Raw genomic sequence first — 72089 nt, forward strand, 5'->3', positions numbered from 1 at the left:
CTACTTATATTTATTTCTGGGACTGGTATTCAGTCCCAAGATTTAAACTGTGCTTTATCTTCCTCCTGCCAAAAGTAAATATAAGGTATTAAGGGTCAAAAACCCCTTGCTTTTGCCTGGGATTTTTCCCCTGCTGTGAGAGGCAGTGCAGTAAGCTCCCTGCCCTTCAGTTGGGTACAGCTACTATGGAAGGATCAGACCAACTAAGCATGTGGATGATGTGGGGCATAAGGCAAACGCATACGGGAGCACAAAAACATAAAGTAAGTAGAGGTCCCAACAAAAATAGTCAGAATGGCTTTATTTCAGATTTCATGGTAATAAATGGTATTTATTATTATTATTACCTTTCTAGTTATTTTATTGTAGGGCTGATGCTATACTGTCTCTAAAAGATGTGCAAATCGCAGAAAAGCATAATTCCTACCTGTTCCGCTGCAGCCTGCTTTCAGCCCAGTGGGGATAAGCAACAAGTCATTCTGCTCACGCTCTTTTTGGAAATAAAGCATTTGGACTTCAGCTGAGGGAAAATCTGGTGTTTTATTTTATACTTGTACAGCACCTGCAAAGTAAAGCTTAACTGACACACCTATAAGAAATAAATAGTAATGGTTTAATACATGGCAAGATAAGAAATTATGCCCAGTGTTGATCCATATATCTGGTACTAAGACTAATAGTCCTTTAGAAGATTTTCAAGATAGATAAAAGAAATATAACATTGGTTAAAACTTTCTGCTGTCAGACCTGTAAGAAATGTTTTTGATACCACTGATACTGGTATAACCCTTGGACTGAAATGTTTTTTTCATGTAGGAAAGCTATAACAAAGAAAGACTTGTAATAAGTATTGCTGCTCCTTCATGGTGAGATGTGTCAGGACCCTGAGAGCACCAGCTGACCTTAATGGCTCTGACCACCCTCAGGTGGGACCCCCACCCTTTGCCCCAGGGCTTCTTGTCCTTCATTTCTCTGCTGAAGCCTGAGCTGTGGTGTTGGTGTGCCTGTGTCTTGGATGGACCTTGGACCTCTGCTGCAGGTGGCTGGTCTTCTGGATGGATCCCTCAGATGTGTGTCTGAGCCTGTCTCCTTCACTCCCAACTGAGTACTCTGGATAGACCCTGAACCTGGTACATCTCTTGCTGTGTCTGTGTCTGTTGGGGAACCCTGCTACCAGCTCCCATGGGGCTGTCTCCTACTGATGGGATGCTACCTACATTGGGATCACCCTTGGCTCCCAGTTCACCTTTCTGTGTTGGCTGCCTCTCAATAAACCTGAGCATAGGTTTTGTCTCTGTTTGTAGTTAGAACTGGTAATTTCAAGGGCAAATATTTACCAGAATTGCAAAATAAAACTGCAGCCTTGAAGACGTGATAGTTTTCTGGTAGTTAAAAAAAGAAGCATATTTTATTCACAGAAAGCTTAAGTGCCACTTTTTATTGACTAATTGCTTACTTTGCATAACCTAATACTGTCATGTTGAAACATTAGATGAAAAAAGGAGATATTTCTATCTGAAAGGAAATAGTAATCAAATGTGTCAAGTAGTGTTTCCTGCAGAGTTCAGTATGGGCTGTCCAGGGATGTGGCTATGGCAGAAGCGTTTATGAACAATTCAATATTCAGGTCTGGACAACGAGAAAAGCTGCTCTAAAGTAGTTTCTTTGACCACCAGAACGAGTGGTGTTTCTTTAGCACATTGTTTTGCTTTTTGCAATCTGTTTCTGCATCAGTAATGCTGGCTGCTTTGTTCTGCCATAAATCCTGGAATGCACTGTGCCTAATGTTGTCATCTATGTGTGTGAGGGTGACTTAGAAAATGATACCCCAACTTTGCACCATTTAATTCCTGGAAAGGAAGCTCATTGTATCATGTACTGTCATATGAATATGACCACGTGTGCTCCTATTTGCTTTAATAAAACAAGAAAAAATATTTAGAAAGCTTACAGGAAAGGGAGATGATTGTTTAGCAAAAAACCTGGTTTTTTTTACTGGCCTCAGAAAGGTACTCAAAACACATTCCAATACAAATCTTTTGTCTGCAGAAGACAGACTCTTTGGATGAGGAACATAAACTACATGAAAGGAATCAATCAGGCTATGGGAAGACATCCCTTCTGAATCTACCTGTCTCAGCTGAAGCCATTAATGGCCTTAAACGTGACTTGGCTGCCAGAATGCTTGTGCTCTCAATTTCTAACTTATTTTCAGGCAAGATTGACAAGACAGTCAGTTACAGAGGTGAACCGGCCCAAACACCTTTGCCTGAAATCAATTGGGGATTGCTCACAAGTTTCACCAGTGGCCTCCTACAGACAGATGACCAACCTGGGGCTGCCAATATTTTCACTCATCTAACAAAAGTTTACCACTGCCTAATTTTTTTAGATTTGTAATGTTACCTTTTCATTTTTGTGTACTTTGTGACCTAAGCTACAAGATGTTTGTTTCAGTTACAGTACAAATATAGCGGAAATCAAATGTACTTTCCCTGTTTTAGCTTTTCAGTGTTAGTGGGCACTAACAAATTAGGTGGTGATGAGTAATCTCTGCTTTCAGATTCTCAGAACTGAGAACAGTTCTGAATTTATAGCTTAACAGATGTGTCAAGCAGAAAATAAGCTACATCAAAGTGGAATATTAAACAATAATTATCTTGCAATTTGATTTAAATAAATTTCAACTGCCAATTGCTCATCCTTCAGATTTCTCAATGTCACATCTGCGTTTAAATATACGAGGCTGTCTCTTAATTTAGGATGGCTAGATTGAGAGAACAGGCATTTTTTTATCTCTTTTTTCCTTATGTTTATATGAATATTTGATATGTATAAATACATATCAGATGCTTTTATGTACAAAAGTGGACTATTTGCTTGTCTCTGTTGTGTGTCACTCATGTTAATAAACAATAAAATATCAGGACAGATATCAAATCTTCTATACATTTCACTGAAATACCAGTGAAAATTTAATCTGATTTATCACCTGCTGGAGGGTAGGAAGGCTCTACAGAGGGATCTGCATAGGCTGCATCGATGAACTGAGGCCAACAATATGAGGTTCATTAAGGCCAAGTGCTGGGTCCTGCACTTTTGGTCTCAACAACCCCAGACAGTGCTACAGGCTGGGGGCAGAGTGGCCAAAAAACTGCCCAGCAGAAAAGGACCTGGGTGTGCTGGTCAGCAGCAGCTGAACACAAGCCAGCAGTGTGTGTGGGTGGCCAAGGCCAATGGCATCCTGGGCTGTATCAGAAATAGTGTGACCAGCAGGAGCAGGGAAGTGACCATCCCTCTGTACTCAGCACTGGTGAGGCTACACCTCAAATCCTCTGTCTGGTTTTCGGCCCCTCACTTCAAGGAAGACATTGAGGTGCTGGGGTGTGTCCAGAGAAAGGCAGTGCAGCTGGTGAAGGACTTGGAGCACAAATCTTCTGAGGAGCCTCTGAGGAAGCTGGAGTTGTTTAGCCTGGAGAAAAGAAAGCTCAGGGGAGACCTCATCACTCCCTACAACTACCTGAAAGGAGGTTGTAGCCGTTTGGGGGTCATGCTCTTCTCCCAGGCAACTAGTGACAGGACAAGAGGAAATGGCTTCAAGGTATGCCAGGAGAAGTTCAAGTAGGACATCAGGAAGAATGTCTTTGCTGAGGGTGTTTAGTCATTGGAATGAGAGGTGGGCACCATCCCTGGGTGTGTTCAAGAAATGACTGGACATGGCAATTAGGACTATGGCTTAGCTGATGTTGTGGTGTTTGATCAAAGGTTGTATTAATGATCTTGGAGGTCTTTGATTCTATGATTTTAAGATTCTATGATCTCTTAAAAATTCTTCAGTTAAGTTAGATTAACACTTTATGTTGACAGAAACTATCATACAACAATTTAGTGTGCAGTCTTACAGATATCAAAGATGGCATGTGCTACTATGAGTAGATAACATTTGTGATGATGCAGTAGTATTATTTTTAGTGACTATAGAAGTTCAAAATTAATTACACAGAGAAAAAGAATTTCAGAAAGTTAGCTAAATGCAGTGAATTTGCATAAGGGTCTATTTGGACTTATTTATTGGGTTTGTTTGGTATTTCACATAGAAAGAAAAGTTCTTTTTAGAGCTAAGTAAGTCAGGTGGCACATCCTACAAGATGCCATTCACATTCCTGCCAGTCAGTAACCTACACAAATTAAGCCTCAAAAAATTAGCTACTAAACTCCAATCAATCAACAAAGAACACCAATTTTTTTCCCTATTATCTGATTTAGAATTGATTGGTGTTCTAGAATATTTTGCAATGGTCAGAAAAGACCACTCTTGATTCGTTGCCACATCTTACTATTTCTAAATATCTTAGGTGGGAGGTTTTTACTTTGCCGCTGTAGCAGGCCTGTCACTGAGGAGCCAAGTTCTGGCAATTTTCCATTGTGTTTTTTATGTGAGCCAGAGATGCTTTTGACCTCTGAAGGAAAGGCAGAGGTTTCCTAAGATTCAAAAAAGTATTTTCAGGAAGATGGACACTGGTTGTTCATGGCTGAAACTCTGACATAGAGGGACTCAATGTAGGCGGGTACATCTCCTGGCAGTTTCCCAGCCCTGAGTTCCCTTTCAAGGAATACCTGCCTTTGTTCAACAGCCTGGGAATTAATGTACTTGCCCAAGAAATGCAAGACCTTGGCCATCACCCTTGGGAGATGCTGAAACCGCATCTTCCTTGTCTCAGAGTCTGGGGAAGCATCAGGCTGCTCCATAATCGACAGTGTGGATGAAGCTGGGCCACTGTGCCAAAAAGACTGCAAAGTCTTGGAACCAGGAAGAGAAAAACTCATGTGAAATGAGGAAATATGTATTCCCAATACTGTTTGTACTTTTAATCCCATGTCTCTTAAGTGGGTATTGCAGAGCTCAGATCAGGAACCAGGATAACACTGTCTCAAAAAGGTTGTAGACAGATGTGCTCTCTTGTTTGCCCTCTCTGGCTAGTGCACACTGTAAGGCATCAAATGTGGGCAAACTTGGTATAGATAAGGCCTAAAGGTCCTGTTCAAGTCCAGCAGCAACAAAATTGCTTCCAGGTGAGGGAATCTCAGCAGCATGAGAGGTCGCTTCTAGTCTAGTCACATTCAGCCTCCAAATCCAGACCGTAGGTAGGTGGGATCAATTTGGCCACTATGACTCTAGTCTGCTTGAATTTGTCCATGAAATGTTGCATTTCACAAGCTATGTGTAATAGTGTTGGACTTCATTGAAGCCCATGGGGAAAATGTTGTGAAAACAGATGTTAATAAAGTAGTTTATTACAGATAGGGGCCTATTAAATTGAAGGATATTAAGTGGTGAAATAAATTATTAAGAAAAACAGACAATTGCAGGCATTGTCTTGGGGAGAAATCTGTTTTATGCTCAGCCACAAGCTCAGCAACGGTGAAATGCGATCCATTTAATGCAGTTCGAAATGTAAAAGCACTCATACTTGATCACATTGTATGAACAGTACGCTCCAACATTGTGTTCAAAAATAAATATTGCAGAGCTGTGCAAGAAACACATACACAACCTTTTATCCTCTGGGAAAATTCACCACCCCTTTGTTTAAAGAACTGATATTATCACCTCAGAAAATTCTTCTAAAGCTAGTCACAGTTGTATTAATGTTGTGTTTGTCCTCATTAGCAAGCTAAGAGGTGCCCCTCCTTAGCATTCAGAACCAACTCCAACACTTCAGTGAATAGATAATAATGAAGAGAAAATGGGAGATAGTTTATATATGAAGAGATTAATAGCAGTCACTGGGGAATCTGAACCAAGAATCAGTCTTTAAAAACTTTCCAGGTGATAATGACATAAAGAAGTCAAAGCCAGATTTAAATAAAAATTTTGTAGATTCCTATGAGCATCTCCAGGTCCTAAGGTGCAGGAACCCTCACATTTTAAATCCAGTTTGCATCTTTTACAGTGCATACAGTCTAATTGAGCAACCTTCAGGTTAATGCAGTCAAACCCCTCTTGGAATCAATATTTTAAATTATTTCTTTTTGGTTTGGGCCTTTTTGTTTGTTTGTTTGTTTGTCAAACAGAAATGAGGTTTGTACAACTGCATGTGCTGAGGTAATTCTGCACGTATGGTGATTTTCTGAATCCTCCCTTATAACTGGAAAGTTCTGTCTGATTTCTACTACGTTTAGCAAAATGGTAGAGATTTCAAAAATAATTAAACTCCAAGATTTCTGCAAATAAATGAACAGTTAGATGAGAGGAAATCTGTTAATCAAAGCCTACACTAGAAATGTATAGTCTATTAGAATGTGCATGAAAAAGAAACCTGGAGCCTGGAGTGAAAACCTTCAGTTGGGCAACACAGTTTGTGAAAAGCAGTTGCATGTGTCCATGTCTGGCCAAAGTCAATCAAGTACAAGGACAGATTTATAAGGAAACTAAGCTTTATCAGCTTTAATGTTCAGAATATAATTGTTTTACTTAATAAATAATTTATTCCTTCATTTTTTTAGTCTGAGGTACTTCTGCCTTTGGCTGGGTTTGTGAGCAGAAATGTAGCAATACTGTGAGAAAGGCCAAGGCATTTCTGAGCCAGTCTAAAGCAGAAAGTCTGGGCAGTCATGTGTAAATAAATTTGTGATGAGATTTACAGGCTAGCTACTAAATCAAATGGGTTTTGATAATATGCATCCATTATAGTGTGTCTTGTTCCAGTCTTTCTTCAAGTTGTTTTCAGATGGCTGTCACTTTAGCATAAGATCTATTGATTCTAATTATCTAGTCTAAGACTTTTCTCTTTCTATGATTCATCATTTACAATGAAAGCCCCCATGGCTGGGGCTTCAACCACTTTGTTCCTTCTTTACATCTCTGATTGAGGAAAAACCTTTTCCTGATTGCTAAACAGAATCTCTGCTAACTGTGCAACTATGTGTGAAGGTGCAAGGACACTGTATAGATGTGCATATACATTTAGGCTTCATGAAACAAAATCTATTAAATTATTGAGTTACTTCCAAATTCTTTAGTCCAAGGAAGTCAACATCACTGAAGCCCAGCCATAAGATTGATCAAAGTGTAGTTTATGATTGTGCCAGTATTGCAAATGTATGACTGAGTGAAACAATTTTTTTCTCCGTTCTCGGTTTTTCTGAAATGTACAGTAAATAAAATTTAATGTTTCTAGCAAGCAAATGGTATCCTCAATAGCTACCTTTTAAGCTTAAGAATATTTGCAGTGAGATTTCCTAAAGGGCTTCATGGAAAAAAAGGCTCCTTGTTTGAAGGCAAATTCAGCTTTTGGTTAAGACTGATCAAAATAGTTTATACAGATTTTCATAAGCTTTTTGCTCACACTGTGTATTATTTGGCTTAGCGATCACAGCTGAAAAGCATGATTTTAATAAAGAATTTGAATAAGCAGATTAAAGTAAGTCACAGGGCCTGCCTCATTCCAATGGTAAACAAAGTAAACTACTTTAATTAAGGCAAGATAGGTAATATATACAGCTTGTGTATTATCATTACTTCATTTACTTATTTCTTTATATTCATATTTAAAGTAGCCAGCATATCACAGATGATAAGAAAGATTACTTTTTAATTACCAGCTGAGCTCCTTGATATGTTTCTACAGTTTCTTCTGATGAAGTAAGTAGAGCTGTTGCTGTAAACTCTAATTCTAATCAACATCCCTCAAACACCCGAGAATCAATTTGTTTACAAGACCCTACAGGGAATGACTGACCTAATCACTTTGATAATACCATTTGTGCGAGGGCAAATCCATGGTCCTGTGAATGTCTATACTAACTACAAATTGATTTTATTGACTCAACTATTTAGTATTAGGTGAAAAAAGTGGTAGGAAAGAGACTGATAATACCAGTATCTCAGGTGATGTGTGCAGTGAGACATGTAAGTGTAGGGTGTAATGGGTTCCCAGGCTTGGAATTAGGAGGAAATTTTGTTCAGGGCATAGTGGCCATGGACTGCCAACGATTTTGGAGGTTTTCTGGCTTTGTTAAAATCATGCATGTATATCTACACAGTCACATTCCTGCAAGAGCTGAATGAAAGGTGCTGGTTACCTTGGTTTCTCTTTGACCCTCCTGCTGTAGCCTCCGGGATGCTGTTTTCTCTGAGCTGCCTTTGCTAATTGGAAATCTCCAGCACATGAAAGATGACATGTGGGAGAGCATTAGTTGTGGGCATATGATTACTGGCAACTTTGGTATTAATCAGCAAGCAATTATACATACCAACTGAACACCAATGTCACCTTTCTGGGGAAGGGACAGTCAATCTCACTGGGCACTTTATATATAAAGGAACTCTACTGCTTTTTTTTGCAGCATTTAAAACTCCGTGGTATTTCCCTAATGAAGGACTTTAAAACATGTGACCCTTGGCCAAAGGTCTGGTTGTGTCACTAATGCTGCAGCTTGAAATATTTGAAAATGAGCAACCACACCCCATCTCTGGAAGTGCTCAAGGCCGGGTTGGATGGGTCTTTGAGTAACCTGGTCCAGTGGAAGGTTCCCATGGCAGGAGTCATGGAATTAGATGATCCTTAAGCTCTCTTCTAATACAAAATTATCTGTGATTCTATGATTCTATCACCTAGAGTTCTCCAAGTCTTGAGGTGGAGCAAACAGGTCCCAGTAAAGTAAGGTCTATTAAATTGCATCTCGTCATTACAACAACATTTATGCAGAGACAGTGTTGTATTGTAACACATTAATTTTTATTTATTTTTTAAAGTGTTTTTCCAGATGAATGACTAATCTCAGAAACCCAAGGGCTGCCGAGGATGCAGGTATCCATGGTTACCTTCGTTGCCTAGCGACACCTCCTTACGCCGCTGAGTGCTCCTGCTCCTGCCTGCCGATCTAGGCAGTGCAGCCCCATACAGATGCCACCCCAGGCCAGCTACCTTGACATAGGAGAAGTTGTCTTGCGGTTATCCCGCAGATCAGATTAGAATTAGAGTTGATGTTTTTATAAGAAAAAAAGAAAGAGGGAGGGGGGCCAAACTCTGGTCTCTCGTACAGCAACATAAACCCAGATGTGGTTTCAGGCAGGATCTGAGTCAGTGTGTTGATGTAAATCCTCAGTTGTGCTGTAAGACACAACTTTGCACAAAAGTTCATTTGGGGCAAGATTTAAGGGTGTCAATTTGTTTCTCTCTCAGACACAGACCAAGTACTAACAAACTAGGGTTTGGTTCCTTTACTGGATGAAATGAAGCATTGCTTCATTTAAGAAAAAAGTAATACTCATTTATGTCATTTCAGAAACAGAAGAGGCATTTATTTGATAAATAAGATTTAAAAATACAATTATAAATGGGCTAAGAGTCAGACTCTCCCTATTATGTCAATTTAGGCTGAGTTAATTGCAAATTAAGAACAATAAATTTTACTGGATTGGTTATGAAGGGCTTCTCAAATGCTGCTGCTTTATGCATGCCATGACTCACCAGCATCCAGTCCTGGTATACTGAGATCTGTGGTTGATGTCACAGCCTTGGGCTCTGCTTTTCAGAGCATATTCTCAGAATGATGACTTGCAAGTACTTTTCTCATGAGCACTCAGGATGGTATTTGTGGTCTAGCTAGATTGCTTACAGGAACAAGAGAACAAATTTTTTATATAAGTCAGACACTTCTGGTGCATTCTTGTCTGTAAATAGGGATGCCCTTGTCTTCCTCCTCAGCCTTCCCCCTTGCAGCACTCAACTACCTTGCTGTAGAAACAGACAAAAGAAGATAATTTCTGTGCTTACAGTCCTGAGTCGGCCCGTCCAAGCAGTGTTCTGCTGAACAAGAGTTCCTTCAGGAGGTTGCTTTCTGACATATTGATCTGTTTCCTGCCTTGGGTACCTACAAGGATGCAGTCCAATTAATGTGCTCTTGCAGTAAATCCTTGAAAGCACTATTGTTCTCTAGTTAATTCTTGCTCATGACTTCCCTGTGGTTAGTGCCACAGAAGGTGTCTCTTACACTAGATCTTCCAAAGCAATAAACTCGGTCATCTACAGTGCTAGATCATTAACTTTGTCCCAGGTTTAGGCTGGATAAGCTCAGACTCCTCCCAGCAGTTCTTGGACACTACTTGGGAGTTAGTACAGACGCTGTTCCCTCTAGGTGGTTTGAAAGCAGTCTACCATGCTTTGGAGAGAGAGAGTGATCACTAGTGCTGACATTCTGGACATTCTGGTCAATTCTAGGACATTCTGGTCTAGCCAGTTTCAGTATCAGAGAAGTTCTGGGAATGTTTAATCTTCTGTAAAGTAGTGTAGTACTTTAACTGGTTTATTCTAGCAAGTTGTTTACTTGGCACCTCTAGAGCAGGTTCAGCCTGATCACTTTTTGCAGAGGTACAAAGTACAGGACTCTCATTCTGCTACATTTACTGAGATCCACTCAGAAAAACAGGAACTGGCAAAAACTGCATTTAGGGTGCAGATGGTGGTGGTTAGGATGCAGGTGTTTTTCAAACAGTGTCTATCATGGCAAACAAGAAAATTTCAGTGTGTTTTCTTGTTTTTATGGAGATGCTAGCCTAGAAAGGACCACCTAGATTCACTGAATGATGTTCATCTGTGTTTATCTGTTAATTCTTGTGTTGTAACTGGATTGTTAGCAGTAGGGGCTCGTAAAGCAAATAGAAAATAGGGTTATGATTCAAGACTTCAAATGAGCTCTACAGTTCAGTGAGTAAGGCTATAGCAATGGCCTTAGCAAAGCAAGGGACCCTTGTTACCAAGTATGATGCTGGTGTCCTTGTAGAGTTAGAAAAGAAGGGACTTCTTGCTCACTTAGAATGTTGTCCAGAACCTTCGTAATAAGTACATTTCTCCTTTCTTTCTATGCCTTTTCTCAGAGTGTATTGCAATTTTCATTGGTTTTCTTCTTCTCCTTATTTTCCATTGTAATTGTGTGTCAGGACTACTCTCAAATGACACCCTTCCTCTCTTTTTGTCTGTATATCCTATCTCCTATGCTTAGAATTAAAGTTGTATTTTTTTCCTTACTACATGCTCTTCCTTGTAAAAGACTTCCTGGTTGAATATAATTTGTTTTTCAGTGTTAATTTAGGCTAATAGTTCCTCTTGCCTCATTTGCAGACCACATAGTGATGCAACTTCCCCTTGTTTTGTTCCAGAAAGTATTGCCACAGTACTTAAATAAAATGATGTAGGACTCTGTTTACAAAAGAGTGCTTCTGTGGTATCTTACTGCTTTCACAGGAAGCTTAACAGCTTGCAGAACAGTAAGTGGCAAATGTTTAATGCAACATTGTGCCAACTTGAGGACAAACTGTTCCTCTCAGGAATGTTTTAAGGCTTAAATGAGAGGAAAATCCCCATTGCAGAATGTGAATTCTTGGAGGCAACAGGGAGCGACTGCCACTTCTTTGCCTTGCCAGCAGCTCCAATTCTAAAGAACCTTCCAACACTTTTTTAGATCTGTTGAGTGTATACTCAGCAGCAAGGAGTGATAAAGCTGTGACTGGCTTTTCCAGAGGAGCAAGAATTCCTCTTTCATGGAAGAGGCAGTAAGTCTTCCAACCTGCTTCAGACAGAAAACATTGGCTTCTGCCCACAGTTGCTGGGAAGGTACTGAGGAGGGAGACATGAGGCCATGGCAAAGCTATTAATGTGAGTAAGCAAAGACTAGTAACGTTGCTGCAAAAACTGTGAGACAGAACAATTCAGAACTTAAACAGTGATGAGTCAGACTGAAATACTTGGCACTTCAGCCATGGATACGAATCACCCATTAAGAAGGTAAGTGGATATTACTGAACTAATGATTAGTTTGACTAAAGAGTAAAAAGAATTGCATTTCACAGAATCAATAAGGTTGAAAAGACCTCCAAGATCATCAAGTCCAACCTTTGACCAAACATCACCACATCAACTACAATATGGTACTAAGTGCCACGTCCAGTCATTCCTTGAACACCTACAAGGATGGTGACTCCACCACCTCCATGGGCAGCCCATTCCATTGTTTTGACAACCCTTTCTGGTTTTTTCTGAATTTCTGAAGAAATTCCTCCTGATGTCCAACCTGAGCCTCTCCTGGTGGAGCTTGAGACTAGGTTATTTTGTCCTGCTGCTAGTTTCCTGGAAGAAGAGACCAATCCTCACCTGGCTACAGCCTCCTTTCAGGTAGCTGTAGAGAGTGACAAGGTCTCCCCCGAGCCTCCTTTTCTCCAGGCTAAACAATCCCAGCTCCCTCAGACATGCCCCATCAGACTTGTGCTACAGACCCTTCTCCAGCTTCATTGCCCTTCTCTGAACACACTCCAGAACATCATTTTCCTTCCTGAATTGAGGGGCCCAAAACTGAACAGATGTTCACTGTTCAAGTGTGGCCTCATCAGAGCCAAGTACAGGGGAAGAATCACTTCCCTAGTCCTGCTGGCCACATTATTGCTGATACAGGCCAGGATGGCTTTGGCCTTCTTGGCCACTTGGGCACCCTGCTGGCTCATATTCAACCAGCTCTTGGCCAGAATCACAGAATATTCTGAGCTTGTCCAGGTCCCTCTGCAGGGCCCTCCTGCCTTCCAGCAGAGCAACACTCCCCCACAACTTGGGGTCATCTGCAAGTTGACCTCATCCCCTCAATCCCCTCATCCAGATCATCAATAAAGATATTAAATAGAACTGGTCCCAACACTGTTCCCTGGGGGACACCACTAGTGACCAGCTGCCAACTGGATGCAGCACCGTTCACCACCACTCTCTGGGCCCGGCCCTCCAGCCAGTTCCTGACCCAGCAGAGAGTGCCCCTGTCCAAGCCGTGGGCTGCCAGCTTTTTCAGGAGTATGCTGTGGGAGACGGTGTCAAAGTCTTTGCTGAAGTCCAGATAGACCACATCCACAGCCTTCCCCTCATCCAACAGGCAGGTCACCTGGTCATAAAAGGAGATCGGGTTGGTCAGACAGGACCTGCCCTTCCTAAAGCCGTGCTGACTAGGTCTGATCCCTTGTCCATCCTGTAGCTGTTGTGTGATTGCACTTAGGATGATCTGCTCCATAACTTTGCCAGGCACTGAGGTCGGGCTGACTGGTCTGTAGTTTCCTGGGTCCTCCTTGCAGCCTTTTTGTGTATGGGTGTGACATTCACCAACTTTCAATCATCTGGGACCTCCCCAGTGAGGCAGGACTGTTGGTAGATGATGGAGAGCGGCTTGGCGAACTCTTCTGCTGACTCCCTCATCCCGCTAGGATGGATCCCATCTGGTCCCATAGACTTGTAAGGATCCCAGTGGCTCAGTAGGTCGTTAACTGTTCGTCCTGGATTACAGGGGGGCTATTCAGCTTCCTGTCTCTCTCTACTCCAGAGGCCAGTTGTCCTGAGGACAACCTGTTTTACTGTTGAAAACTGAGGCAAAGAAGGTGTTAAGTACCTCGGCCTTTTCCTCGTCTTTCATGACTATGTCCCCCCCCCATGTCCAACAAAGAATGGTGGTTTTCCTTGCCCTTCCTTTTGCTATTGATGTATTTGTAGAAGCACTTCTTGTTATCCCTTACAGAAGTGGCTAGATTGAGTTCAAAGTGTGCCTTTGTCTCTCTAATTTTCTTTCTACATGACCTAACTATATTCCTAAACTCTTTATGAGTAGCCAGTCCTTTTTTCCATAGTCAGTAAGCTCTCTTTTTTCCCCCTAATTTCCTTCAAAATCTCCCTGTTTAGCCAGGCTGGATGTCTTCCCCACTGGCTCGCCTTTCCACTCACTGGGACAGCCTGCTCCTGTGCATTCAAGACGTGCTTCTTGAAGCATGTCCGTCCTCCTGGACCCCTTTGTTTTCAAGGGCTGTTTCCCAAGGTACCCTCTGAACCAGTCTTCTGAGTAGGCTGAAATCTGCCCTGCAGAAGTCCAGGTTAGAAGTTTTATTGATGGCCCTCTTTGCATTCTTGAGTATGGAAAACTCTATTATTTCATGGTTGCTCTGCCCCACGTGTCCTCCAACCACCTCCAACCTGTAAGCAGATCCAAGACTTCCCAATGGATGGTGTGCTGAAAGCTGAAGGCACAGAAAATGTGTTGTATGCTTTCTAATTTATATCCAGGCTTTAGGGTTAAGGCAGGACTTGAGTCTTTAAAGCTGACTGGGTGCTCAATTGGTGCTGTAAATTCACTGTAGGAAAGGTACACAGATCTGCAACTCATGGCTCTCAAGTCCCAACAATGCCTGAAGACTTCACAAAGTTTGCATGAATTTCAGCCCTGGATGTCTCAGTCCTCTACGTCAGAAATATGGTCTAATAAGGAGAGAAAAGAGGAATAGAATTAAAAACTCATCGGATGAAGTCTATGTTCTGATAAAGAACTGCCATTCTTCATTCTAGTAAAGGATGTCTCCAGTAGTCATGGGAAATGGAGTCTATCCAGGAAGCTTCGTAGGAGACAAGGGGGAATAACAGCTTCTAGATCACAAGGCTCCTGAAGACATTGTTAGGGTTCATTATGAAGCAAAGAACAACTTTATGTTCACTATAAAGGAAATATCATGTTTCTGTGTTTTTCATTAAAAGATAATTTTTTCATGGAACACGAAGATTTTGCAGACATTGTGTTTGCCATGAAAAGCTATTTTAACAAAATTCATTCTTCTTATGTATGCATAGGATTCAGCTATGTCTGATAAAGGGGGTAGAAACACTTCCTGGGAGGACCCACAGCACAAGTTGGGGTGCTGCAGGTGTCCAGAGGGACCATGTTCTGGACCAGGTGCCCAGGTTACCTTCAGGTGGAGGCTGATGGGAGCTGAGGTATTCCCAGGTTTCAATTGGATAAAGATTTAGATAGGGTGCTTTCAGACCTGCCCACTGGAAACTATCCCACAGCTTAAACAGCCAGAAAACACAATTTGGTGACTTGCCTATGACCTTCAAACTTGGTAGGCAAATTACCTTTACAAAACACCAGCAGCAGGAGACTTTCTAGAGAAGGTGCATTGATCAGAGATAGGCCAAGAAGATTTAATTTACATGACAATAAAAACATTCAGAAGCAGACACTTCAGTGCTCCAAAATTTTTACATTCCCATAGGACTAAATATGGGTTTGGTTTTGGTTTTTTGGTTGGTTTTGGTTTTGGGGTTTTTTTCTATGAAAAAGAACTGTTTTTCTGCAGTAATTTTATCCTCTATCTTCAGAACTGACAGGCAGAATTGTTAGGCAGGTGAATTTCAGAAGGCCAGTACAAAAAGAAGTTGTAGCTTTTTAGAAAAAGGATTTTAGTTTTTCAAACCCATAGAAGCATTTTGGGTAAGGAAGAACTAACTGGAAGATCCTTTTGATGTCTCTGAAACTAGACTTGTGGATGTGGAGTTTGGTAAGCTTTGGAGGAATTGTTTGAAAAGTCTGAAAGATATTTTAAATCATGTGGAAATTCTTCAAATGGAAATCCTGCCTTAGTAAAGAAAAAGGAAAGACCATGAATGATGAAATATTTGCTTTATATGTAAGGGGATGTACTGATAAATGTAAAGAAAATATTATTTTGTAACATATGATCCATTTTTCCTGTGGATTTCAAGCATCTATAATTGGGTTTTTTTTTAAGGTGATTAAGTTATGCCTGTGCTGAGAGAGAGTAAACGTCATACTGAGGACGTATGATATGGCCCTACTTCCTCTTATATCCTTAACAGCAGTTAGTCTGTATTAATAAAAAGAAAAGACTGTACTTGAAAATTAAATACTGGGTTCAAGACCTTGATTATGAGAAAATGAAGATTAAAGGGGTGGTAGCTTTGATTACAATATTATGCCTCTGTAAATTAATATTAAGTGTCTGAAGCTTCATTAAGCACAAAAATGTCAAAGATAGAGGCATTTTCATTATGTTATTTTGCTTACTAAAAACCAACAATATGATTTATTCTCATAGAAAATTAATTTCTAAAAATACTTTCTTTATGGCAGTTTTGCAATGGCTGCACTGACTTGTGCAACAAAATGAAAACAAGTTAGTAAAATATTTTTTTTCCTTTGGTTTCCTCTACGAGCAGTATCCCTATTTCTGCACCCTAAATTCACTTACACAGGACATTAAACTCCAAAGCAGGACTGTAGGAAACTACAATAGTCCAAAAGCAGCAAAGGTCAGTAAGTTTTTGTGATGTGCTGGTTTTTCCTCAGTTTTATTAGAAACAGTTGTGTGAAGTTCAACTGCTAACACTCATTTATCTCCCATATAAAATTATCATAAACATGAGTGTGACAACAGTATTTTTCATGACAATCTACTGTAGCATCACATATATCTCTATGATGTTCATGGAGAAACAAGTCATTTGTTCTGAAGTATTACGGTGGATAGTAACTAGTTAGTAGTAAATAACAGATTGCCCTTCAAATATAAAAATCATTAAATTAATGCAAAAACCTGGAGACATTATGAATAATTCTCAAAGAATAAAAATCCCATTTTCGTGCATATGTTTATTTTCATAAAAATAAAAATGAGAGCCATAATAAAAACAAAATAATCCTGTAACTACACCATAAAAAAAAAAATGTTTTTCTCAAGAAATTTTTCCACAAAGCAACAGAGATTGTCTGAAAGAGTTATTTCAGTGCACAGTAGCAAATTTGATTCAGATGAGCAAAACAACTATTAATTGCCATTTCTTGAACAGCTTAGTTAGAGGTGCCTCTTGTGTGCTGTGGGTTCCCTATCCCATAAACTACTACAGCACTGAGATGGTATAGATAACAAGCCACTTCTGGTAAAACTTCTGATTTTAGTGGAGCAAAAGGCATTTCAGTAGCATGAAGGGGTTTTGGAAAGGAAGTCTCCCATAGGAATCTACAGTATTGCTTTTTAAATTTTGCTGTTGCAGCTATTTATTAGCTCCAGGCACAGGATGTCTAGTGCAAGCCATAACAAAGTCTCAGAGCTGTACAGGGAAAAATCTGTTCTCCTAAATATTCATAAAAGAATTTCATAAAAAAGGCCATCAGCCAAAAGTTTATATCATAATAAAACTTTATAAGTCTAAAATATTTCCCATGTTCCATGGTAGCATCGACTCTTCTTGACTGATTAAAGAGGTTCACAGGTTAATGACCTCTAAGAAAGCTTTGTTTTTCATCACGATCCTCAAGTATTTTGTTTCTTTTATGTTTTTGCTTTAGGCTTAGTTATGAGACTGAAAGGAGAAGCCAAAATGAAGAACATCCTCCTGAATGCAGCCAACCACACTCTGTAGACAAACTCGGAAACACAGGCTGAAGGTATGGACAGACCAGAATAGAAGTAGCCATGGCAGCTGAGCTACACCGTTCAATAAAGTGCAAAACTGAGATCTGGATTGTATTAGTTATCTGTAGATTAAACCAGAATGAATTAACTTCCTCAGGACAATGGAAAAAAGCTTTCAGGTATGATCAGTGACATGTTGGAAAAGATGCTTTTGAATAGGTATTAAACATAAACAGCAAATAACAAAGTTTCTTGCATTGTCAAGAGAAAAAAGAAAGATGTGTTTTCAGTAGTTGGAGCCATTGACTGGTAGGGACAGAAACACAGTGTTCTTCAGGGAGGTTATCTTGCCTCTAAAAGTTCATTATAACTATAAAGAAAGGAGCTGATACAGGCTAAGTAAGCAAAATTAGAAACAGTTTCTTCTCTTAAAATTCATATGCAAGTTAAAGTACACTGAAAAGAGATTTTTGTTTCATTTGTTCTCTGCTGTTCTGCCATTGCCTAATACCATTTGCAAATAAAGCAGGCTACCACTTGGAAGCAGAATTAGTAGGAGGATTGATTTTCTTCCCTTGAAGAAAGTATTGGCTTTTCAGTGAAAAACTGAATGCTGCAGGTGTGACCTTGACCTCATCAATTTTCAACCTCAAACTTTTGTGTTTAAAACTCTGGGGGTTTTATGTGGAATGCTACTCTCGTGCCTTGTGGGAGCTGAAGCTGAGCTGCTCGTATCTCATTTTTTTCATGATTTTCAGTAAAAATGCAACATCCCACATAAAAAATTATCGCATGTTAGCGTTTAGTAGAAAAAAATTTCTTCTGGAAACAAATCAAGCACTGAAACTTTTCACATGGCATTGCATATTGTTGTTCCAGCCTGTGATGCACAAAAAGCAGAGTGCCTCTGCCAGCCACCTGCAACGCTGTGGTAAAAGACACTCAAAATAGGAACTCAAAAAAGACACTAAAAACAGATAACTTTGATGTTATCTCCTTATATAAAATCACATATTTAAAAAAATCTATGCCAAAAATATGGTTTAAAATGAAAGATCAGGCTGCACAGAAGTTGGGGATCACCACAAACAGTAGTTGCCTCAGACTTTAATTTAACTACCATGGGACTTAATTTTCTACATAAATGTTAGAGGCAAAAAAAAAGGGAAGAATAGGATATGATTACATAATTAAAGACTGTACTGAAATGCAGTTGTGCAAGGAACAGAGTAAAGGTCACCAGGAAATAATTTATCTGATATTTCCTAACTTCCAGTTCTTCAGCCTGCATTTCCTAATGGAAAGTCACATACCAGCTACAGTCCCATAGTTGTATGTCTGAAATAGTAAATGACAGCAAAAGAACTTGCAACTTAAGTAATATTATTTTCAAACATTAGTTTTGAAGTTAGTTCTTTATCTGTTGTTTTGAAAAGGTGACTGAAACCTTTTGTTATGTAACAGCTTAGGAACCTCCATCATCAGATTTGAACCTGCATTTGTTTTTCACATCACTGATGTCAAAGCTTAATGTAGGTGACCTTTGGACAATAAGGGTCTGTTATTTTTTGTGGCAATATTAGTCCATGTGCTAGTTCTTAGATGCCCTTATGAAGGAGAAAGAATAACTAACATTGATTCTTCTGTGGAATGAATTTGTGCTCTATGTGGGACTTCTTGGCTGAAGATGGGTAGCTGTGGCCTTCTTTCAAAGCAGGGGTGAAGAGATCTCGTGCATTTTAGCATGTGTTTTTAATTTCAACTCCTCACTCAGAGCAAGGAGGTCCTTGAGCCCACTGTGTGTTTGGGCTAGGAAGTGTGGGGTTGCTCAAGTGCTGAAGGCAGGCTGTTCACTGGGTGAAGTGTGATTTTCTTCTTGATCTGCAGGCATGTAAAATGCCCAGGCCTGTAGGATATGGCTCAGCTTTCTTTCACCACAATTCAGTGATGACCTCTCCATTACAATATTTGTGTATTAGTTATTTTAGTGTTGCCAAATATCGAAGATTTAGTGGAAAAATGGTGCCATAAGAACCTCTAAGATGAGATGAAATGCTGTCTTGCAAGAGTTGTGAAGTCATAACTGCAGCTGCATCTCATTGTTGAAACAATCACAGAGAGGTTACTGCAATAACTAAAAAAGTTATAAGAAAAAGGATACCTTGGAAACTACAGTTATTTATCCTAAATTCTTTTAAAGATGCTCTGGTGCAGTTGTGCAAATGACTACTCGACTCTCCATATGGACAATGAGTCATTCTAATGTCAAATGCCCAAAGCCTGCAGGAAATTGCAGGTTTGTTGTTGCTGAATCATAGTGGCATGTACATCTTAGGTTCAGCTGGCATACAGGAAGGACTGATATGCATCTCTAACTCCTCAAATCTTTTCTTGTCTCTCAGGGGTTGGGAGTACTGTGTTCTACTTTGGAGATGTTCTAGATGTCTAGAGAATAATGATAGGAATACCCTCAGATGATGTTTATTTCTTGGTTGCTTCTTGAGCTCCTAATTAAAATGGAATGCTAGGTGGAGAATAAATGTATATTGTATAGAATGAGTCATTAACGACCTTTTAAACTGTTTTGGTATTTCTATTAAAAGATCATTTTCCCTGCTGCAATAATGGAATGAGAAGTTGTAGGGTAAGAACTCTGTGTGTCTGTTACATATGGTGCAAGCAGCACCATTTATTATGCACCACTGAAGACACCAGGGAAAAGAGCCTCTGTTCCGATTATACAATACTGATTTTAATTGTTTATATATTTTTGAAGCACCAAGTTTAAGTCAAACTGTTTCATATCTTTCCTGTGCCCCTGGCTGAATTCCATAATATTTCAGCCAAATGATTCAGCTCCTTCAGTAAATGAACGTAGGAACAAAGTGCCACTTTGCTCACAATAATACTTTGAGGTCTATTCTGTAAAATTCCTCAGCACAAGCCTGCAGGTGTTTTAAGTTTGTTAGAGGTATAGCTCTCATGTAAAAAATAAGGCTTCCTTTATGCCTGTGAAAATTGTCCCAATTTTAATAATTATGCCAACTGCAATTCATACAGATTCAGGACAGTTGTGAGAAAGCTGTGGCTTTAGACTTTTTAGATATCTTCTACAGAAACTACAGATCATTGCAAACTTCACTGTTACTTTAAGCTGTTGCTTTACTTTTAGCTGGCCATGTGTATTATGTGTACTTTTCTCACAGAGTAAATATGCTTCTGTCACTGACTTTGGGGGAACTCAGAAAATTTTCCCATGTCCCAGAACACTTCCAACCCTATACTGGCTTTCTCTACCTAGAAGGGGAAGCAACATAGAATAGTACTTGGCTGACAGAAGAAAGAATTGCGGAGCACTTCTATTCATGCAGTTTGCCTTAGTCTTCGCTGAAATGCGGGTCAGGTTCCTCTTTGCTCTTTTTGTAATGACTTTTGCCTTGGGCTCCTACATCTAGAGTTCTTATGCTTGACTAGATCAATGCAAAAAAACCCCTTTTCTTCTGAATTACACCGAATCAGTAGCAAAGAAGTGGGGATTTGGTACCTCTTCATCTAAGCAGGTAGGGAGTCTTTCCTCATACCCTTTCTGCATTATATTTGGAAGGATGATCAGGTACTTGTTGAAGATGTGTCTACAAAAAGTATTCATTCATCATTAAAAATAGCTACAGGGTAGCTATTGTGAGTGGAAGTTTGGACCTCTGGACTGGATATGGGAAAGAAGAGCTTGCCTATGACACTGTAACTAATCAGCTTGGAGAAGAGAGAAGCATGTTAAGTGTGAACCGAGCTGATAAGGCAGTGAGGAAGGTCAGTCAGAAATTAAATCTCCACAATGCCTTTATTTACCAGTCTATGTCAATGTTGTTCAGCTTATTAAAAAAAAGCTTACAGGGATTGAAAGTGTGCTAACTGATGACCTCCGGACTATGGCACAGAGAGGTGAGTCCCTCACTGCTCTTATCAGAGTTGCAGGAAATGATCTGGCAACTGAATTCTTTCAAAGGGTCATGGCAGAGATCAAAGGAGCCACACATTTGATAGCCTCCTATGTGCTTCAATCCATTGATCTGTTGTGCACATGGAAGTTTCCATACTGTTGTCAGAACATCTGTCATGGTTTAAATTATCCTCATGGATTAAAGAAATAGTAATGACAATATATAAATCTATCTGTATAGCCTTGACCCAGTGGTCTTTCAGTGGTTAGGGTAGAAACACTAATTATGTATATTAGAAGGCATCAGAGGCAGCACACTTAGCTTCACTTTGTCCAGTTCCTTTCCTCCTATAGATAATGAGTATTTAATTAAGTGGCTCAACCTCGAGGATGTTTGCTTGAAGCACTGTGACAAATGATAAATGACATTTGTGAAATCCACTGTTATTACCTGGCTCAAGTAAATGTGCAAAATTGCAGTAAGAAGAAATATTCACTATATTCTGTACTGCAATATGTGCTGCTGTACATATTAACTACTTTTAACTGATATGATTGTCTTTTTATAACCAAGCCTTTTTTTCACAGTTGCAAATATAATCCCAGTAACATACACTACAGAACAAGTCTCTGATTCTTTCCTTTGCCTTCTAGGTATGGACAGTACTATTACCTGCATAAGTATTTAAGATATACACAAGTGTGTAGGGGTAAATCTGTTTTCCAAGACTACTATGGTTTGCTCTATTGAAAACATACCCAGACTACTTGTAACTTTTACGAATACCATGCATTAGACAGCTATGTGTTTTCATTCTCCAATTGACTGAAAATCTCAATATATCTGCTCTATAAAGGCTCTTACAGACAGTAGGAAGGAACTCAGAAAGGCACTTTAAGAGTGACCTGATAACCCTTGCTGTCTAAAAGTATTTTGAGCAAGATTTTGCTACACATCTTTGAAAACAGTGTAACCAATGTAGTTTCCTTGAGAGCAATAGAAAAAGCATATTCAGTTCCTTTGCAATGTTTTCTAACTTTTGTTGCTGTTATTTGAGACAAGTTTTTGGTTTGTTTTTTTTTTTTTTTTTTCCTAATAACTAGATCAGTTATTCTTAATTCAGCTCTGAAAGCAGCAATAAGAGCAAGAAAACAGTGTGCACGTCCTGTAATCAGTCCAGTCTTGCTTGGTACTGAAATACTACGCTGTGTTTAATACTACATGCATGGCTATTGCATAATGTCATCCAAAACCACAGTTAGGGCTAGGTATTTAGGGCCTTCCATACTTTAACATACTTTTTACCTAAACCACCTACCCTGAGTCATAACTTTGAATTGTCATAGATTTTTTATATTGATGTAAACAGAGTGGAAGGATATTTATCATTACTGGGTCTAATCTTAAGTTTATGAAAAGCTCTCTATCACCAACCAGCACCATTTGTAATAGGATTCAGAGGCTTTTTTTATCTGGTATCTGAAATTGCATGTTTGTTTCACAGAAGATTTAAAAAACCTCAACTTTTTTATCTAACTCCCATTTAAGTCACAGGCTGTTTGGGTCTCATGTCTCTATGAGCATTGGCAAAAGGTATGAGCTCACACTGAGGTGAAATTTGGTATTGGAGGATCACCAGCAATAAGAGCTGTAAGACATCATGATGAAAATTTCAAATAGCATGTACTTGTCTTTACAAATTTGACCTAACTACACAGGCCATGACAAAGAGGTTACTGAAACTGATTTAGTGAGCTCCCAGTGTTTTAAACTAGAGATGGAGCAGTGAAAAAGAAATGCACATCTTTTTTGGGGTCCTGAAATATTTAGATAGTTCCCATTCATCTATTCCTATATGTTTGACTGCATATAATTTTCCAAATCTAGTAAAACTAAACACTGAGCTTTCAAGATTAGCTCTTCCAAGAGTTCTCATCAAGACCAGAAGTACTAGTGTCATGAGTCTTGTAAGAATTTCTTTCTAATGAGATTTTCAACGGTGATGGCAAATTAACCACATGGAAATAGGACTACAGCCAGCTGGAACACCATTACAAAGGACTGAAGTACATCAGAGTGAAAACATTTAGCAGAAATGTGTTTAAGATATATGAAGGGTTTTTTTTTCCCTTCAGAGACAGGGAATCTTCTTACGTATTTCCACTGGGTTTTGGACACCACCTAGAGACACTGAACATCCATGCCTAAGTCCATACCTGACATGTAGATGATTTGAAAAGAGGCTGATCTGAATTGATGTTGGTTGCTCTCACCGCTCACCTCCCACGCCCCTTCATTCCATTTCTAAAAGTGTTAAAAAAGTTCTAACTTCATTTTAACACAAGAACCACACCGTGAAATAGTGATAAATGCTGCAAAATGGAATTGGCAACCTCAGTCTGTTTTTTTGAGAAATTCCTCCATTAATAAGAGAAGAATGAAAGGGTCATGGCAAACTATCATAACTCAGCTAAATAAATTGAATTATAAGTGGGTTTTAGCTATTATTTTTCTGAGAACAGAACTTGTTTAGAGATGGAGAGTGCATTGCAGGTTTCATAATAAGCCTATTACAGAGCAAGGTTTACTAGTAAATCCCCTGGCATTTCTACTTTCCTGTTAGCTACTCCTTGCAGTTTTCTTCAGCAATGGAGGTATCTTTTACACTGAAACTGAGTACACTCTCTTGTCTAAATAATGTAGGATGTTCCTATTAGTTGCAGATCAAGCACTTACTTTTATCAAGGTATTTCATACTCGATCTCAGAGTGAATCTTTTGCAGCTTTTTTACCTAAGCAATAATTCTGTGAGGATGGTGCCACCTAAAGTAACTAGAGAACATGGCAACTATTTTCTGTTTGACATTGTTAAATTACCAGCTGGGACTGAAATGAAAGCTTAGGAATTTAGTACTCTTTTATCCCTTCTGTTTCCTCTGGCACTGGCTAGCTTTGAAGGTTTCCTTGAAAATATGGTAGAAATATATATTTTGAATGAAAGCAGAGATTCTTGAGTTGTCTTTTCCAGGCACACTGGGGCTCCAAGAAAATGCAAAAGCTTTTATGACAGTTGTCATAATATTCTTGAGTGCGGTTCATAATATGTCTTTATGCTGATTCCAGTGATCCCTAGGAAAAACAAATGGATTTTTGAGGTTAATTTTGGTTAAACTCATATAATTAGGCTTACATTTTTACAGCTGTGATCAGTTTACCTCTGTGTTCTTATGATTGGTTTACATTTCTTGCTAGTAATTAAGAAAGCATTTGAAGACAATTTCAGTCAAACTGATAGGATGACTTTTTGCTTTTCCTTTACTTCTAACAGGCCAGAGCTTATGGGGACTAGAAGAGAAAGGCCCTTGATGCACCTCTTTCGCATAAGTGTTTAAGATAGTGAAATGTTGGGTTTGGGATATAGTTACTAATGTCATCCCAATAATTTTGGTGAAATCCTGTAGCTATTGTTGGGTTCCTCTGGGTGTGAATGAGATCATGATGTAAACCCCTTGGATTGAAAGAGTATCATCCAAAGGGAAGGGACCCCACCACATCTATTCTATGCTAATAGAATCCAAAACCTAACTGGCAGAAAAACTAGATAGAAAAAAACCTCTACATAAAATATATGATTTTTATCGAGGCAGAGATTAAACCTGTTGCTCCATCTAGAAGAATCTCTCTAGTGATATAGATTTAAGCTTTTATTTCTTCTCTTTAACTGACACAATAATTTTTTAGTCAGTTTACATCAAGCAGAACAATTTTAACAAGGAAGATTAAGCAGTTTTTTAACCTATTCATTTAGCAACAGTTAAATGTTAGATTTAGAATAGAATGATTTAGGATAGGATAGGATGGGATGGGATGGGATGGGATGGGATGGGATAGGATAGGATAGGATAGGATAGGATAGTTCTAGCTGGAAGGGATGTAAGGTCCAACTAGTCCAACTGCCTGACCCCTTCAGGACTGACTAAGAGTTAAAGCATATTGTTAAGGGCATTGCCCACATGCCTCTCAAACGCTTTCAGGCTTGGGGCATCGGCACCTCTCTAGGAAGCCTGTCCAGTGCTTGATCCCCTCTCTGTAAAGAAACGTTTCCTACTTTTGAGTTTGAACCTCTCCTAATGCAGCTTTGAATCATTAAGGGAGTCACTATAGAGGGCAGAATTATATATTTAAATCCATTCAGGCACAAGTAGATTTTAAACCATATATCTACTGTACCCTGGATAAGTATACTTTATTGAATGAAAGAAGAGTAAAAGAACAAGACGAATAATCTGCCAAAGGAAAAGGAATAAACACATATGAATACAAGTAAAACAGAGTGTTCTCTGCATGCAGATAACATGAAGAATTGACTTTCAGAGTGGACAGATTTACTGAGGAGATAAAAATAAAGGATACTGGAGTTATGGTGCAGTAGCACAAATACATCAAAAGATCTAGGTAATTAGGCTAATAAAGCTTGGGTCAAATTTTAATCCTCAGAAGTACTAAAGTTTAAAGTAAGCATAAACGCGCAGTACAGAATTCGTTTTCAGCTGCAGAATGCTGAAAATTGTTCCAAAGATAAAGATAATATCCTCCAGACTTGTTTTTGGATTCCAGATGTTACCTGAAAAAGATACTTTTAGGTGTTAGTACAGAATTTTATAGGTTTATGATGGTGTGTGGAAGACTTAGTGAACATCTTTTTTTGGGCATGTAATTGCCAGTCTTGGAACTGGGGAGCTCAAAAGTCTTTGTTCTCAAAAGCTCTTGAGATAGGTCTGGGCAAAACTCATTTTGTATATCCATGCAGTACTGTGCAGTGTGGATGTTAGTTGTCACCAGCCAGCTGGCACCAGTTTGGAAATCTCCACATGTTATAAGAATACTATAAGACTTTAAAAGGCCTCTAATTTTGAAGGTTTCTGAATGTGGAAGAAACATTTTTTGATTTCACAGCTAAAGGTAACTAGTTAGGAAAAAAAATTCCTAGTGGGTACCTCGAAGCCTGATTCTTTCCTGCTTAAAATGATGTTAATTCAGAGTATATAGAAATTTCCCCCTTGGAAGAACCAGATTGAATGGGAGGAGAGTACAAGCAGTGAAAAAACCCACCTTAACACCAGTAGCTGGAATCAGAAGTAGTTCTAAGCCATGAGAATGGTGAAGCTGTGTGCCTGAAGGTTGCCCTCAGCTCACCAGCCAGGCGCTTCCCTTAGTTGGCAGTTGTTTGCCACAGTAGCTGTCCTCAGACAAGCTGTCTCTATTGTAGCTGATGAAGAGCCACTAATGGGATAATGAGCAGTTTTCACTTTCTCATTACCACTTATTCATCATAGTGCATACAAAGTATCTGTAGTTTAAGAATTAAGTAATTGCTTTTGTGATGTTTGTTCTGTGTGATATTTTTGAAGTGTCTATATTTTTAGATCAGTGTTTGATAAATCGTGGTTGAAGCCCAGCATATTTAAATTAAATAATTATGCACACTCTAAAATAAGGGGATCATTTAATGTAAATCTCTGTTTCTTCTCTAGAAAACACTGTTCTGGGCTGTTTTTCTGAGGCTCCCTTTCCTGTGATGCCACAAAGAACATATTGCTATGAAAATATTAGTCTACACGATACATGCTTGAGGAACTGTGTTTGCTAATAGTGATGTTAAATCCAGCTTTTTAGCCAGCATAAACTGGAAAAAACCACATTTTTTAGCACATTTATGCTAATGTTAGGATTGAAAGGAACTGTGCAATTGTGCTACCTGTTGTATGATGACAGTCTGAGGCCAACATTTTTGGAAAAAGTATTCTGAAAGCAAAATGCTGACTTCCATCCCATCTATCTTGCAGGAGCCTGGTCTTACTGAGTGATGGGTGTTGATTTTTTTACTGTCTGGTTGACAAAATATCAAGTCTTATGAGGTAGCCTGTTTCTTGAATGCTAATAAACTTTCAGTTGTTACCTGCTCTTTTCTGTGTCAAGTGGAGCAGTTCAGAATGGGGTAGTTACAGAAATTGCACAGATAGGGTCACAAATGTCAGATTTCTGGCCTTTCAGTATCTCCAGGAAAAGGAAGGATTTTCAGAATCATAGTTTGGGGCTGGAGCAATTATATTTATGCATTTGACTGTCAATGCCTAAGATTTTTGTGAATTATAGTTCCTAATGCATAGTCATTATTTTTATTTTGATACTTTAACAAACTTTTTTTTATTTTTATTTTTTAATTTTATTGTTTTGAAATTATTAAAAAATGCCAAAACCAAGTTTTCACATAGATAAAAGCCAATCTGAATTTCATATTTACTTAAATTTATTGAGTGATGGGTTGTCAAGAAGGATTGCTGTAAGGACACACAATATAGCCATCCTGTAATGTTATGTCAGCTAAAGGAACTTGAATGAATGAAATGATAGTTAAACACAGTTGTTTGAATTCATATTAAACCTGATAAATAAAAAAAACTTGAGAAAGACAAGCTTCACTATCTAATCTTTGAAATATTTTTAGAGATCTAATTCAAAAAAGACCCCTCCCTTGTTATAATACAACCAGATGCACCAATATTAATTAGCAATATGCAAGCATCTAGAATAACAGGCTGGTGCTGCATGCTGTTCTTGCAGTGTACTGTGCTTTTCAAATCCCTGTTCATGTGCCTCAAAAACATACTGCTGTTATAGTGCCCAGTATAGGTTTTACCTCTAAGGAGCCTAACAATAGCTTCTATTCCAGAACAGAAATGGCTTGTTACAGGACAAAAGCCTTTTGTGAGGAGAAGAGTTGAGCAAAACGGTTTTATACTCAGTTGTCTTTGTTTCCAGGCAGGCAGGCAGCTAATAATGTGTGTTTGTCAGTGTACTACTTTAACTCTGTTCCAGAAAGCAGTGCTCTTGATCATGACGTGTTGGGGTTGCTCTTCATAGCTCGTTATCTGCATGGCCTTCTGGGAAAAGAACTTTACAGCAATTCTGTTTGAACTAACCTTTATTGTATCTGTGCCTATAAATATGGGATGTCCTTCTACTATATTTTTACTAGGCCATTTCTAATGGTGACCTGAACTAGAATGAAGTGGACATGAACAAAAAGGAAGACCTTACTCAGCAGGTAAGAGACTGATCATGAGTGATTTCCGAGTAGATATACTGATATAAAATACTTCTGCCGTGCATCTCAAGATTCCAAGTGAGTGCATACTTAATTGTGAATTATGCAGGAGGTTCTTCATGCATGTATGTTGAGCATGGTTTAATTCTGAAGGAAATGCAGGTCAAAGAAAGGCTTCTTGTTTAAGCTGAAAATAAAACATTTTCTTTAGGAAGCAACTCTAACACATTTTTAGTTCCTATTGATTTAATTTCTAACTTTATCAAGAGTAACAGAAATAGATGTCCAAAATCTGATCCTGTTAATATTACTGGGAAAACAGATTGGCTTTGACTTCATTAATGTAAATGAAAGCACTACAATTTGTGGACCAGGATCTGACATGGATTAGAAAGTGATACTCCTGAGTTAGGCTACTTAAGTGGAGATGCTCAGTTTCTATGACTTCTTATTTTAAAACAGATTCTAGTCCTGAATTTGTACTTCTGTGGTCCCAAATCACTGTGAAGGCAGGATAAGCTTATGCATTTTAAGGCTCTGCCTTACTTGAGGGATTTTTTTTTAAACACAGTGCAGGTGGCGTAGTCCAAGGGAAAGTAATCACAAATAATCTTGTCACAAGGACAACTCTGCTGCTTTGAGGCAGCAAGAGAATCAATGACCTTGAGAAGCTCGTCTGAAAATGGCATATGTAGTGTGAAGGCTTTGAATGGGTGTAGTGGATAAAGGCAAATGTTGGATTTGCAAATAAGTAACACAATATTGTGAACTAATCTCACTCCATCCATTTTCACATGAAGGATGTTAATACTCTAGACTCTATTTAAAAGTTTTAAAGAAGGAAGGAGACTTTTCTTCTGCTCCTCACCTTGCCACACATCTCCCTTGACCTATGGAAAATTTGTGCTTCAGCTTCTCCAACTACAAAATAATCAGATGTATCTAACATTTATGCAACTTTCAGGTCCTTCACTAGGAGGTTTTCATAGCAGTAAATCACTCTCAAAGAGCCACTTCATCCAACAAGGTCACTGAGGAAGAAATTAGTCACAGCAATATCTTGACAACGTGCTGTGATTCTCATGTTTCTAGCTTACAAGCCACCAGCGTCTGTTTATCATCACATGCATTCTTTTAGCATTGTGCCCAAGAGCCAAAATCCCTCTCTGTGCCTGGAGATACTCCTTGTGTAAATATCTGTGTTGTCCTTGGTACAATTCCATGGCCAAATTCTCTCCTGGTTTAAATCTCTGTGGCTCCGGTGACTCCAGTGTAGCTGCATTAATTCTCACAAGTACATAATTTGTTTCTGCATCCTTTGCTCCTTTGCTCCATGGTTGCTGGGGGAGTAGCTGAGCAATGCTTTCCACATGCCAGGGGAAGGGGCAGGGAAAGCACTTGGACATGGGGCTACTTGCTTTATGGGTTCTGTTGTGTGAGGTCTTAAACAGCATCTCCTGCTGACTTGGCTTCAAGTTTTTGAAATTCATTACTACATATAAAGTTTAAATAAATTTGATGTACCAACCTGGGGGAGCTGTAAAGGGTAATCCAGTAACAGCCAGAGTGAGACAGAAAAGGTTCTTCAGCATTTAGAGTTTCACAGCATTTGCAATACTTTGGAAAACTGTGACTTTTGAATTAGAACTGGAAAAAAGTTCGAACAATGTGAATAATATCATGTCAGCATTACTTGAACAATAGTTTTAGATTTTTTTAGACTGGAAACATTTAATTTTAGTTTTTCAACAGTGTTTTATATGATAGAAAAAAAATCAAACTGAAGTGAAACAGTTAACTTTTCATAAACAAAAATTTAGCCAACCAAACCTTATATATTTCGACATTTTTTTTTCGTTTTAGTTTCCCACGCTTTCTTACTTCTTAGTTATACCAAATTTTGACATTTTGATGTTCTTTGCAAAATGTTCTTGAAAAATCTATAGCACCAGTTCAGGATGATCATCACAATTTGACCTCTTATTGGTCAGTTAAAATAATGGCTAAAATCAGTTAATGATCTGAAACAAAAAACAAGAATGTGACTGAGACCCCAGTGCATTTTACTGAATGCTTGCTTCACTTTATTGGGTAGCCAGTAGCAGGAACATTGGGTTATTTTGTTGATTAGATATACTAAAGCTCCTGATAGAGTTGCACCTTGTCTCTCACCTTTTCCTGTGATAGAAATCCTCCTGCAGCTATTTGTCTACAATTACTCAGAGCATCTTTTAAACTAACTCCCTTTGTCTCTTTTTTCCCCCTTTCAAAAGCTTTACTGTGGGTTTCTTTTTCTCATTTCCCTGTCTCTTTTTATCAGTATGTTTTTGAGAGAGGTTTGTAAACCACAATAGTGTTTGCAGTGTTGCCTGAAGTCATGACACAAACAAAAAGTAGGAAAATAGATGGTCTCATCTGCAGCCTCTGAATTTGCCTCATAGAACACCATAGATACATTTTCAGTCCCCTGTAAAATCTTTTTAAGGCAAAAGTTCAAGAATTGCCCTGGATTTCCACCTCTGCTTCACACTCCAAAAACCTTAGCAGTTGTTACTCCTCCCAAAGGCAACACTTTACATTTCCAATACTCTCAGCTTGTGGATTGGCAGGTTTACGGACAAACTGCCTTTTGGCAGTACCGTATTTCATGGTATAGTTAATGTTCCACTCTAGAGCTGTACAAAGCCTAAAAGTGAGCACAAACTAATTAAGAAAAATTGCTTTAGATTTTTGTTTTCTGTGTTACCACAAGGTATAAAATATCCCTCAAATGTAGAATCCTGATCGCATGTCAGAAGTGGCATGTAATTAAGTAGAACAAGCAATTCCATCTGCACAGTGCCAAAATATTTGCTTGCTGCTATTGTCCTCTATTCTCTCTTCTTTCTACCTGCATGGTGCCTTAATATGTTGCTGTAATGCATAAGTGTAGCCCTTATGCTCTGTTGATAGTCAGAGATGTCCAGACTCCTGTGTATTCAAAGTGACACAGCAGGTACACAGTGAAGACTAGCAAAGCTGTTATTTGTGTGAGTTGAGATTATCCATAAAGGGAAATGTAGTCTGATCCACCACCACTTTTCCTGCCTCTTGCAGGACTTGAGCTGGTCCACCTCTACCTAAAATCCTGCCAGGCACAAAGATCCCCTCCCCAGTGCAGAGGGGATCGACGTGCCAACACAAGTAGCGGCACTGGGACAAGTAGTCCTAACAGAAATCAGACCTTGGGGGAGTAACAAACCCTGTCAATGGCAAATAATGTCAGATAAAACTTTAGAAAGAAAAATCTAAATCTCAGATTTGTTGCATAATGTGGCCCAAACTGTTTATATTTTGGACCTAATTCTCCTGGCAGGAATATTTGAGTCACTGCCCAAATGTTCACTTGCTAAGACAGAGAAACAAATTGCAAAACTTAAGACCTCTGACTTAAGGTGCCAGTAAATATTTGAAAATAAGCACACAAAAATTGAATACTGATGAAACAAATGTGGGTAAAATAACTTTCACGTAGCCTGGGTATCTCCTGATACTGTTGCCAGAGAGTAACAAAAATGTAGGAACATTCAGGCAGGAAATTGAAAGTAGTCAGAACTTCTGTCATATTAAAGCCATGACTGTTTTGCTTTCCTTTCAACTTAGCAGGACAAAGGGTTCAATAAAATTAAGTAATGATTTGTATCCAGCTCTCTTGCACTGTATCTCTCTCAAGGTGCTATTTCACTTAACCACCCCTGTCTTCTGTATAAAAAAAACTTTTCAAGAAATAAAAAATTAAATAGATAATTCATAAGTCCTGTTTATGGGTGGTCTCCCCTCTGTGCCCAAGTAGTAAGCCTTTTCTGATGGTAGACACCGTGTAACCTACTAGACAAGTAAGGCTGTGTCATAGCTTGTGCATATGACTGTCTTTAATATGAAGAGATGCTGTATTGGTACCTTGCAACAAACTGAAATAAACAGGCCTGTTTATTTCGCTGCAGAAAACATGGAGAATGATTTCTAAATGAAAGTCCATAAATGTCTAAGTTTGTTTAGAAACAAAGAGTCGTTTTCCTGCACAAAGTTACAGTGTGCCTTGTGCTGAGGACCTAAAGTAATGCATAGGTTGTTCTCTGTATAATTGCAAGAGTTTTGTTTATTTGAAGGTAAAATTTATCACTGTTTTTGTTTAAGAGCAATGGGCACAGTATATCTTTGGGTCTATAATCAAAATGAAGTACCATAGTTTATCTCTTCATGGAAAAGAAACTCTTTGCAAACTACTACAGATACATCAGTTATTAGAGATCTGTTTCGAACGAATTAACAAACTTACCAGTGATAGTCCTTATCCTGCTCATCTCTATTCGGAAGGAATTTATTTTGGTAAGGATTATAATGTGGGAATGCTACCTTGTGTTCACTAAATCCTTTAGAATGGCTAATTATGTGAATAGACAGGTTTCTGACATTTTCCTTTAGATACATGATCTTTTATCTGACTTCAGTACACAGGTGTGAAAAGAAAGGATGTGCTTAACTTTCCTTCAGTCATTTTATGGAGCATTTTTCAAAGATATACCATAGGGACAACAGGCAAAAACTTCATCTAACTTTAAAATTTTTGGTGGTTATCAGGACAGAGAGCAGAAATACATTATAAAGCAGAAATGCATATAGTGTTATGGTTATCTTATTAGTTTCAAGTTATTCAAAGAAAACAAAATAATTCTGAAAACTTCATAAGTTGTAAATCAATATATATTAGTGATGGCAGCCTCTACCACAAAAGATATTTAAATAAATATTTTTCATAAATTAATTGCAAGATAAAATATTGTTATGACTATAGCTTTTATAGTTGGAAATCTTATCTAAGTTATCTCAAAAAGGTATATATCTAGAAATTTAATATAATGAGTATTTTAAGATTATTTGTGTTTTTTCATTTAGCAGAGACTGATCCTCCATTCCTACTTTTTCTTCCCGAGCTTCATTCCCTTTCTTGTATTACTAAGAGAGGTATTAAAATTCTTCATTATAATTCAGAATAATAATCAGGTTTTGTCTGGTTTACTGTTCAGAAGAGTTCTTTTATTATATTTCTATTCCATAATGATGCAGAGCTGTAGGAATTAGATCTATTCTGCATGAGTGAATGTGTAGGGGTATCGGCAAACACCCAGAATAATTTTGTGGGTTGTCATGGGGTTTGTTATGGAAATAAACAAAAGCTCTTGGATGAAGAAATGGGTTCATCAAAAACTGAGTGCTAAAACTGGGGTAAACATGGATTTCTGTTGTGAATGTGTCAATAGCTGGTTTTGATTGCAAGTGGGCATCATGAGCACATCACTGCCAAGATATGTGCATGGGAGTTACAGGCACAGAGTGGCTCATCTTCCCTACAGAGCTGGTGGCCAACTGCCTTCCACGCTAACAGCAATGTCCTGGCAAGCTCCCAGAGAAGGTGCACATACAGCGTGTCATGGAAAACTGGGGCAAGGGGAGAGAGGAAGGAAATATTTCTGTGAGTTCTGTGTTAGGAGAGAAGTCATAAGCCTTTTTGAATAGATAATGATGGAAAATAGCATAATGGGTAAATAGTGAAAATAGGGAGAAATAATGTAGAGAAAGGGAATTGTTAATTACCTCAGTGGGGGCCGTGTAACTGTTTCCTTCCATATGCACATTAGCTGCTGCTGCCGTTTCTTCTACGTGCTTTTGTCTGCCAACAGGAATCTCTTTTGCTTTACCCAGACTGGCATTCACTTTGCTTTTGTGCAGATCCCTTCTTCTGGAAATTCAGAAGTTGGAGAGAGTACAGATTATTCCTTTGTGGAAAAGGTAAAGAATAATCTCATTCAGAGGATATCCCTTGATTTCCTTACAGGTGTTAATTCCAGCCCATGCCAAGCAAACCAAGGACTGTTAATATGTCTTAAATGCATGCTTGAGTAGATGCATAGACAATGAGTCTACAGTTGAGTAGATTCATAAACAATATAACAGTTTGTGATTGGCTATAGAGTGATTTATATTTTGGTTAAACTGTGTTAGGGAGTCTTTTTTTAAGATATGAGGTGGAGAATTCAGTCTCTACTTTGACAGTGTGTGAAATAATTAGGCACCCACAATATTAAAATGTGTGGTATTTTTTTTAATTTGAATGTGTCTGGGTTTGATTTTTTTGGTTTTGATTTTTTGACCCATTTTAAAATCTACTCTCACCACTACAATAGAAACTATATCTATGTCATATATAAAGGTAAACATCATCTTCAGGTTCTTTCCTGTTTATACATCCAAATATAAGATTTTCTTCCTGGCCACTGCTCTGCAAGTTCAGTTATTTGTCCAAATTAGATTCTGAAATTAGTTTAAACACCATTTATTTTCAGGTTTCAATTTTCACAATTATAAGGATCGCCTGTATTCTGTGTTTCAGGGTAATACATTTCCTTTATAAATACAAACACTTTTAATATGAACAGGAATATACTTAAATGTAATTACTAAAATACATTTTTTTCACATTTAAAGGGCATATGTTTGGCAACTGATGTCACACAGTGTACTATGTCTTATATTATCTAAATAATCTGCCTAAAAACTATATTATGAAAGTATTTTCACTGATTTTTTTTCTAAAATGTAAGAAAAAGAATTCCGTGAGAACTTTTAAGAATCAAAATAAGTGCCCACAGAGACCTGCACCGGCAAGTACTAATGGGAGTGCTACAAGGTTAATGCAGCTGGTGGTAGTGCTCCATTGCCATGTTTCGTTCATGCATATTATTTGGTTGTATATTTTATTGCTGGTTACAGAACACATCTGAAAGTGACAGTGATGAAGTTGATGGCAACAATATATGTGGTTTCAGAAAGAAAAAGGGAATCAAAGGTCCTACAAAGTATGTTCCTCCTTTAGAAAATGAGAAGATGGAGCTGTCTCGCACCTCAAAAATCCCAGATCCTTGTGCCCTTAAAGGAACCACTGGTTGCTCAGAACCACCATCAGACCAGTTTCTCCAAAACCCCACTACCTTTCCTCCAGTACAAAAGGACAGAGGGGGTGATGACAGTTCCAATTCTGGCAGTGCTGTGAAAGAAGACACATCTGGAGAAACACAAGAAACCCAAGAAAATACTGACACTGGGAAAAAAATAGTGGGAAAAATGCAGGAGGAAATAGATACAGGAGCTCAGATGAAGCAGCCCACGGGCATACAGCCTGCAAGGAGTGCGGGGAAAGGTGGCTGCACAGAGACAGTGCAGAGGGAAAAGGGCAGTGAGCAGGTGGGGACTAAACCAGGAGAACAGGGTGGTATGGAAGAAAAAGTTGTAAAGTTTCATGTGACAAAGATGGGCTCCCTGGGTGGTGCTGTATCCACACAAGGGAACAATATTGCTGAGTCCTTCACAGGGGCACCTGGCATTTCTAAACAAAGTCTGCAAGAGCTGAAAAACCTGCTGAGTGAAGGTCCTCTGCCTTCTCATGGACCCTATTTCTGTGGCAAGGCAGGTGGCACTTTTGCTCAGAAAAATTTGAAACCCTGGGAGAAAGCAGCTGACAAGCAGGGCCAACCCTTTGAGACTTTTAGTCCCCATTTTGGAGAGGACAAGCAAAAGTATTACAGCTTCCACAAGCAGGGAGTGGGGCAGCAGAGCAAAAGTCTCCTGATCCTCAGCTCTGCCGGCTCTGATCAGCAGCAACCAGTGGGAAGCAACGTGGATCAACTTATTCTGGGACTACCGGCAGCTTCTACACCTGCAGAAAACTCAACACCTGAGATTCAGTTTGACTCCTCCACAGGCAATGCTGGTAAGGATATTTAAACATCACCTACTCTCCTGCTAAAGAAAATGCTCCTGTTGTTTTGTGGTGTTTTGTTAATCTGCAAACTTGAGTCAGAGCTAGTGCATGAGAGAACTGACACCTGTGGTTTCTGTGTGATCAGGATGGATTGGAAGTTGTGCTCTACATCTGTGATGCTTTTTTTTTAAAAAGGTGAAGTATTTATAAAGCCCAGCTGCCTGCCAAAAACTGCCATGCAGAAGTGGTCGTGTATTTTTTTCACTAAAACTGAAATATTTCCTCATTTAAACTGAGTGCAGGCAGAATTTCCCAAAAGTCTGCTAGACACTGCAAAACTCTGATGGCATCTGGGCTTCTTAAAATTTCTTTTTTTGTTAACATTTCCAGCAGCAGAAATTGCTCCCTTATAGGGATGATGTTTTCAATTATTTGTCCTGTTAGAGAACTGGAGTGCAAAATCATCTCATATAAATTATAGGGGAAGAAAAGCAAATGAAGCAGAGAACTCCCCCTTATTTTCATGTGGTTCAATAAGTTCATTTTGGAAGTGTTTATAGAGACAATTGCTACTAATAAGCTGTGATTTCTTTGAAAGTGTAAAAACTATACTTCTGGGCTAGCTGGATCAGCAAACTGAAAGCTATTATTAGCTGTGATGATGTAATGGGCTTGAGCAGTTTGTTGTTCTGTTTCCAGGAAGCTCACAAAAACCAGTTTGCTAGTTGAATAGATATCAGATGAATATATTTCCATAAGCATCAATCTGAGGTCATACTATCATCTTTCCAGAACGGATATCTTACCTTCTGACTTATCTCACTAATACAAGAAATACTAATCTCTTCATTGGTAAAATGCTTCATCCATCATTAACTACATAATAAAAGATAATAATAGAAATTAAATGTTTACAATGATATTAATTTATTCTGATTTTTCTAAAGTCCCCTGTCAGATGGGTAGAAACATTGCTGTACATACTCTGAAAAAAGACAATTTGAACATATCAATTGTTCTTGCTACAGCAGAATTTCTCAGTAGACATTCTGTGTTACCCAGTTTTAACAAGTCTAAATAAGATACACGTGATCATTATTAGTTGTAACTCAGGTCACTGCATGAGAAATATAAAGCTTTGAAAAAATATTTCACACTTGAACCACTCTCTATTCATATCTATTAGAATAAAGAGCTTAGAGGATTATTGTTCAGCCTACACTTGATGCTGTTCCCTTTCCACACTACATTGGTTTTCACATTGCTGAAAGGTTAGCAAAATGCAGTCACATTTAGATTATGACTTTTTTCTCATTGTCTGCAAAACCAGCAAATATATTTCAATACATAGGAATTCTTTGTCATAGCATCATTTACAAGATACAGGGAGCTGATGAGATTAATTGTAGATTCCACTGGGAGATTTCAACCCAGCTTTAACCACTTAACATGAAGTAGCTAATCCAAATTTATCACCTAGTCAGTAAAGTACGTCTTCAAAGATGTACTAGAAGTTGATGAAAAATTGACCTCTGGAGCTGGGGGTATCTTTCCACTCAGAGAAAGAAGTCCTGTGATGATTAATTAAAATCGTTTGTCTAACTCTGAGATGCCTAAAGCTACCTGGGGTTAATCCTACTCTGTATCACTGGTGGCAGCAATGACTGTAAGGGAACTAGAGATGAGAACTAAATATGAAGGGAAATGGGAGAAAACTATTTTTCTCATCAAAAGCGCATTAAAAATAAAAAAGTTGTGGATTCTCATGAGGCTTGGGTTCCATTTGACTTTGACCAACAAGTCAAAGTTGTAGGGCTCACTGTACCTTTTCCACTCATAAATGGAATGAACAGAAATAGTTTCTTACTTAATAAGAAATGTATGTGTTCTCAGGCAGTCAGCAATAGAACAAGGGGACATGGGCTTAAGCTCCGCCAGGGGAAATTTAAGTTGGATATCAGGAGAAAATTCTTTACAGAGAGAGTAATCAGGCATTGGAATGGGCTACCCAGAGAGGTGGTGGATTCACCATCCCTGGAGATTTTTAAACGCAGATTGGACGTGGCACTGAGTGCCATGATCTAGTAAATGGACTGGATTTGGACCTAGGGTTGGACTCGATGATCTCGGAGGTCTTTTCCAACCCAATCGATTCTATGATTCTATGATTCTATGAAAATTTAATTTTCATTGAATAGATTCAGTAACTTAATTGAAGAGAAGAAAGTTTTAGATAAAATTTTGCACTCTTTAATGAGCCTTTGCATAAACAGTATTTCATTGCTGCCAGTGATAATTTATTAAGATTGATAAGATCAAATCCTAAATATTTTATTTTTATAACTAAAACATTATGTTAAATATTTCAGTTAACAAAGTGCCTGAAGTCTTGAATCTAAAGATATCTTAACACTGAGTAGATCTGAAATACAACCTCTTACAATTTTCAAGTTTTCAAATATTTGAACTTGCTCAAATCAGAAGACTTAATACAAAATGTTTGCAAAAATTACAAGAGGTTGTATTTGAGATCCACTCAGTGTTGAGATATGACCAAAACAGGAATATACTATGGTTGTAAAAGTACACAGCTAAGGACAATCTCTAGAGATCAGCAGCAGAGAGGTTGAAACCTAGCTGAGTGTCAATGATTGGGAGTACTTCAGAGAATTGATATACAGCCATGCTAGTTACAGAGTTAACATCTCTCAAAAATAATAAATCCCTACATTTTTCCTAAAATTCTAATTGAAAGATGTGGAAATATTGCTGCATGTGCATTTTGTTCATTTCTTGTCAGCTCTTTTGTAAAATAAGTGCATGGATGTGGGAAAAATATTAGAAAAGAGGCAGATGGGTCAGATATTTAGGTCAGTATGAAAAATGTTACTTAGACAGTGTCAGAGAAATTGGAACTGAAGCTAAAATTCTTTTAATCTAAAACTGTTTTCCATGGAAACATAGTAGCTAACACATGTAGTAATTAGGTGAATATACTAACTGCCCTAACATGAATTTAGGAATTTTACTTGCCTAAGTGTCTGATAATGACATGCACTTCTGCAAATTGGTACATAGTAATTAATGACTAGGTGCTTCTTAAGCTGTTCTGTGTTTGCATTCTTGGGAGACAAAGAGGAAGGATTCCAAACAGTATAGAATAATATGAAATTTCATTAATATAATATTATATAACACTTCATAGTAACTACATGCACATGGACATGAATGTATGCATGTGCTATATGTATACCATATATATAGCACATAAGGTAACTGTATATTGATCTCTCTGAACTCAGATCCTATTGCATGCTGCTCTGCATGCTACTAAATTAGAATATTAATACCATGGTAGCCAGAGAGGAGGCAAAAGGCAATAACTCTATTCGAGCAATGTGAAGCATCCAAGGATCACGATACACCATGCTCTTGGTGTGTCATTCCCCTCTGTCACAGTGATATATGGGTTTCCACAGCCAGGGACTGCAGATGGTTTTGGCAACCACATGCACTGGGTATGGTCACAGTGACCTACAGAGCCTGGTGTCATCACACGGGCTGAGGAGAAAATATGACCAATATGGGATCAGAAACTGTTTGAGAGAGAGGGAAATTTCTGAAGAAAGAAGATACGTCTTAGCTATGGCTGCAGGCACCAGTAGCTACCTAGTGACTGTTGAAATTTCAAGTGAACAGTAAAAGAAGGTTTGAATACTTCAAGAATCACATGAAGTGTCATGTGGTTGCTGACACCAAACACTAAGTTTCTTTGCTAACTTGTCTTTTTAAAGAAAAGCATATCAAGAGGACACAGGCTGTATTTCATACTTAAGAGTGGATTTCATTAGTCCTACAAGATCCTAGAGCAGCTCTTTTTCTTCAAAGCAAACCAAAACTCTTAAGTCCTTTATCTTCCATACCAACAGCTGAAATCTTCCTGTTCTCTGACGCCGTATGGTTTTCCATTTGTCCTCTTAACGCATACAAAGCAAAAATGCTCAAATAGGACTTCTATCCAAACTTTCTGATCTATTTTGTCTCCTTTCAGGTGAGATGCAACTCATCTATCTCTGGTACCTGGAGTAAGCTCATCATCCCATGATTCTTTGTGAGAAAAGTTTATTCAGACAGTAATTTTTCCCACCCTTTGGAGATGCTTACTTTCTTTATAGTAATAGTGAAAGGTTACAAAAGCAGTTAGATTAGACCTAATGTAAGTGAAATACATTTTTCTGCTTGATTTCTCTGCCAGCTGCCTCTCCTTTTACAACATATTCAAAAAGAGTTTAGTTCTTACTTTCAATACTGTGCAAAATATCTCCCCTGAATAACCTTACTTCACATTCAGCAAATTTTTCTCTTTCATTCTGGAAGTGTTTAAAGCCAGGTGAGATGGGGCTTTGAGTATCCTGCTCTAGTGGAATGTGTTCCTGCCCATGGAAGGGAAATTGGAACTAAATGATCTTTAAGGTTCCTTTCAACCCAAACTATTCTGTGATTCTATATTTCTCACTTGATTGGTTTAAACTAGATCAACTATTCTTAGGCCAAAGGGGGTTTCCTAGTTTGCATTATTTTATACCTCAGTTCACGCAATTTTGCTCAATGATTCCTTCCTCAAATCCAAAATTTCTGTTTGAGTTTGAAGACAGATATGCCAGTGTAGATTCGTCATATTCAGGATTATTAGCTATGTAGTTCCATTGGGTATTACTTTAATTTTCTTTTACCTGCACATTTTGCTTTCAACTAATCCTGCCTAAGGAAAATATTTTCTAACTTTTCTATAAAACTATGATGGTTTCCTTATTCAGTACAGAAGAGCCATTTCTACAAAAGACCCTGGAATGTAAAAAAAATGTAGGTTATTTATTTTGTCTTTCATCTATTGAGAAGTAAAAACTTACTTTGCATTTGATTCTTGACAATGTATCCCCTCTGAGAAGCTAAGTCATTTTGTTGTCATTCAGACTGGAAACAATAATTCATGGATGATTGAAGCTGTATGTTGGTCTCTAAATTAGCTATAAAACTCGGGAAAAACGTAAGCTTCTCCATGGTCAAATGAGTAAAAACTCTGCTTTGCAGTTAAGTTTAAAAAAGAAAGCAGACTCATGAGACAAAGAAACAGATGGAAAAAACATTGAAAGTATCACTTAAAAGAGATCAGGGAAACATTTTTAGTGTCTCCCATGCTTTGGGAATTTCTGGTATGCTTATGTATTTATTTCCCTGTTAAGGGTCTTTTAGGGGAGTAAAATACAAGGTAGGAAACAATTTTTTATGTACTTTACTACAGAAATCAAATCAGTAAATATTTTCAATGAAACTTTTTTAGGTGAAAAAGAAATATAAATTGCATGTTTTCAACTGAGAATGCTTCTGATCACTGTTCACATCAACAGTGCATTCAAATGCAACCCAGTACGCGTGTCTACTTGCCATGTCAAAAACCAGATGGGAATAGAAAAGTAGCAGTAAGAAAGATACCTATATAAGGTTTGAGATATAGAAGTAGTTAATGTTTGAAGGCAAATGTGAGAACAGTAAGTAACATGCTGTACAAACCAAGAAAACTGGTTATTCTTAAAAATACAAACCAGAGTTCTATAAGGAAGAGCAGATGTATTTAAATTAGTTCTGACAGGAATTTCCACAGAATTTAGAAGAGTGTAGATATGTGATTACCCTGTGGGACTCATTGCTAGTGAGTATCATGCACTATATCATGAATGAATGTCATCATGTCTATTTTTATAAAGGGGTTCGATACAGATCATCAGAGCACCCTGTGTTAGATTTCTGAGAATGGAGAAGAAATTAAAACAAATTTAGTACTAAGCCTCCTGCTTCTAACCACAAGACCATTTTTTTAGTAAGGAACTGCAAACCTCATTTTCTTTAGACAGATTATTTTGCAAAGAATACTGTGCCTTTCCTGTTAACTGGTGCCTTTAGCTGGTGCCAAAGTCAGCTCTAGAATGATGAAACCCTGCCTTGACTGGCATAGCAATTTCAACACTTGCAAATGTTTCTGTTTCCCTGCCTCTCTGAGACAGTAACAGGTGCCACAAAGTGCCACAGAGCACAGGGAGGACACTCTGACACTGTGTAGGACTCTGGCCTGCCCAAGCTGTGTCATGGGCAGGAGAAGGCTGAAAAGCAGCTGCGTGGCTGCAGCAGAGTTGTATCAGGAGGAAGCAGATCTGGCACAACTGGTGCTGCTAGAGAGTCAGCAGGAGGAAGAGACTGGGGGAGAACTGACAGAAACGTCTCCTTCACCAACACATGATTTGTATCTAGAGTCTACTTGCTGGTATCTGCTGTTATTGCCTTATGTTCCTTTGGTGGTCTTGTTTCTCAGTGAAGAGTTTACAGGATCACTACATTTGTTAGGATGGCCTGTGCCTGTGGTTGTCCAGTCCCCTGGCAACGTGCATCATGTTCTTTTTATTTCATTTTCAATTTGACACAGTCACCTCTTCTAGAGCTGAGAAATTGTTTGATTTTGTTGTGGTGTGATTTAATAAGGGACCATGTGAAAAGATTCCTTTGTACAAAAAGAAAATAAGGGATTGATCTGGGATGTGCACTTTCTTCTATTGTGGCATTTTTATGTTGCTGAGAAGGGAACGCTATGTCAACTATTTGCCCTACTCCCGTGTCAGCTGCTGTCAGCAATCTGAGTGATTTCAACATTAATAATATAAGAATGGCACCATTCCTCTGCTAGAAATAATAATAATAATAATTTTTATATTTTTAGAATTTTTGATAATATTTTTAGTTTTGTGTTATTAATATGTTTTAAATAAGTGAAGATATGTTGTTTGCATTTGTAGATACTTTGTACTAATTACAGTAGAAGCAGGAATAATACTAATTATTTCTCAGTGGTAACCTAAATGGAAATACAGATAGAACCATAGACAAACAAACATCAAGTTCTTTTCTGTGTCCTGATGATTTGGTGTAGATATCTAAGGATCTGCTTAAAGAAAGATGGTCTGTCTGGATTTTTATTTGATTTTTAAAATGAAAATTTGAACAAAAATCTGAGCATCTTGTTGAATTAAATGTTTCCGTAAGTAGATTTTCTGAAATTAAAAGGAAAGTGCCATTATTTCTAGAGGTTCAGAAAGCTAGGGAAACAGTTCTACTTATGAAGAAAATTCTCACTCATAGCAATATAAGACTTCAAGACTGTGATTCTAAATCAACTAGGCCTACCAAATACTTGCTTATTAGCTACCTTATCTACCAGTAACTACTGGATAATAATTATATGAACTGGATAAAGGCTGAGTACTCAGTTCCCTGCTATACCTTTCCAAACTTTAATAATAATTGGCTTCATGGATGTAGTTTGACAGCTATTTATTTAGTGGCTACCAAAAAATTTTGGGTCCTGTGCTGGAGAAAAGTAAATCGTCAGTAATTATTCACTAATTATTACTTAAGAAACAAATCCCCTTTCATATTTCCAAAATCAATCAGAGATATTAAGTCATGATGATATTTTTAGCTATCTTACAATTTACAGAAACTTATTATTTCAATGGGAAAGGTAATCTGCAAATAATATAAAAGATGAACTCTAAAAAGTATGTGAAGCCTGCATGACTGTTTCCATTGATTCTAAAAGATTTTGGATAAAGTCTCTTGTAAATGAATAAGCATCTCTCTTTTGACTAGTGGGGGGTCTAGACTTGTGTACAGACTTATTTTAGACTAATACTAGACCAATATATACAATTTAGACTCATCATTTAAAAAGATACATCTGTAATCATAATGAGTCCAACTGAAGAAGACAAATTCTTACTTCTTCAGTTAATAATTTTTGCTTTCTTCACATTCTTTAAAAACATTACTTTATAGGAATTTTCTGTTAATTTCTGTTAGTTCATATAATGTAATTATGTATTTATGTATTTAGTCAAATAACTTTAGTCTGAGGACAACATATATATATAAAATTTGGAAAATCACCTACAATTGGTAGATGTTTAAATTAAGTACATTTGTAGCTTTATTTTTTAAATAAATGTATGCATCATTAATATGAACTCACATCACATTTATGTTTTTATTGAATACTGATTTATATGTCTTAGGAATATTGATTTAAATAATTAATTGGATCAAAATTTAAGTTGCTGTTTTTCATTATTTATGTGTTTTTACTTGAAAAATATTTGTTCAGTAGATGGAAATTTAACAGGCAACATTTAAAGATATTTTAGGAAATACTTGCAAAATTTGCATCAAAAATTGACTGATTTCAAGTGTTGCCAGCCAAACTTTATTTTGAATAATACAAAAACATAAAAATCTCAGTGTGACAGGTGGTAGGCAGAAAATGTCTACCATCTTTGCAGAGGAAATTAAACATATGTAGAATAAGGGATTGAGCACTGCTTTTCCAAAGGCAAAAAGTTCTGTTAATCTATTAAACAGCCACAGTTTATTAGCTGTTAATAAACTTCGAGATAATGATCATGTTCATAAAGAGGTCAAATCTAGTAAATCTTTTCAAAGTGAAAGATGTCACAAAGAGAAATGGATGTGACAAAATTCTTTCCTTGCTTTTACCTATTCAATTTTTACTCTGTTTTCCTATTTACTTAAAAATTTGTTCTGTGCTTTCACCTGCCATTTGTCAGGGAGCACTCTTCTTACTTAACCTCTTCTTACTTTACTGGCCTAAAGTATCCTCCTTGCCGTCTGAAGCTGGAGGATGCTCCAGTAATATTCACAGTCTGAGAAGTCTACGACTGTGGATGAGTTTACTGCCTTCTCGAGGAATAATCTGACAGCCTTGTTTTGGGCCAGCTAGGGAGCCTTCTTACAGCCTCACAGATGTCAGTCCCACTTGCCCCAAAGGAGAGGTCAAAAAGATGTAATTGTGCCTGCTGGCCAGTGCTAAAGGAGATTTTCTCTAGTTCAGGTAATTTTCTACTGGAGAGATTAGGATTGCTCCCACCAACCTTCAGAGTGCCTCAGCATGAAGCTTTAAACTTCTGCTTGAAGGGTGGTGATGAATGACTGCTGATGGTGATCTTCCACTGTGGATTTGAAAGATCTGCAGAAATTCTTCTGATCAAATCCTCAGGAAGAATGGAGGACTTTTCTCCCAGAAATGTAGAAAGAAATATTTTTTTTACATTTTTTTATGTCTTATGTAAAATTTTACACTTGGTCTGTTTAGTTTATTGTATCAAGTGAAAATTAATACCTTATGGAGTTTAACTTGAGTAATAACAATACATAGATACTCAAAAGAGAAGCAGGATGAGAAATAGAGAGGTTGATGAAAGGAAGTTACAGTGCCCAGTTCTCTGTTCCATTATGGAAGTTATACTCAGACTTTCATGTCAAGAAGTTTATATGGTCCTACAGCTGCTGTAATGCAGTTAAGAAGACAACTCCATACTAGAAAATTCATAAATGCATAAACTTCCCTTAAAAATTGCTGCCTGCGGTGAAGGAGACTCCTCCTTTTGCCTCCTCCTCAGGAGGTCTCAAGAAGGGTTTAGTAGAAGACAGGTGCCCTTTTTACCATGCTTTTGTAACCATACAGTTTACAAAGTCATTGAAGAAACATAGCATCTGTATTCTGTCAGTTTTCAGTAGGAAATAGGTATCCAGTTCTATTTATGCTCCTAAAAACACTCAACAAACCAGTTGAGGTATCCCTCAGAAATTCCTGGCTTTACCACATGTTCTCTTCTCAACTTGAAAAAAAATTCAAGTTACAGGCCATTCCAAAAAATAAGGGATTTTATACAGGTTGTCCGGGAAAAATATATATGTTTATTTACAAAACTGTTTCATCATCCATAGTTTTTTCTAGTTTTTGATTTTACACTCCATACCACAATTTCCCACTATTTTTAGGAGAACAGCCTGTATTCCAGTATTCATTATTTTGTTTGATGTGAACATTCCTCTTCACTTATAGCATTCAACAGAGACCCTGATGTAAACGGCCTTGGAAGTGCAACTCTCCTTCACCTGTTCTCTCATATTGAATTTATTAAGCAGCAGATGGCCAGGGACAACGTGCAGTTTGTCAGATTTGAATCAATAGACCTCCACGGTGTGTCAAGATCAAAGAATGTTCCTTCTCGATTTTTTCATGTAAGTTTTTTGGTTTCTTGCTGTACATTTTTGTGTTTTCATGCCCTCATGCTTTAATTATATTTTTTCCATAGTGCAGGCAACAGCTCAAACTTAGAACAAATTATCTGTTGCCTCCACTTGCTCATGTTCCGAAAGGATCTAGACTTCTTTCATCATTACAATAATCTCTTCGTCTGTTCCACCAAATAGTAATCTAATTAAATAAGGCTGGTAATTTCAGTTCTTTGGAGTTCTAATAATCTCTTCCCTCAGAATTATCGTCTCAGGTTCAATACATTATAAAAGGTTTGGTTTACTGAACATGAGTACATTGCAAAAAGAAAGAAGTAAACACTGAAAGAAAGAAAATAACTGAATGAAAATCATTCTCATGTATGAGAAATTTTATAGCTGTCATGAACATAGGAAAATAGCGCTGAGTTGCATGATGACTTAGCAGCAATATTTTCCATAGTAATGATTCAGGAAATGAGAATCAAATTAGGAAGCAATCCTCACCATGTGTATCCTTGATCGATCAGGCTTTTCAGTATATTGCTTCTGTGGTACTTCATGTGCATAACTGCATTATACTTTCATTCACATATCACTATGAATATTTTAAACTTTACCGAGTGATTGTAAAAAAAATATGAACAAGAAGAGATGAAGAACACTCTTGTTTCAAGTTCCTTCTGAAACCTAGGCTGTTTTCATTATTTCCCTTTTAGATATTACCAAACTGCAATTGTGTCATCTACATATCATTTGCTCTCTCTGATGCAATTTGGATTTTGTCAAAATAAACTTTTTCTCAACCATTTTAGTTCTTGTGAGGGGTTGTACATTAATTGCTGCTTCTCTTTCAGTTGCTATGTCAAAATGCCAATGTCTAGATCAGCTTGTTCAAAGACAGCTTTTGTGTTGACCTTACTTATGGTCTGAACAAATTAGAGCTGTGACTATGTAAATTTTTTTACACTAAAAAAGTGTGTATGTGTACACACATATGCATATGTAAAGAGCAGTTTTTGGGGTATCAGGGAGGTGTTTGGAGGAGGGAGAGGTGCTACTACAGAGTGATCAGCTTCAATGCATTTTCACTGCCAAATGGACAGCTTAGACATCTTGGAGCAGAATTCACCAGAGTGTGCAGTTTTGGTTATGGGTGTCCCACAGGGAGAATTGGTACTGTTGACTGCCACCTACTTAAGAGATGACAGACTTCATTCAATCATTCAGTAATGCTAAAAGAAGCTACCATATGCAGTTAGAACTATTTCAACAATTTTCCATCTGGATAGGCAAAACGTTATTTTTTCAGTTCTGAGCTTGCCCGTTTCTACGTTTATTCTCATCTGCTGACTCAAATGGCAATCCTTTCGCTTAGAAGAATAAAGGTAGGATGTAAACATGAGCCAAATTTCGCTTGATAGAACTTGACATAACTTTTTCATCAGGTAAATATTTGAATGTAAGGTAAGTTGTAAAGGTGTTTGCTTGAAAATAGACAAACCTTTGTTGGGGTTCTATCTGCATTTCATTTGCATCAGTTGAAGCTTTCTGTTCAAATGGAGAAAAAAATATCATTATGAGTTTTTCTCACTTGGAAGTGCTTTCTTTGCATTTTATCCCAAACTTTTAAAGTCCAGAAAGTAAGATTTTCCTGTTAAATGTTGCAGCTGGAAAATGCTGAGGTACATGTTATGGCATTTAAAGAGAAGTTACAGTCTGAATTCATATTGCCGTGAGTCTTGTGTAGTGACTTGGGTCTACGTGAAGAAAATGCTCAGAGGATGTAGAAGCGAAATAGATTGACTATAGATAGAAGTTTGACTTGCAAAATTTGCACCTAAGTGGTGAAGCCCATAATTACATAAAGACTATGCAAGATAGGTGTTTAACTTTAGTTTAACTAAAACTAATGTTTTAGTACTTTATGGAAATTTAAAAAATTATCATTAGGGTAATTGATGCCAGAGTTTTCACACCAATCTTGAAAAAACTTGTTCTGGTTTATAATGATGTAGTAACTGGCTCTTACCTTCCACTTTAGTGATCGCTGCATTTTAGTGTTCTTTTAAGAAAAATACTGTTGTTCTTGCTGAGAGTCTGAGTTTTACATATTTTACATATATAAAAATACCACTGAGCTCTTTTGATAATATGTCATTCTGCTCTGTGTTTAGGAAAAAGCAATTCATGGTGTTACCATGCCCAGAAGTTATCTTGAGCTGACGCTGAATCCTAAAGATAATGAATTAGATTACATAAATGCAACCAATTTTAATTGTGACATAATTCTGAATCCTGATTTATCAACGTTTCGAATACTACCCTGGACTGAGCAGACTGCAAGAGTGATATGTGATTCCTTCACTGTGCTGGGCAACCCGCTAATGACCTCACCGAGGCACATTGCCAAGAAACAGCTGAGCCAGCTTCAGGACAATGGTTTTTCTCTGCAGTCTGCATTCACTTATGAATTTTGTATTTATGGCATTACTGAGGTTGTAAATTCAAAGACAATATCCTTTCCTGCAGCTACAATACTAAATAACCATGACCAGACTTTCATTCAGGAACTCATTGAAGGAATGTATTATGCTGGTGCCAACATTGAAAGCTTTTCTTCTTCCAGTGGACCTGGGCAAATGGAGATCACTTTTCATCCAGCGTTTGGCATAGATGCTGCTGACAGTGCCTTTACATTTAGAACAGGCATTAAAGAGGTGGCTAAGAAGTATAACTATGTAGCTAGCTTTTTCTCAGAATCAGGATTCTACAATTCAGGGGCTCTGTCACATAGCCTATGGGATTTGAACGGCCAGAAGAATTTGTTTTCTGTTGGTTATGGAGTTGAGGAGCTAACAGAGCTTGGAAAAAATTGGTTATCAGGTCTCTTGGCACACACAGCAGCTATCAGCTGCTTGATGGCTCCTACCACCAGTTGCCGTAAGCCTTATTCCAAGTACAGTAAAGAATCAAAAGAGACTGTAAATGCAAAATGGGCATATAATGATAACAGTTGTGCCTTTAATGTCAAATGTCATGGTGGAAAAGGCACTCACATAGAGAATAAATTAAGTTCTGCTGCAGCAAACCCGTACCTGGTCCTTGCTGCTACTATTGCTGCGGGTCTAGATGGAGTAAAGAGGGGACTTAGGTATGATGATATGCTCGAAGAAGAAAATCACACTGGTGATCTGAAACATTCCTCAGTCCCTCTGAAACTAGAAGATGCTCTCGTTGCACTCGAGAAAGATTCCTGCATTAAGGAAGCATTAGGTGAAACTTTTATCCGATACTTTGTTGCCATGAAACATTATGAGTTAGAAACTGAAGAAATGGATAGTGAAAGGAATAAATGCCTGGGGTATTTTATTTAGAAGGAGCATTCTTTTGTAGTGGTGCTGTGTAAATGCATACAGTGAATGGCTAAGATTCCTGAAATTAGTAAATATATTTAAAAAGGGGGGGTTTAATGATTTGGTATTTTTTCCCCCTCCTTTGTATATTACATGGTGATTACACTTTATTGTCCTTGTACATTCATGGCAGTGCAAAGCTGATATATTAATGAAATAACATTAACAGGCTTTTAAAAAACAGGTGGGTTTTTTTGAACAGACCTGCTGTTGGAAAGAAGGTGAAATGAAGAATAGCAACTACACAACTGTAACACTACATAATGTGCAGAAAAGTAGAAGTAACGGAGATAGTGAAGGAAGTGAGGTTTACAACTGAGGAAGGAGGGGAATATCTTGTTCAGCATGGTTGTGGGATTTATCCCAACTTGTTCAGTAGCTGATAGGTTGTTAAATCAGAAGAATCTGAGTTTCATTTAAAACATAGGCTAGAACAATGAACATAGTAGAGAGAAGGGCAAAGAACTGAAACTGCAGAACCTGAGAGCCAGTATTCAGTATCTTAGTGGGCATAAATAAAAAAGGTATGAAGGATTATAAAATAATCTATACATCATGAATTCTGCTGCTGAATGAAATTCACAAGAATTACAGTTGATAAAGATACCAAAAGAAATCAAATGGTGGCTTGAAGAGGGAATAATTCATAGAAAGGCAGCAGTGTCACGCCACTGTGCAATAAAAAATGAGCTGGTATTTTGTTTGTTTTGATAGTTAATGGGTTAATTCAGAGTTGAATGACAAATGAGGAAAAAAGGGGCAGAGAAGGTAGAGAATTTAGAGCTTAAACTGTGCTTTATTGGAAAACTTGATTTTATCAGGCATAAAGAAGATGACTGTGAAGAATGGAACAGAAAAAGGTTAAAACCAGAAAGAAAGAGCGAAGATGCATATTCAGAGACTGACAAACTGCGGTTAAACCAGAGGAAGAGAAGACCCACCCTAAAATTAGGAATGACAGCTGGTGTAGAGAAAAATAATTTATTTGGAATGGCAAGAGGTGGGATTTAAATTTAATCTTTGTTTTGGTTACTGCTGCTGCTGCTTCCTTTATTATTAAAGATAAACCTTGTTTCATACCCCACTTCCGCATTAACAGTGATTTCTGATGTCCTTTATCTTGTCACAGTATTTTGATCTATGTGTAGGAATTTGTGAGTAAAAAGGTTTGGTCATCAATGGAATGAAAAAAAGATTCAGTCAATGCCTCTGTCAATTTGCAGAACTAGGAAAGTCTGAACAGAAATGTGCTAGTTGCCTACTGATGGATCTTCCACTTTTTCCCTACATAGTATTGTACTTGAAATGTAGCACATGGTATGCTAAAGCTTTTTGTGAGATTCCAAAGAAGAACTCATTTTATACTCAGGTAGCAAGAGGAAATAAATAATTTAAGGAAACACGATGAATAAATTCCCTTGTCTCAGTCTGTGATTGGTGTGTGGATTTGATTCTCTCTCTTACCTGACACTTTTTCTGCATGCCCCAGATTGGGACTGTTTTTGTTTGATACATGCTGATTTGCATTGTCCAGGTCTAGTCAAACAGAACTTCCCATTCTGAAAAAAATGCTTTTCTTTTGCAGCATTGACACTTCTTCAGGGGCTTTGGAAATCTGTCTTCTTTCTTCTCATTCTGTTTATTTCCCACTTTCATTTTCACAAACTTTTGGCAGAAGACAAACATAAAAATTATTTCCTTGCTCAGACAGCTTACTTACCATATTCATTATTTAGTCCCAGCAGTCACACAGATTAATAGCTATTCCTCGTTTTGGGTTTATAAGACATTTTGTCATTTGTCATGGATTTATAATTATCTGTCAGTGTGTAAAGTCACTTTTAAAGAGATAATATATAATGAACTTCTATAACTGAATTTAATTAACATGAAGTTTATTACATACACTACATGTATTATCCATATTGTTTTCTTATGACAGCATTGAAGAAATAACATCAGACCTAAACTTCTTGCTGTATACATCCCACAACCTGATTAGATTCATAGAAAGCCATTATTTGTAAACAAAAAAAATCCAGCTCTCTAGACCGGATTTTTACATGTTATTTTATAGCAAGATAAGGTAAATCAATAAGATAAGTCTACATGTATTTTCTGAGTAGTACTCAATGACATAGACTCTGAAAAGACAGTGACTATACAATTAAATGGAACCATTTTGTGTTTCTGGAAAAAAGATACCTTTTTTTTTTTTTAACTAGAAAGTTCACAAATGCAACTTGAAGCTGGTGTGTCCCAAATTTTGGTCAATATGTTGTTCAATACTGTTTCCTAAATATATTCTATATAATAAAAATAAATTAGCTCCAACTCTGTGGATAAACAAAAAACCATTACTTTCAATATAAGCAGTTATGAAATTTTAAAGTTGCATGCATCTCCAACCAAATTTTTATACATATTCCTTAGAAAGGCAACAAGAAAAAGATAACTATTTGATATTGCTCTACTGAAGTTAATTGCTGTTGACTGTTGTATCACTAACATTTCATCCTCAAGTGTTGTCTGAAAACTCAAGTGTTGTCTGAAAATACTTTTCACTGTTCTGCAGGTCTAAGATCGGTGTCTAGAGCATTGCTAATTAGATAATGTAAACATGTACAGTGTCATAAATTTAAAAAAAAAAAAAGACATTTCAGATCTGTACTTTTGCATAAGATCCTGATGATTTTCTGGGATCATAGAATCATAGAACCATGGAATGGTTTGAGTTGAAAGGGATCTTAACCATCATCTAATTCCAAACCTCTTGCTATGGGCAGAGGTACCTTCCACTAGACCAGATTTTCTTGGAACCCTATCCAACCTGACCTTGAACACTTCCAGGGATGGAGCATTCACATTTCTCTGAGCAACCTATTCCAGTGCCTCACCACCCTCACAGAAAAGAATTTCTTCATAATATCTGCTCTAACCTCTCTCAGTGTGATGCCCTTCCACCATGCCCTTGTAAAAGGTCCCTCTCCAGCCTCCTTGTAAGCCCTGTTCAGGTACTGGAAGGGGCTATAAGGTCAACGCAGAGCCTTCTCTTCTCCAGGCTGAACAGTCCCAACTCTCTCAGCCTGTCTGCATAGGAGAGGCACTCCATCCCTCTGATCATCTTCATGACCTCTTCTGGACTTGTTCTAAGAGATCCATGCCTATGGGCAATGAAGAAATGAGGCTGCACACACCATGATTTTGTTTTCGATATTCTCCCCAGATCTCTTTCTGCATTTCCCTTTTATTCATGTTCTTTTTAAACAGCACCTAGTGGTGTCTTTTTAGTTAACCAGAATTCCGAGGATCTTTCTAAACTGGTGTTTTGATCACACGCATTCACTCTTATATCATGTTGTGACTGTTTTCAGCCATGAGAAAACCATGCAGACCATGCAGACTTTTAAGCAGCGTTCAGCTTTGAGGACACAGCACTCTCTTTGTCAAAACACCAGTCAAGGTCGATCCCCTTTTTTTGGTTCTCATCAGCTAAATGCAGGTGTGAGGCTGACTCAGCTTGTTCCCACACATGCCTTTCTTACGTTGGAGTCCCCAGAGCTGGACACAACACTCCAGGTGGGGTCTCATGAAAGCTAAATAGAGAGAGAGAATCAGCTCCCTTGACCACTGGCCACGCTTCTTTTGATGCAGCCCAGGATGCAGTTGGCTTTCTGCACTGCAAGTGTAGGGTCATGTTGAGCTTCTCTTCAGCAAACAGCTCCAAGTCCTTCTTGTGATGCTTTTGCACACAAAGGTTTTTGTATGTAATTAAGCCCATACCAATCATAGTATTTCTGTTATAAAAGTCATAGGAACCATCCTACCATATCTCTGTGATACCAGTAAAGTCATATCCCTACAGGCACATGCACAGCCTTAACTCCTCTTGTTTATTGCCCAGGCTGTGTACGTTTGCACAGAGGCATTTAAGTAGGGTCGCCTATGAAGCAGACTTACCAGTTGTAAATTACAGTCAGATGTTGAAAAGCTTTATATAAGAACTTTCTGATATTAATAAAACATCCTTTAATCCTTTCAGTTTTAAGCATATATATATATAACAACTGGAAGTGACCCTCAGTTCTCTGATCTAGTGACTAGTCAAAGGTTGGACTTGATGATCTCAGAGGTCTTTTCCAACCTAAAAGATCTTGTGATTCTGTGATATTTATATCTTTGTTGACAAACAGGTACTACTTTTGACATTGAACTACACCAGGACTGCTTTTTCTACATGTTTTTCAGTTCCATAACACAGAAGAATTACAAGGAGCATTTCTATAAACTCATAAGCCGTTTAACATTCTGGAAGGAACCTTTTGCAGTACCAGCATGTTAAAGGCATTATGGAAGTTCACAATTCAATATATGCAGGTAAGTAAACAGTTGCTAGGCTAGCTAAGGTTTTTGGTCAATACCATTAATAATAAGTAAATAAACATTACCTCAAAATAGTAAAATAACTTTTTTTTCTAGAAAAGAATACTGTCCTTGAAAACACCTGACTTGGGGGGTGGTGGTGGTTGTTGTTTTCACTACTTATGTCAAAGAACAAGATACAAAGAAAAAAATGGTGTTAACAACTTTCAGAAATGTTCTGGAAAAAATATGTACTTGAACAAGAGTAAGTGCAAGATAATACACTAAGATAAGGACATGAATTGCCTCAGTACATGCTTGTTCAGAGAGGCATCTGGGTTGAGTACATTTCACTAGCTCAGCAATTTCTAAGAAGAGGCAGATCAGTAAATGGTTTTCAGGCATGTAAAAGATGTAGCTAAGGAGCAGAATATTATCTTTCCTTCCTATCCATTGCAGTTAGAACAGAACAGCAGGTTTTTATTAAGGAAGGTGAGATAAGACAGTCTGAACTACTTCATAGTGTTAAGGAGAATAAAACCAGTACCTACATCAGGTAGATGTCTTAGGAAAATGGCAGCATTTTGGTAGGAGACTCCAAAATGTATTTTATGATATACCAAGACAGTGCATCCTGATTGGTACCTGCATGATGTTAACAGGTATAATAGGGTGGCTAATTTTCCGTGTTTGCTGAGGTCTCGTGTTTCTGTGTGATCGTGAAACAGAGTGCTAGACTTTGCTCATGAGTTTGTAGAAAAAGAAAATACTTTTTCTATTTTGGAAGATAAAAAAATAGCCAAATCACATTATTTTTAACGGGAGAAATCCATCAATAATGACTGTGTGCAGGAAGAAGACAGACCAGAAGATACAGACTAGCAAAACCATCAGAAAAGCTGGCTTACAGCTACAGTTAGTCGCATCATGTAATGAAAAAGTGAAAAGGTATTGAAACACTTTACTATCATTGCTCAGGTAAATTTGATGTTGAATGTATGCAGCGAACTGTCCTCACACTCCTTGTTCACAGCGTCTTGATCTATTTAGTGATATGGGATGATAAAAATTAAACAAAGGCTACAGAGCCCTCCATATAATAGCTCATTTTCAGTTTGGAAACATCATGCTCCTAATCAGGCTTCAGGTTTTGAGAGATATGAAAAGAGAATTTGATTTAATAATTAACATTTCTCCAGCATGTCAAGCTGCTGATACTACACACACAAGTGAATATTCAGATTCTCTTCTTTCAGGCTCCAGCCAGAGGGCAGCAGTGCACTGTGCAATGCTCCTCTGGGATCTCAAGCTCTCATGTTGTACTGAAAAACACCCCATTAAAATATACCCATGCATTTTATATATGTACTTACAATATTTTTTAAAAAAGAGAGTGTGGCAGCTGAAATTTGATGCACATCTTTGTCATTCACTTAGTTAAACTTAATTAACTGTTACATTTGCATGGCCTTTTCAGGTAAAGGATGCAGTGTAAGACTCAAAATATTGTTTTCATTCTTGCTAACACCATCTAAATCTTAATGTAGTAAAAGGCTTGTATCTATATTAGTGTGTATGTGTATCATCTTTATGTATTCTTAAATAACGTTTCAACAAAAGCACAAATCATTTAATGGAAGTATTCAGTTTTTGTAATTTAATGTAGGCCATTACTGAAATATTTTTCATATTTCCATCTTATTTAAGTACTTTGGGAAGTCTGCTTGTGTATAGGGATTCCTATTTCACCTATACTGCTGTGTCATTTTTTTCATATCTGCTGCAAGAAAATCATAAATACATAGTGAAAAACACACTCTAGACACACCTATTCCAACCACCTTTTTATTTCTGAGCAGAAACATAACTTTACCCAGACTTTGAATTAATGGAATTTAGATACACCTTCTAAATATCAGTCAGCACATGGGATAGCCATTTTTCAGTGATTCCGATTACATATATCTATATGGCTTTGCCCTGCAAGTCTTCTACCACAACTCATATTTTTCTCACACTGAATTTCTTCCCAAAGTTGCAATATTCGAGTCTTAACAATCCTTGTCCTCCAACCCTTTCTTTGCAACATCCTCATGGAGGGGTTTTGTTGTTGTTGTTTGTTTGTTTGTTTTTTAACTAAAAGGCTTAAATATGTTAAAATTCTTCAAATGTCTGAAATAAAGTTGTTCATGCAAGGTTGTTAAAGAGCATTAATTTAGCTCCTCTGGAACTCTCCTGTTTTGACAGATTTTAATAACACCATCTGTGGAAAACATACAAATGTGTTCTCAGGGCATGGCAGTAAATGAAGTAGAGGACAGGAACTATTTGTAAGGAATTCCACTAAACATGTGCATTAATACTGAGTAATGGTAGAAAGATGTGAAGAGGGCTGACCAAGTGAAAGCGCTTTGTGCAAGCTCTAATTCATCACCTGAGAAAAACAGACCAGATCCTGGATGAAGAATGACTGGTTGAAAGTGAGAAATCACTTGGATGAGTTTGCAACTACAAAGCAATTTTTTTTGATTGAAGGTATACAATAACAATTGCTCAATTTAATCTGTAATTTCAGAGTGCTTTTTGATTTCTTTGCTGACACTAAGCTCTCATCATAACAACATCCACAAATAGAGCCTTATACCCTCTCACACTGGCTATGATATTCCCTCGTGGTAAATGTTATGTCCTTAGTTTTTCCCTCTTTTTTTTGTTTTGTTTTGTTTTGGGTTTCTGTTTGGCTTACAGTATACCTGAGATGTAACCTGCCACCACTTACAGAATTGCAGTTAATACATTATGCTTTTTTGTGTCTTTTCCATGCACACTTTACATGGTGTAGAGTGTGTAGATTTTTATATAAAATATTAAATTGAATTCAAAGCTATTGGGCACAGACTCACCCCACTGAATTTTAGGCATTAAGTGGGTCACCCCAGTTAGGATCTTAGCTCCTACAGCACCACTGGTTGCTCGGTGGCAAGAGATAAAAGTCTCCAAAGAGCAAATAAAAGATTACATTCTTTTCTATACTGTGTTGTTTAAGTTCTCAAAGTTAAGGCTAAGGACATCACCTTACTGAAACCTGCTTTCTTAGACACAGTTCAACAGTTGGGATGGAGTTGATTTTCTTCACAGAAGCCCATACAGTGCTGTGTTTTGGATTTGTGAGTAAAACGGTGTTGGTAACTCACCAGTGTTTTAGCTATTGCTAAGCAGGACTTACACAGCATCAGTTTTCTCTGTTTCTCACTCTGTGTCTCCACCAAGTTGGCTGAGGTGAGCAAGAAATTGAGAGCGGACAGAGCTGCAACAGCTGGCCTAAATTGACCAAAGCAATATAATGTACAATACAATATGATGGTGTGCTCAGCAATAAATCTGGGAGGTAGTCTTTCAAAGCAGAGATTGCTTGGAGATTGGCTGTACATGGATCTGCTTGTGGGAGTTGATGAGTGATTGTCTTTACATCACTTGGAGGTTTATTTCCTCTTTCCTTCACTTGTTAAACTGTCTTTATCTCTACTCATGAGTTTTTCTTGTGTTTACTCTTCCAATTCCCTCCACCATCCTGATGGAAGGGTCAGTGAGTGAGTGGCTGTGGGGTGCTTGGTTGCTGACCACAGTCAACCCACCACAAACTGCTATTTGAATACTTATGTTCCTGGCCCAAGACAAACCTAGGTGAAAGACAGTGCATAAGCTAAAAATCTTGGAGTTTTTGGAGGGGAAACTAATGATGTGTAGTGTTGGTGATACTAGGAGTTTTGTGGAAAAGGTGGACAAGTCTGAGGGTTTTGGGAGCTGGAGGATGTGAGGCACACATAGCATACTGACTATGCCTGGGCATTAAATGTCTTGGAGAAAATTATCTTTTCTGTATGACACCTATAGGGTGGCATAGTGGCTGGGTTAGAAGCAAATGTGCTTTAACCCAGATTCTGTGCTCTGGAAACTGGTTTTTATATTTAGATATTTCATTGGCTGAACGTGGCAACATCAGTGGGTTGTTAAAGTCCAACCTATGCTCCAGCAAGACTCAGTGAGCACATCATGAAAGGTTCACAGCAGAGTCGCACAGTGAGGTCGCCTGTGCCCCCCCGTAAATCAGAGCATTTCACACTGGAGCTACAGTCACAGCTGCACAATACTGGAAGTAAGAAAGAAAAATCTCACAATGAAGCTACGCCATAAGGTTCTGTATATTGTACAGCAGATCAATATAAATTTACAACTGAATTACATGCTAAGCTTCTCTGTAATATGTGCTAAATCATGGAGATTCATAATAGGGTTCACCTTTAAGCTCCCATGTAATATACAATAAATCACTAAGCTATAGCAAGGCCCATCAAGCACCTTGCTTTATTTGGGCTATCATTATTATTGCTGTAGTGATATGGGGATATCTGTCATTGACTGGTAAAGTTAAGGAAAATGGTAAATCAATTTGACTTTGAGGATGTACAAGGAACATGGGCATGTTTTGCTGATTCAAATTTGTGCTTCCTTTGGGATGCTCACAATTCTGCTTGGAAACCTGGTAACTTTGCAACACACAGGGACATATTAACAAAAGAATTTTAAATATCAAAAGGCAGTGAGGTGGTCTCTTTAGCGTCGGTATTCTGCACATTGCTTCATCACTGCTGACCTACTGACCTTGCTTGACAGTGAGGATGAACTAATCCCGAGGCTCTGTATGTTGCATTAGCAGCAGATGCATTCGTTAAGTAAATAGCTGAAAGTAACTTTCACTTCTCTTTTGGGGATACTTTCCCATTCAGTGTAGTCTTCAGTAGACACTAAACAAAACAGCATTAAGTGGAAACTCAGCAAAACCATCCGTTTAAAACTTACTTTAGTTTTGTTTTGATGAGTAGCTGCAGATCACGGTGGCATTTTCTTTTAGTAATATTTTCGCTGAAAACTGTGGCGAGTGCTCTTAAGGTTGTATGCATACAGAACTGTTTGCACTCTACATATGGTGTGCTGAGGGTTAGAAGGGGAAAAGGAACGTTCATGCAGATGTACAGACATCAATAAACCCAGAAGAACACGAAAGAAAAGCTGTTGTTCATCAGGGGAAAGCAAAAGTAAACAAAGAGATCATATGGCTGCTTCAGGCAAAGGGCTTCATCCTTCATCCAACTGAATACCTGGCACAGGAACCACCATGAAGAAATGGTTATGAAGGATGTCTCTAGAGGCAGTTTCCAAGTAGAAGTTATTTTGGAGATAACTTACAAAGCTTTGGGAAGGTCAGCATGTTGATGGAGCTTCCCCACTCAGAGAATGCTTTTGGCATTGAAGTACACATGACCAACAGTGTCAAATGATATCATTGCACTGAGACATAGAATACTAGTTATAGAAGCCACATATAGACCAGTGGTCACTCAGTCTATTTGTTGGCTTCTCTGGAGTTACTGTAGGCTTAAGTGATGAATTAACCTGTCATTTTAAAAAAGGTCTGACTCTAAGCCCTGGAAGAGTCACTGCATGCTATAGGACCAATGTATAATCTATTTTAACTCATCAAAAAAACAAAAGATGCTGGTCTTACAATGGCATCTGGCAGATGGCTGTTTTCCATCTGCTCAGCTGCGGCTTCAGCTGAGTCCTGATGGATCTGAGAAGTCCAAAGATCCTTGCTCTGTCCCATGGCTGTTGCCTTGTAGTTGAAATGCTGCTGTAATCCCCCTGCCTCTGTGCTTGACTCCAGAAAAGAGTGTAGCCTGTCATTTGGATCAGGGCTCAGTAAAAGTCACTTGCAGCATCAATGGATCTATAGGTTGTTTAGTTTAGTTCTTTCTCATGTAGGAATAAAAGGGATTAATATATTGTTAAAATCTAGAAACCATACAGGCTATTTCTTGGAGCCTATGGGTAGTCTTCGGTATGCCCAGAATTTTGGATGCCAGCCACATCTGTCATTTTTCCTGTTGTACCACTCAAACCAAACACTCAGTGCTGATTTCAGAAGGAGCTGTATGGAATGACAAAGGAAATACCAATGTCATCTGGTATCATTTTAGTTAAGTCTTGAGATGTCACAAAGTATTAGTGGGTTGCTTTTGTGGATCTGGGTTACTTGCTCAGAGGGAAGTATATGGTTGAAAGGTCTGCACGACCCACCTTGGTGCTTTAATGAAGAGAAGTGGATGCTATTACTGGCTGCTTACCCTGGTTATCCTGATAGCAGGGCAACACTGATCCTGTCAGCACCGACCATGCAGCTCATACCACTTGTATGAGATACACTCTCCATTTATGCACTGCATTGGGCACCTTCAAAAATGGCAGCACACAAAGCAAAATCTTTTTTGTGTTGTCGAAACCAGTTGATTATTCACACAATATCTGCCTTACATTTTACCTGCTCTTTGAAACCACAAATCTTTGGAAAAGATAGAAGTCAACTATTGCTCTTCTGTGACAGCAGAGGGTGCTGTGTCTCTCTGGGTGCACTGTGTGAGCTGGAAACCTGTTGCTTCATAAAATCATGACCTTATGGAAACAAAATGGAAAGAGGTATTGAAACATCAGCTTTGACAAAGATAATCCCAAAGGCAAAGTCTTCTAACATTTTCTGTCTTTCCACACATCCTCAGTGTGGCATTTCCTGAAGCTGATGAACTACTAGACACAAAACTAGTTTGTGTGAGCACCAGCATCTGTATGTTACATCACAAAAGGTTGTCTGTACACAAAGAAACACAGAGAAGTAATAGTACATAGCGGGAACCCCAAATAATACCCTGTTCTGGGTAATCCCAGGATCCATCAGTTTACCATGAGCCTATCTCCACAACCCCAGGGAAGAACAGAGCCCCTCAGCATGTGGGAACACAAATTAAGGATTCAGAGGAAGGAAGGCTCTGACTGGGCCCCTCTCAGGACTGCTTCAGGAGTACCTATGAGGTGTATATGTGTGTTCTATGTGCATGTTGGACTTATGGCATGAAGCTGTGACAGCCTCGCCTCTCTTGGGCTGCTGGATCCAGCATAGTGTAGATTCCCCATACATCATAATTTATATTAAAAATGAGGTTGGACAGAGCCATACACAGGATAAATGCCCATAAACTCAGAGCAAAATAAATGGACGTAAAGTCCACATAGTTTGCTTCTGCCACATCACATCTTATTTACAGGGCAAAAAATATTTAGATAATCAAATTTAAATTTGACTAGGAAACTCCAAAACACACACATCCAAGCTGACAATAAAACACGGGCATCATGTTAATTTTGTCTCATTAAGTAGATGACTATCCCATCAGTTCTGTGCGACCTGTCATTGTGCTAAAATGCTCATCTACCAAATTTCAGAATACAGTATACAATTTCTGAAGCAACTGTTTCCCAAAAGCTCCCATGAAATTTATTTCTTAGTTGAGAGATCTAATAGAAAGACAATATAGTTGGGTATTTTGCTGGTTTTACTGGCCATATTTCAGAGGTTAAGGGAGAAGACTCACATATTTGATGGCATTCACATTTGTATCCAGCTTAGTTTTTCTGATGGCTATGAGTATACTTCCAAGAGTCTTGAACACAGACAAGACTTTCATTTTAAACATTCTTGGTTAATAGAAGAAATTAGTCTGAGGTTTAACTTTACAGTGTTTCTTGCTGACTTGCAAAATTTAAAATACTACTAATATCTATGTACTTTTTTTAGTAAGACCAAATTATTCAAATGAGACTGTTTGGAACAGAACCATAAAAATATTTTTCCTACAGCAATGTTATGAGTGGAGATGGGAACATGAAGAAATGGATAATTAAACAGCATAGCACCAAGCCTAAAAAAATCATAAAATTTAATTGCCACCTCCTAAGACAGAAAAAAACTTCAAGATTATTTTTATTCTCATTAATTTACTTCTGTTTTGCTGTATGCTTGTCTTGGAAAGAAGAAAAATAAAATTAGTATTTTCTTAGTCTTCTGTCTGTGAATCACTGTGTTGTAAACATGCTTTATTTCTCCCATGCAAGAATAGAACTTTTTAATATTTATGTATTCTCTTACACCAGTTAATTTCAGAGCTATTAATTACCACAATTATAATTAATTATTCTGTTATGGGTTATGTAAAATTAAAAAGTTTTGAAATATCCTTTTTTCATCAGTCTTGTGTATCATTTCTTCTGCTAAGAGCTGTTCTGCCAACTAAGTGCATAATAATTGACTACATTTTTTATCTTTGTTCAGGATTTTGGATGAGTTACTACGTAGCCATTTCTCTCTGCAGCATGCAGACAAAGATATCTTTTAGTTCTGTCTGACACAAATGTGGTTTTGTTAAAAAAACCCACCATTTCTTTCACCTGTTATAGTGTAGACACAATCTATGTGTATTTAGTTCTAAACCCAATTTGAACAGACACTAAGATTAAGAATTTAAACATGGAGAAAAGAAAAAAAATAAGATTCTTACAGAATCCAAATCTTACATTCAGTGAGGTATCTGTAATCTTATTTATATTAGTACAATGACCCCAAATAATCACAGCATTCAGTTACCAGATACCTTTTAACCTCTTTAAACTGTTGCCTGTAAGATTTTACATTTTTAAAGATGGAAGTGGAAAAAACCCCTCTCATTCTGCTTTTTCAAAATCGATACATTATTTTGCTGAGTAAATGGTAACAAAGAAAGAAACTATTAGCTTTAATAAGATTTATTTTAGCTCATCTGGTGCTTTAAACATGATTCCTGACATAGTAGGCTACAATGTCAGCTTTTCCATGTTGGACCTTATACTGTGAAAATCTAAAGGCACTCTTTTTTTCAGACCCTTTCTTTTCAAAATCCTCTCCTGAATGCCTTCATTTTACATAACACTATCCTAAGGAGTGGGAAGACTCTTTAGTGTCTGGAGACTTGCCCCTTGTTGTACTTATTTTATGCCATCTTAAATCCACCCACAAGTAAAGCTGCTCTGTAAGTACAGGTGATAACAAATTTTAACCCAACAGTTCAGCCCTTAATTTGATCTTCATACGTGATCTACTTAGTTGTTCTCCTCTGCACAGCAAACAGGATACACAATCAGATGAGTCTACTGAAATTGATGGCTCTCAGGAAGGACAGACTTTGTCATACTCACCCTTTGTGGTATAGACTCTTGTCTTTTATGCTGTTCACCACTGAGGGGAAGTCGATGTCTCCAAAAATAGCATGGAACAAATACCATCTGTAATCTTTGCATTATTGACACAGTGATGCTGTCAGAGGTGTGATGAGAAGCGGTTTTTCTGCTTTCTGGCAGAGTAGATTATATTTTCCTGTTAAAAGGTAAGTGAATATGAGCCACAACTCATCTATATGTTTGTATTTACAAGAATTAAGAGGAAAAGAGTCTTGTTCTGTGATCATCCAGAATGGGAAAAGATTATTATGTGCTTTGGCTCATTTCTGGCAGAGGATGCCCAGGTTTCCATCTCACAGAAACTAAGATGAAGCAGGATGAGGGGAAGCTGGTGTACATCAGTGGAACAGTAATGGTTTAAAACTGAAGAAGGGTTGATTTAGATTAGATATAAGGAAGAAATTTATTACAATGAGGGTGGCGAAACACTGGAACAGGTTGCCAAGAGTGGTTGTAGATGCCCCATCCCTACAGACATTCAAGATCAGGTTGGACAGGGCTCTGAGCAACCTGATCTAGTTGCAGATGTTGCTGTTCATTGCAGGGGGGTTTGACTAGATGACCTTTAAAGGTCCCTTCCAAGCCAAACTAATCTATGATCATCCCAGTAAAGGACAACACAGGGTGTGGCCTAGGTACCGGTGGCTAGAAGATCTCTTGCAATTACCAGTTTAGACATATTCCTGAAGACCATATCTATGTCTGAGGCACACTGGTAGCCGTTCCTTCACTATCACATTCATCTGTCTTAAGGAGAGGGAGGAATCAAACATACTAGTTTTTCCATATAAATTGCAACTCGAAAGTGTACCAATACAATATATCAACTTCCATGTGTATACTGAGCCTTAAAAAGAGAGTTTCTTTCTTTCTTTTCCCTTCTTGCTTTGGAATTGTTTCTTTTTGAATGCAAGGGATTCAGTCCCTACCATGCACTTGCTCCCTTCATTTAGCATATTTTAAACAGGGACCCCTTGCCTGATCTCCCTTTGGCAGTCTGTTCTTGCTGATTTGTTGTTACAGCCCTCTTGGGATGACCTGGGCTCCCATCACGAATTCTATCTTTGCCAGTTGTGCTATGACTAAATGAGGGAGAAAAGGCTTATGTCTTCAGCTATGCCTCAGATATATGGCCACTGTCTAAAGTCTACATATTGCCTTCCTGGCTGCAGCACTCTTGAGCGTGTAACTGATTTCCCCTGTTTGCCTCGGCACTTTGTACTGCTCTGCATGACTCATTACTTGCATTGACGGACTCCCTGTAGCAGTAGTCTACAAATCAGGAATTACAACTGCAAGCAGATAGTAAGAGATATAAGGGAGTGTTGTATAGAAATGCAGTTGTTTTTTTACTGTATCTGCAGTTGTGTGTCTGGAGGCAAGCAAGAGAAGCTGCAGTCACAAACAATTTGGAAATGAGGCTCATGATCTCTAGTAATGACTAAATCCTAATAGGCAAGGCACAATAAAGATAGCACTTAGAGGCAGAAATATATGGTTTACAATCTATGTAGCTATTTATATAATTTAACATGGTTGGAGTGAAATGATATCCCTTCAGCAATATAAAGAATAGTCCCATAAAGGTCCAAGAAATAAATGCTGAAAACACTTTGGCCAAAGACTGGAAGCATTTCACTTCCCTGAGAGTTTTCCAGTCAGTATTTTCACAATGTGCAAATAAAATTTGTCTATAAGGACACATCATATTTGAGCCTCTGTTCAGGAGGCTGATGCACTGCAAACTGTTAGGTATCAGTGTTTCAGTATATCAAATAAATACCTAATCACTATCTATGCATTATGCACAGCTACTTCATGTTGTCAACAAAAAGACTCAGAATTTGTAGAGGCTTTTAGACTCTTTTTTTTTTCCTAATGAAGAAGAAATAATCTGATGGGTTCATTCATCATTTTCAATGGTGGAGCTACAACTATGCAAGTTACTATTCAATTAAGTGGCATTCTATGCAGAATAAATTACTGTTATCTACTTATGAGTTTTTAGATTTTCTGCAGAATTTCACCAGAGGACAAAAAGTCTTGGAAATTTTGAAAATTGTAATCAAACTAGGTTTCTAAGGTGTCCAGTTTCACAGTCCTTCCTCATTTTGTAGACTTTTGACTGTGAAATTATTTAATTGCAAAATGCTGATAATATTCCTATTTTCATTCTGGCTTTTAAAATTAACTAGTTGCTTATATAATATCAACTGTGTAAATGGGTATATTTTTTGATTTAGGCAACAAGCTAAATCAACAACATCTGAATACATGTACAATATTAATAGGAGAGATCAATATTAGAATTTATTAAAATATTACTATATGTTGGAATTTATATGATTCTGATGGATCACTGTCTTGCACCAAAGAAAACAGAGATGTTCCTACCCCCAGCACAATAACATCTGCATTATAGTACATTTTTTTCTAAGCATTCTCTCCCAAGACAGTACTACACTCTCACCAGACTTAGTCTAACATTCTCTTCAGCTTCAGGCAAAACCAGTAATTAATGATAAGACTCAGGTGGTGTAGAGCTAAACATTAAACCAAACTGCCTCTTCTCATCTTTGACAGTTGTTTCATCTCTGATCTTCAGCAGTTATTCAGATTGATTGTAAGTAGAATTACATGTTATGAAAAATGTGATGCATATGTCTACTGTTTCAAAATAAATTAATTTAATCAAAATATGCTGTTCCATGGGACTCTTAAGATCCTTGGTCTAATCCAAGATCTGCTAAAGCTGATTAAGGATATTAAGGTAAAATTTGCTTTAGTGGAACCACTATCTCTACCAGAAGACCTCTCAAGGTGTCTATACTTTGAAAAATGCTAGGAAAAGAAGATTTAAAAGGTACTGATTTAAGGCTAGGTCCATGCTAGAATCTTTTTGTGTTATGGTGACACTAGTTGCAGGTTGTGACAGTATGAAGCCTGGGAGGAGAAGGAACATCTTTGTTAGAAAAACTTTTATGTTAAAAAAGATGATATATATTTTTAATACATAAAGCTTGCCTAGTTTTGTAAAGCTATGTCAGTTCACCTAAGAAATTACTATATTAACTAAAAAAATCACAATACTTAGCAGTACAGTTTTCTATAATATTTGTTGTTGTAAATATTAGTGTAAATACAATTATAATGGGGAAAAAAGATTTTCACTGGTGCATTTTAGTTTGTTGGAGTGAAGACGGATATGTTACACAACCTAAAAATGTATGTAGCTTAGGAATGTCTCTTCTTACAGCTGTAAAAATATATCCTTTTCTGATCCATTTAGAGCAATGATCTTTCATTTCCTTTCACTACTCTTTTCCTTTCCTGAGATCATCCCAATTTATTTAGATTTGAGTAGTTATGCTTCCAAGACTTTTATAGCCCTGGTCCTTTGCTGAAATGACAATACATCAAGAAGTTGATGGCTTCTCAAACAAACCTTTTCTAGATTGGAAGAATTTCTGTGGAGAAGTTAAAGGAAGTTATTTAAAATGTTTCAGCAGATCAATGCTGTGGTAGTGGAGAAAGTTTGAACTATAGAGGGATTTACTGATCAAAAGTAAAAGCCAAACTTGGTACAGAGTTAAACGAGAGTTCTTGGAAGACAAAGACTTATTTCTCACTTCAGTAAAGAAGTTACCAGCTACATTCAACACAAGTATAGATTTCCTGTAGGCCTTAAAAAATAGCTCATGTGGCAAATATCAGTTAATTTTGGAGACCTTAAATATGCATTAAACTTGTGCAATGTGTGACAATAACAAAGAAATGGTAAAGAAACCTCAACAATACCCTTTCGCATCCTTCACTCTGACAGGTATCTTAAGAAATGAGTGAGTATATTGCTCAGGGAGGTATAGAGGGACCTCACCTGAAATCTCATTGAACTCCTCTTGCTTTTGCGAGGGGACATGATTTTAACCTCTCTCTTAAATTTAATGAAAAAGGCGATTTTTTCCCTTGGGGTTTGAAGGGATTCCTTACCTTTACCAAAGTCTTTCCCCCTTACCCTATGCCAGACCTTTGGCCACCTGTTGAGGCCAGAGTGAGGGCTATGCTGTGCTGCCCAACTTTGCCATGCTCCCAACTTGGCAATCCACACGCAGGTCTTCTTCCTTGTACAAGGCTTTGCAGGAGTAGGTGGAAGCCTGGGCTGGAGTTACAGAAAAGTTTCAAGAGGAAACGCTGTTATTAGTTAATAGACATCTGCAAACATTTTCCTCTCCCACTGCATTTAACTTTGTTTTAATAGGTATAATATATAAAAATTATCAAAAAAAGCCATATTAAGTTGTCATAAGAAAATTTAAAAATATTATTTATTATTTTGGTGTTATTGTCAATACGATAGTTATGCAAGACTGAGTAAAGAGGAGGCAAACAGTATCTTTGACAACAAAAGAGTCATAACCATAACTAGTAATGCAAGGAAAAAAGAGGGGAAAAATGAAGAAAAAATATTTTGGGGTGAAGATTTAGTTTCATCCAAAACATAAAAAATTCTTGTATAACTCCACAGAAGAACTTGTGTGACTAAAAAAAAGTCCTATGTTTGTCCAATAATATCAGTTACTTACAAAAATACTATTTCTCTCTATACACCCATCTCACTATTATTTTTACATGAGGAGCAAAACAGAAGTATTCTAAAATAACACAGCTAGTTTTGCTGTTTCCTGAGTCAATTTACAGAAGGTGTAACTGCATTCAAAATGAAAAGGGAAGGTATTTATATTGCAGTCAAATATGTAAAAAAAAGTACTAAGCAGCTCTTATGTGGAAAGCAAGATGCTCCTTTCCATCCACTAGATAGAGCTAGGGGACTTTGGGTATTGGCAAAGCTCTTGGCATGACACACCTGTCATATCTGCCAGGAGACCTGGTGCTCCTCTGCACTAGTGCGAAAATGTAAACAAACACAAATTCAGACCTGGGAGGGTTATCTGTTTGAAAGTTCATTTTGTGTCATATGTTGAATACCATGTTGGGGACAGGGAAACAAAAAGTGGTAGTTTTTTTTTATCCTTTTAATTTTTATTTTTTTTTTTAGGATACAGCTTATGTGTATTACCTTTCTTCATATAAATAAGGGTATTTCCAGCTCAAATCTTACGTCTGATATACCTTCTTGCCTTACCTGTCAAAACAATTAAGAAAAAAAGCAATGTAACCGTTGAAAAATATACCTTTTGAAATTTGACCTCTCTCATTATTAGAGTTTATTGCTTTGGCAGTAAGCTAATATTTTACAAAAATTTGAAACTAAACGTTATGTTCTGAGACTATATTTTTATAAAATGTGATTATGGGACCTTATAGCAATGGTTTGTCTTTTTTTTTCCCTTGTCAGTGTTCTTGCTTGCCTTAAGAAAGAATAGTATAAGATTGAATTAGGATCAAACCAATAAAACCCCATAGATATGAATGCAAAAAGTGTAACTTCTCTAATGATGCAACTGAGCTAGGGAAATAGATTTTCATTGATTTTTTTATACCATCTTAAGAAGGTTATTTTAAAATACCATTTGCCATTACATTTTATTGAATTAAATAGAATGCTTCAAACAGCTCTATTTTAAAGTTGTAATTGTCTCTTTCCCAAAAGATACTACACTTCCAAAGGAAAAAGCTGGCACAATATAATTGTGATTAAGCAATCCATCTCTCTTAGGGAGGACTGAGGCTGCAGGAGGCAGATGGAGATGAGGCTCTGCCTGGTCAGCTGGCCTGCTCTTTGGCTCCAACTTATAAAGCTTGCAACAGGGCCATGAAAGCAACTAGGGACAAGGAACAAAACGTAGGCATTTGCGGGAAAATGATTAGTGGAATGCTTGGGAAAAATGGAATATTCCTATGTAACTATGTTTCTTCTCCCCCCCCCCTTTATTTCTTGTGTTTTACAGAACTGCCTGCTTGGGTGAGGATGGAAAGGGTAGGCACGAGAAGGCAAGGGGGCTAAACCCTTTATCTGTGGGTAAGAAGAGGGGGGAAAAAAGGGACAGATGAGAAACTTGCACCCTGAGAAACAATACTGAGTGATTAAGGAATCCAAGTTCTCTCCACAGAACAGCATCATCGTACATTTGAGGGTTTTTTCTTCCTTGTCTTTTGAACTGGTTGGCTTTGGCTATCTTGTTTGCTCTGGGGATGATGCTTCTGTAAACAAGCTTGACAGGCTTTAAAGCAAGAGTTACAGCACAGAGAGTGCAAAATGTTGAGGAAGACAAAAGCAGATTCTAAATTAGGATGGATTTCCACCTCTTTCCCATCTCTTCAGTGAAAAAGGGGAATGAACATTTCATGCTTCCTATGATAGGTTCTGCACATTGTACACTATTTTTGATTATCATAAAAGAAAATCTATATGTGGCTGCTATGTAGTAGAAGTATAGTGTCTTGCTGATAAAAGAAGAGAGCTTAATTGTGTTGTTTCATGAAAAGAGCATGTTTTTAAAGTGTTTTCCTGTACAGTCTCACTGCTTGCATGTGGTTAACTGGGAGATCAAGCAAAATGACAACAAATGGCTGCTAAAGTTTTTATTCTCAGGTCAGCATCTATCATATTCAAGTTTTTGCAATAATCACACTGATGAGTGTGTCAGAAAAGTTGAATCTCATATATACTTCTGTTCCTGGTGATATCACATTATGCTTTCAATCCAGCACAACATAAAGTGCTTTATGGAGCACTTTATCAATGACTTCATTCACTGAAGTACACCCACAAACCCCAGCACAGGAATGGAACTAATTAGTGTTATATAAACGCTTACCCCCTCACATTCCTCCAGAGGGTTTGTCAGCAAAAATTTCCTTTACAACTTTCTTAGCAAAATAGTTCTTGAAATAACCATGTGTACAAACACACACACACACACACACACACACACACCTTAACTTCTGACACATAACAGAAATTGCTTAAACCAAAAAGCATAGTATTTAACACAGTGTTAAGAATTTCAGTCACTAACCTTTAGATTAGCAAGTAGAAAAGTGATGTAGGATTTCTACCTAAGGAAATTTACATCAAATCTTCTGCTAAAACATATCTTTCTCATGTGAGATTGGCAATGGTTTCCTGTGCCAATTTACTGACATAACATACCCTCCTAGGAGCCAAAGTGTATTTACCTGTATTTTGGTCCTCAATATTTCATGAATGTGCTAACTGCAAACTGAATTGCTACTGCCAAGATCAGACATTCATGCCCCTCCTCAGTGGCTGAGATAGAGATGCCCTTTTCAGTGAATGAGTTCAGTATTTATTTGTATCATTTCCATCCAGCTTTTTCATAGACTTAGCCCAGAACTTGATGCTACCTATCCTAGTAAGCCTCAGTGACTCTGCTGAACACAGGAGCTCTTTCCGCTGTCACAATTTCTCCATGTCTAGCCAGACATAAAAGACTTTGCTCATTAGATCTAAATGAGAAAAGGGGTTTCTATATCCTGTCAGGCTTACCATTATATAGACACACTGGAAATTTTACTTTCTTCTATTTTTTTCGTAAACGTTCCAAGATGCCTTCAGACATTTTTCCATGTTTTTCCAATCTTCTAATTCACAGATCAGTATAATCCCAGTTGATTAAACTGTGTAACTCAGATGATATTCTTGTGTATCTGTGGAAGAAAGCAACAATGAAAAGAGTATTATGGGAATCAATAACTCCCAGAATTCAGACTGAGCTAGTTTGAGTAATTTCTTTTCTCCATTGAACTAGTTCTGTTGGGCATCAGCTTCACTAAAGCTGAGACTTGTGGCTGGGCTATATCAACCTTGGTCCTTCCAGTATGAAGTGGGCATCAGTCATCTCAGACGTACAGAGTGTGCATGTTTATCTCTAACCTAGTTGTTCTGGTTCCTAGTCCTTGATTTTCATACATCTGACCTGCTTTGAACCTTCTGATTTCAAGTTCAGCATTAAATGAATTGTACTCTAGTGCACGTATTTTCTCTCCTTTCAACATAAAGAGATCCCACAAGGTCTAGCTGACATTCAGATGTTCATACTGTAGGCATCTTCATTTGGACAGATTAATTCTGCTTATCTAATCTACCTGTATATTTTATGCTGGCATGACAAGAATAATGCCATTACAGTCAATTGCTGAAACCAATATGTAAAAACTCGACCAGTACTATTTTAGCTCCAGAGAATTCTATTTAGCACTTGTTCATTACTGAATTATCCAGTACACATGTCAGATACCATGACTTTCCTTATGAAACCAAATATATTCAGACTGGAGACCTGATATTGTGATCAATAATGGCAATTCAAATAAAAAGTGTGTTTCTTTTTAGATTACACATGTCCTGTTAAATTATCCTCTACTGCACATTGCTGGAAAAATGTCAGACAAGACATTAACAAAACAATAAGGCTCAAAATCACCCTGTTTTCCAAATACTCAGATTTTCAACTACAAAAGATGCTCCATGGCACTTTTCTCCTTATTCTTAATATTTATAATGATTTGCAACATCATACAATTGATTGATCTTCAGCAAAGAGTGCTTTGTTTTGCTTATGTGTGTCTTTTCTGTGGTAGTTAATCTAGGCTTTTGCAGAAAGTGAAAAAGTTACTGTGTAGAAAAAATGTGAAAGAAGTATTTTTGTCTTCCACCACATCTTCTTTTAATTTTTGTTAATACTGTTATGATTCTACTATTAAAATTATTAGAGAAACGCCTTTGCCCAAATTAAGGTGTAAACAAGACCATGTGCTAAAGGCAATAGTACGGATTTTATTTCAGAGGGGTTAAAGGAAGGAGAGACAGATAGGGGAAAGGGGGTTGGGCAGGGAGAGAAAGAGAGTGACAGAGAAACAGATTAAGCAGAAAAAAGATGTCACCACTCCATAGATTCCAACGACGTTTGATTGATCCTCTTATTCAGGTATTCTCAGTGGTTGCAGG

The 72089-nt window shown here is 37.7% G+C and overlaps 1 protein-coding gene across 1 annotated transcript; it reads left to right on the forward strand.

The window, feature by feature from the left end:
- Positions 1 to 28249: 28249 nt before the first annotated feature.
- LGSN (lengsin, lens protein with glutamine synthetase domain) lies at positions 28250 to 49663 on the forward strand. Its single transcript, XM_008921286.3, has 4 exons — positions 28250 to 28279; positions 35090 to 36086; positions 46045 to 46223; positions 48395 to 49663. Exons 1-4 carry the CDS (start codon positions 28250 to 28252, stop codon positions 49592 to 49594), a joined length of 2406 nt encoding a protein of 801 aa, XP_008919534.3. The 3' UTR covers positions 49595 to 49663.
- Positions 49664 to 72089: the final 22426 nt, after the last annotated feature.

This window comes from Manacus vitellinus, unplaced genomic scaffold (genome assembly GCF_001715985.3).
Source record: "Manacus vitellinus isolate BGI_N305 unplaced genomic scaffold, ASM171598v3 scaffold_4_pilon, whole genome shotgun sequence".
NCBI lineage: Eukaryota > Metazoa > Chordata > Aves > Passeriformes > Pipridae > Manacus > Manacus vitellinus.

What these genes read in the sequence shown, in the direction of transcription:
- LGSN (XM_008921286.3), top strand. Translation starts at nt 28,250, where the DNA reads ATGAACAAAAAGGAAGACCTTACTCAGCAG. An exon ending in CTCCTCCACAGGCAATGCTG is followed by an intron (nt 36,087 to 46,044) that starts GTAAGGATATTT and finishes CTTCACTTATAG; the next exon opens with CATTCAACAGAGACCCTGAT. An exon ending in TTCCTTCTCGATTTTTTCAT is followed by an intron (nt 46,224 to 48,394) that starts GTAAGTTTTTTG and finishes CTCTGTGTTTAG; the next exon opens with GAAAAAGCAATTCATGGTGT.